We start from the raw sequence: 60,170 nt of genomic DNA, 5'->3' as shown, positions 1-60,170 counted from the left end.
AAAATAAATATTAGAAAATTAGCAAACAAAACATTAAAAATTCAGTATGTGATTAATGATGATTACGTAACATTAAAAATTGTTTAGTATCAAATATTTTTCAATACTGCTTAGAAATAACTACCTAAAATATTCAAATTTGCCTTCAGTCTTTTAAACAGTTACAATTTATATTTAATGTGTAATTATAGTTCAAATTGCAAACAATATACAAATTAAATTTTTATATTCTCTCTTCGAAAAAAGTTTTAAATAAAATATTCGGTCCATTTTGAGTATTTTATCCTTTAGATTCGATGCTTTGAAATCGTTCGTTGAAATTAAAAAAGATCCTTTCTGAGAATTTATTTTTAAATATTTAAAACGTTAACTACGATTAATCACTACCTTATAGATAATAGTGATTACTAGTAACTTATTGGTGTAATTTTTATATAAAAATTATACTTTATTTATATGAAAATATAAAAATAGTGGTCGAACGGGTAGATTGATCGACGATACATTGGTCAGAACTCGATTTCAATTCGTTTCAGGAAGTGAAATAAATTTACAATAACCTTTAGACTGCTTTTGATCAAATCAATCAGTATAGCTAATTATCGATTGAGTAATAAGTTTATTTATTTTGTTAGTTCCGATAGGCTAATGCATAAAGAATATTTTATTTCATTTCAAAGAATGTTAAAAATAGTTTACATGTTTTACAAGTTGGGAAGTTAATCCAGTTTTTCCTCCCATTTATAATTAGATACAGTATTGGTGATATATTTTGTTTATATTTATAAACTATTCTTCATCGAGGTAGGTTCCCCAGAAAAGGAAAATAAGTTTAATTTTGTATACAATAATATAGTGTAGTATTGATAAATAGTAATATATTCTAATAGAATTTCATAAGAATTTAATTTTCAAACTAATTCCGATCTTTAACTATTATCAGAAATGATTAATACTTCGTTATGTTATGATGAATGTTTACACATTAAATTTTATATACTGTAGAATTAATGCTTAATTATTATCTAGTTTATCCATAGAAGGAAACAGCAATTAATTTTAAGAAGGAAATGTTGTGCGTGCGTAATAATGTCAAAATTCTTTTTTCCTTTTCCCATTGATTTCATAGTGATTCTAAACATGTACACATTGCTTTTAAATTTAATCTTATATAACTTTGATATAGTAATAATTTACATAAATATTTAAATCACATTATATAAAATGCAATTAAGCACATGCTCCTTAACGATTATGATATTTTAAATAGCTCTTTTATTGATAAATCTGACATGTTTATTGACATATATGGATATTTTCAATCATCTGTACAATATCAGATTAACGTTGTGGCATCAAAATAAATGATGAAATACAAAATTTATGTCTTAATTACATTTAGTTTTGTAATTTTACTCCCTATCGTGCCGATAATATTCTGGTATAATTCTATTACTTTCAATTTAATAATTAATAAATGCTTTAAAATCAAAAAGTGGATAATAATTTAATTTTTTTAAACATTTCATTACATATACTTGCATTTTGAGAGAATTATTCAAAAACCTTTATCATAATTGCTGATAAGATAATTGCTTTGAATTTCTATTAACTGTGATTTGTAGAAATTAACATAGTCCAATGTTATTGATTACTAGCATGTAAGCTAGGTGTTGTCCGGGCAAAAAGGAAGAACAAACATTAAGATTCTAACCCCTATATTGTATTATGTTATAGAATTTAATTTATATAACTACGAAGGTTATCTTATGTAGCCGATCTTACCCGTTCTCGCTGACCAAGAATTGTCCCCCCTCTGTCCAGGCTAATTAGAGAATTTTTAGATGGGTCTAAAACTGTGTTTAATTTTCCACAAAAATGCAAAAAAAAAAACTGCATTCAAAATAGTATGGTAGAAGCCAAGTTCTTTGTGGTAATCCTTAACCCTCTCTCTTTCTCTCCCTCTCCCCTCAGAGGGGAATTTCCAAAAATCCCTTCTTAGTGTGCATTCTTGTGGCATTCCATAACTACATGTCAAATTTCAACTTTCAACTAACTGTTTGGGCTCTGCATTTAATTATCATCATCATCTATAAAATATTCACAAATTACATCGGAATAAAGAATACCTTGTCCCGTAACCCACGGGAAAGAAGGTACCTATTTCTTCCCCTTTACTGTATTAGTTGCAGTTTACATGTAAATAGTTCCTCTTCTCCTCCCTTTTCCTCTTCTCAACAAGTTTTCAGATGAGCTTTATATACTAGTCTGTTTATTAAGCAAAGTTCAAATATACAATGTTTTTTAAATAAAATTATTCTTGTATATTAAAATTTCTTTTTTAATTTTTANAAAAAAATTGATTTATCTGTATTACTTAATATGTAAATTTTGTTAACTTAAAGAAACATTTTAATTTTAATTTTAATTTTTATTATAAAATTATTGAATTGAATGAAATTTTAAACGGAAAAATGTCAAAAACAAATAAATTAAAATAAAAAAAAAATATGAAGAAAAAAAGCAGACGACATCGGCCATCCATGTTTGAAAATTTAAAATTGATGGTAGGGGGCGCTATGCGTATTTAGCTTTCTGCTTATATGTTGGCTTTGGAGGTGAAATGGCAAGTTTTGAGGCATAATATACGTCAAAAGGTAATTTATAAGTTCTGTAAACAGTTTAAACATTTAATAAACATATATTATGGGATTCTGCGCGCCTATTTTAACATAAAATGTACATATACTAATTAAATTAATAATAATCATTAAATCATTTATAATTAAATTTATTTATAGGCAAATTTATTAATATATTTAAAAAAAAACAGAAAAAGTGTGTTTAAAACCACACACTGCAGTAAAATAACTTCTTATAAATAATATAATAAAGTAAATTATAAGAATAATTATAGAAAAATTAATATTTCTATAATTATTGGTTTGTTTGAAATGAATCTTTAGTTTGTAGTTTAAAATTTGCCTTTCAACTTTTAATTTTTTTAAACATTTCATTACATATACTTGCATTTTGAGAGAATTATTCAAAAACCTTTATCATAATTGCTGATAAGATAATTGCTTTGAATTTCTATTAACTGTGATTTGTAGAAATTAACATAGTCCAATGTTATTGATTACTAGCATGTAAGCTAGGTGTTGTCCGGGCAAAAAGGAAGAACAAACATTAAGATTCTAACCCCTATATTGTATTATGTTATAGAATTTAATTTATATAACTACGAAGGTTATCTTATGTAGCCGATCTTACCCGTTCTCGCTGACCAAGAATTGTCCCCCCTCTGTCCAGGCTAATTAGAGAATTTTTAGATGGGTCTAAAACTGTGTTTAATTTTCCACAAAAATGCAAAAAAAAAAACTGCATTCAAAATAGTATGGTAGAAGCCAAGTTCTTTGTGGTAATCCTTAACCCTCTCTCTTTCTCTCCCTCTCCCCTCAGAGGGGAATTTCCAAAAATCCCTTCTTAGTGTGCATTCTTGTGGCATTCCATAACTACATGTCAAATTTCAACTTTCAACTAACTGTTTGGGCTCTGCATTTAATTATCATCATCATCTATAAAATATTCACAAATTACATCGGAATAAAGAATACCTTGTCCCGTAACCCACGGGAAAGAAGGTACCTATTTCTTCCCCTTTACTGTATTAGTTGCAGTTTACATGTAAATAGTTCCTCTTCTCCTCCCTTTTCCTCTTCTCAACAAGTTTTCAGATGAGCTTTATATACTAGTCTGTTTATTAAGCAAAGTTCAAATATACAATGTTTTTTAAATAAAATTATTCTTGTATATTAAAATTTCTTTTTTAATTTTTAATCCTGAAACATTTTTATAGGTATAATGATGTCTAAATAATAATTAGAAATATTTAATTTCTTTAAAGCAAACTTTATTATATTTTTAAGATTTATTTTTATATGCATTGTTTAAATTCAATACTTAGTTTGAAAAATATTTAAAAATAGTGATTAGCTTTCTTTGATTCATTATAATGATTTTGAACAATTTCTAGAAGTGATTATTTCGCGTAGAACTTAAATTGCAAGAATTAAAGTTTTGTGAAAGTCTTAAAGATATGCTAGATTAAAAACCTAATTTTAATTGCTGAGCTAAATGGCTTTCTTGTAAAGCTTAAATTTTTCGTTTGAAATTCTTGTTAAATATTTTTAATATATTTTCATAATATTAGTGTTAGTATTAAACGATAAATATTAAACAGTTTTTTTTTATTGAAATCCCAAATATTTTTCCACGAGAAGTAAAACTTATTATGTGTTTTCCAAATAGCCATAAAGTAAATTTGTGAAACTTTAAATTTTTTCCAAATTCAAAAGTTTCTTTTAGCCATTAAAAAAAAAAAATACATTTTAAATTTAAAACTATTATTTAATCTCATTTGGCATATATTGTGATAGTATTTTGAATATTCATTCATAAAACTGCTTTTCTGCAGTTTACATTTTCATTATTCTAGCACTTTCAAGTTTTTTCAACCCATTTTCAGAAACAGTCAACATAAAAAAATAAGTAAAAAAACACTCATGCTGATTTTTAAAAATTTCATTTTTAAAGAATATCAGTTGGAAAATAAAATATCTAGTTGTGGAACAATGCCATCTTCAGGAAAGAAAGTTCTGAGTTATTTTTTCTAAAATTCTTCCCTTCTGGCTAAAAGCCCTAACGTTCACAGTAATAGATGAATGTTGGAGAAAGGTTTTATAGAAAATTAAAATGATAGAGGAAGTTTTTTTATTATAAGATATGTGTCAAATGGATGTTATTTTCTGATTATTCTTAAAAATGTTTTCTCTGGGTTCTGCCAACCTAAAAGCATTAGGATGAAAAAAGATAACATTTGGAGAAGTTAGATGCAAGTTCCATACCAAATTATTCACTCAATTTTGAATATATTAAATTTTGATTTGCCGTTGATCTTGACTTGTAAGAAACATTCAATAAAGAAGTTCAATAAATGTTATATTTATTTGAAATTATTACTATGTTTAGTTATTTTGTCATTAAAATTAGATTTTTTTCCTTATCAAAACTGACTAAGTATTTTTTAAAATAGAAAATTTTCAGCATTTGCATGATGTTATCATATTTGCATCTTATGTTTATCTTGATTTATAAATATTTTTTTGAAAATTAGATAAGGGTATTAAACTGTCATCTAATCATACTTATTAATTACACTGCTAATGAAAAATAGAATTAAATGTCAAATTTTATTTTCATTTGACTAAAGGCCAAATCATACATACTTATATAAAAGACACTGAATATTGTAATTTGTCAAATAATCTGAACCATTATATATTACCACTAACATATTATACATTTCAGTGGTGTGCCATGACATCTGATGATAGGGAAGCTGTGTTTTTGTAAGAAGCTGACTTCCAGGGGCAATAAGTTAATTGTGCATCAGTGATGGTCTGTGGTCCATTTATATTTGTTCAATAAGCTAGTAAAAACCATACTTCTCTAAATGTATTTTTAATATCACAATTACATTCTGAACTGCTAGTCATGATATAAGGGTTAAAATTAAAAATAAAATTATAAAAACTTGGTGAAATAAAATGTGTGGTGGATGTCCATACTTGGTACAAAATATTCTTCAATTGTATGAATATACTTTTAAAGAAAATTATAATTAAATATAGCTTTATAAAGAAACTTACATAAAAATAACATAACCTAATATTCTTTACTTTTTAAATCTTAAAACAATCCACTTAGTCAAATAGCTCTCTGAGTGGCTAATGGATAGAATCGGAGACGGTCCTGGTTAGGTGCATGCATGTGGGCTGGCAAATCCCGAAGGTGCCGATACTGGTCAATGTCAAATGTATCTTTTGTCGCATCACTAGTATACCTCAAAGGACGTGACAGGGTTGTTGTAAATTTTAAACATTTCTCACCATAGCTATAAAAATCTAACTATGTTAAACTTAATAGATTGTTCGTCATTTGTTTTCTAACTAATTCGTTTTAGGACCAGGTGTCCACGGAAATTTACAACTTTTCAGTCACCATCATTGAACTAGAAAAGTTTGTCTTTATTACATCAAATATTACAAAGAAAGCAGCCCTCCCCTGTACTTGGCTACAGAGTGGTCCGGTTAAGCTTTTAAGTAAAATTCTGGCTTTTTCAGTAGGGTGTTATGTCCCTAATTCCCTAATCTCTTAATTACTTGACTACTACTTAAGTAGATATAATTTGAAAATGATTATTTTGTACTTGAATATTTGTAATCTCAGGAAAGAAGTGGAAAGACAATTTTTATGACAACGAAAATAAATTCTAGAGTTTTTTTTTGTGCCTTGTGCATCTCATTCATTACATTTAGTTGTAAATGATGCTGCCAAAGTAATAGTTAATTTTTTAACATTGTACAAGAATTGTATTTTTTCTGCATCCTCTTATAGATGGGACATACCTATCACTAGTTTAACATAGAAATCTGTAAGTAATACAAGATGGGGGAACAGAATAAAACAAATCCATTAAAATATTTGATATATTTAAACTGTTAACTATAGAGAACTATCATAAAAACATACCAGTAAACTCCCATTGGTTGGATTAAGTTATAAATCTACTCAATTCACATAATGGGGTGAGGGCAGCCAAATATCTACCACACAGGTGGCTAACAGCCCAGAAGATAGAATCGTTGGATGCATTATACGATATTTCGGTGTGTAGCATCCACCAGCTAAACTGCGTGAGGTTGGTGCTCTGTGAAGCACATGCACAACTGCATATAATCTGCCTGCTTTACACCATTCAAATATTTTTGTCGTGAAAGCTATCCCGTATTTGACAATACAGCACTTCCATTCCACTACTTATATTCAAATATACAATAGCAATCTTATCATTTTTTTCATATGTAGTATAGAAATTTGTAATAAGATACATAATGTTGTAATAATAAAATATAGCCTATAAATTTTAATTAATTCAAAGTACATTAAAATATGAAAATAATTGCACAATATGTATTTATTTTAGAAAATACAAAGGAAACAGTGCTTTCACCACTTCCAAGGACGGCACGCCACTGATTACATTTTCACTAATTTAAAATATTTTTGTTGAAATTATCTTTCAGAAATAATTTTGTAAGATTTGACTACTTAGAAATTTTGATTTTTAATCTGTTTTTTTTTTTCTGTTTGAAGATGCAAACAGATTTCGTAATTTGTTTTCTATACCCTAAAAATTTAGATTGACGCACAGTAAATTCATTATTGAATGATTTATCTGATTTACTGTTGGAGATGAATTGACTTACAAAATTATTTAAGAGAGATGTAAATTTATATACAGATCAACAATATGATTTTATATTTATGTAAACATTTTTGTCTTAGTTTATACATGCATCCTCTTGAATTTGATGATATATATTTTGCTGTATCATAAGATAATTAACTTTGTGTAGAAAAATTAAAGTATTTCCATTGTTTGAGTCCTGTTGCTAAAAGATAAGTAATAAAAAATCATATAACTAAATATTATTACATATACAAACTGTGTCTAGTAATAAATATATCATTCAGTTGTCATTTCTATTCATATCAGTAAAAAATGATATCATCAGAGATCATAGATCTAACATTTGAAAGTATAAATTTTTAAATCAAGATCATCTATGAAATTTTCAAATTTATGAATTAATAACTTTTATATTGACTAGTTAGGGCTTTAACTGAAACTACAAATTGAATGTTTTTATGCCTTTATCTATAAAATGCAAATACTTAGAAGTATCAAATAATTTTATAATTTATTTATCAAAAATGTTTAAATAAATTAGTGCTGGAACAGGCTAGAACTCTAAATTTTACAGTTATTTATTAAATTTTAATAGTTCACATAGAGCTGTCGGTATACAAACATGATATTCATAATGAATTACAAAATCAATACATAGAAAGTGTTCTTTGAATATTAAGAATTATAGTGTAAAAAAAATTTCAATAAAAATATGTTCATTTTAATCAAAGTATTATATATTGGGTTCTTGTGATATTAAGTTAAGCTATTCCAATTTTTGTCATTATGAACTATGTTTTTTTGTTAATATAAATTGAAGTGGGAAAGAGAACTTCTAAATTGTCATATTCTTTTCCAAAGACACTTCATTATTCTGTACTTGTTTATAAACAAATTATTTTCAAGAATTATTGCAGCATTGACTACAAATATTAAGTATCTATATTTAGTTTTTGATTTTTGTAATTATATGGCCATAAACTGGTATCACTATCACTATTTAAAAAACTGGTCAATCTATATATCATGTGACTGATCATTTACTATTTTTCCTGTTTTGTAGAAACAATATGCAATATTTCTAAGTTTTAAACTAATAATGCAAAAAGTGTTGGAATTTTATTAATTTACCACTTTATTTAATCAATATTAAATAAAGTGGTAAATTAATAAAATTACTAATGTAAAACTATTAAAATTTAATAAATAACTGTAAAATTTAGAGTTCTAGCCTGTTCCAGCACCTAAAGTTTAACTTAAAAATTTTTGTTTTGCAGATAAAAATAAAATGAATATAGCTGATAATTTGGGTGTGTCACCTGCCGATATACCACCAGAATCATTAATAAAGGTTAATGTAAAGGTTCAGTGTCATGTATCAAGTAATGAAACAGTCTGTATTACAGGAAATATAAAAGAATTAGGTAAATGGAAAGTAAAAAATTGTATTACTATGATAGAAGACCCTGAACAGAGGTGTGTATTTAAAATATAATTTTTTCATTAAATCATTTTTTACATTTCTGCTTGTCTTTACAAAAAGTATTAACTTTTTATTATTTTCAGTTTACAGGAATTCTGAGATTTTACAATTTTAAAATATTAGTGTAAATCAAAAATTTATTCAAAATATTTTCTTTATGCTGTGCAAACTAAATTTAATTATAAAAAGATTTTTAAGAAACTTGTACATATTTTTTCATTTGTTTAATCACTGTTTGTTTTAAAACTTAAATTTAACCAATTAGGAATTTTAAGTTTTGTTTTTTTAAACCTATATACTGTTTCTGCACTTCTTACAATTTCTTATAAAGGAAATTACAATACATATCAAATTCTAATATGTATAAAAAGATAATTAAAAAGTTAAAAATATATAGTTATGCTTTTGAAAGTTAATTTTTGAGATAAAACTTATTTATTTTGAGAGATTCAAAATAAAAATTTTGAACTTCTGAATTATTTACTACTAGCAGGTTGATCAGGTAAAAAGTAACGATAGCGAAGATTATTAGATTATAGCCAATCTTACCCGTTTTCACTGGGTGCAAGAATTAGGTTCCCACCTCTTCTGAGACTAATTAGTTTTTAGATGGGTATAAAAATGTTTGATTTTCCACAAAAAATGCTTCTACTGTACTGTTTTAGATGCAGGAGTTTAAGGTAATCCTTAACCCTCTCCCCCGTGGAGGAGAATTTCCAAAAATCCTTCTTAGTGTGCATTCACATGGCATACCCTGACTGTGTGTACCAAATTTTGACTTTAAACTCCTAACTATTTGGGCTCTGCACTTGTAATATTATTAACTCATAAAATGGAGAGCACTTAATCACTACAGAAAGATTAAATTCTAGTGTTTGGATGCCAAAAAACAACACATGCTATGCAAAACTTTATAGTAAAACAGTATTTTGATAATCTAAGTTTTGCATAGCATGTGTTGTTTTTGGCATCCAAACACTAGAATTTAATCTTTCTGTAGTGATTAAGTGCTCCATTTTTTTAAAAAATTTATTTTAATGGTTATAAAATTATTATATTGGATTTCTTCTTGTCTATTTTTTATTAATTGTACTAAATCCTAATTTTCCAAAATAGATTTATTAAGTCTGAAACAGGAGAACAATTGCCAACAAAATTCCATTTACTTTTCTTTATGCTTCAAGAGAGCAATTGCCACCTAAATTTCCATTTCTTTATTTTTTTGGAGAATAAAGAAAAATAAATGGAATTTTGCTGGTGATTTTTGTGTCTCAGACAATATATCTGTTTTGGAAAATCTAAGATTTATGACAGTTTATAAAATTATACTTGTATATTTTTTTATATTTCCATAATTAAAATATTAATTAATAAAAATCATTTTTTAATTAATAAAACAAAAATTTTTAATTATATAGTGGAACATGGAATGCAACAATTCTTGTAGCTCCTCATCGTAAAGTATATTTCCGATATTTTGTGGCTATTATTTTAAAATCTGATGATGGAAGGAAAATCTTCATTAGGAACTGGGAATCTCATTTACATCCTCGGAAATTAAATATTGAAAATAATGAACTTCATATATTTGGAATGCATAATGGTAATAATTTACTATATTAAATAAGCACCAATAATTCATTTTATTGATTAACTTAGTTAGATTTATGAGTTAACTTTTTTCAATTTTATATTAATATTTAATACTATAATCGTTTTAAAATTTGAATTGTTGTTTTTGCTTTCATGTATACTTTAATTATATAAAATCTTTATACTATTTCTAAACTTGTGGATGAAGCAAACTTTTACTTTGATGCCCAAGTTATCATTTTGGAAGATTAAAACCAAATAATTGGTGAATATTTTATGTATGAAATGTAGTGAATGATTGGACAAAGTTAACTTGTGGAACTGTTGTCATTGCTGCTTACATTCTCAAGTTATTTCTTCTATGCTTCTGAAAATGTCCAAATTGATAATTAGTTTTGAATTAGTATAAATGTTTAAACTCACTCTTATAAGACTGCTCAACTTTTACATTGAAAATTTGTTGTACTATTTTCTATCTTTAGTAATTATTTAATAAAATTACATATTATGTATTTAATAATTTAACATTTAAGATGACAAACTTACTCTGACACAGTTAAGCCCAATAAAGTTTTGTATAAAAACAAAAAATTTAACATTCTTATGTTCTAAATCAGCACAGCTTTTCATTATTAGTTATGCCATCTAAATATTAAAAGTCAAAGTACTCAATGTGAAAAAGTGTATTTTTTATACTGTTTCAAACAGTCTTTACTAATATTTAAATTTATAAAAAGTTAATAAAAATATTCTATTGTTAATTACAAATTGTTTAATCATACTATAAAACACTAAACAGTTCTGAAGTACGGCAAACATTTTTGCCAAGTTCAAGTAAAAGTAAACCCTTAATCCCATTTTTGAATTAATACCTATATCAAAACTGTACCATTTTGACATTTTTGTTATGGCTACTGAAATTTGATTTTATTTTGTCACATTTGTGTTTATCAAGATATTTAATATTTCTTTTGATCATTTTTGTCTTGAATTAAATAGTCAGTCTGAATATAATCAAACAAATTTATCAAACTATGTGCAATCATATTTCTTATAAATCTGCTTTAAAGTAATGAATTCCATTTTAAAGTGTTATTAAATTCTTTAGTTTGCATGTAATTTAAATGATTTCATATAACAAAATATGCATTTATTTATAATTTATGTATAATTGTTTAAAAGTTAAAACCTTTTTTCAGATGGAAATATAAAGATTGATCAAGGATGGCTAACAGAGCAAACTGTATTACAATTTCAATTATATAATAAGCCAATTACTATATGGGAAAACCAATATAGGAGAAAGCCAATATTTTTTCATTTGAGTGCATTAGATAAGTCCACAAGTAGTATCAATTTTGTAAGTTTTTATTTATTTAAATTATAATACATCATAATTATAAATGCAAAAAAATGGAGATGACATTTAGTGGGCAGTAATGTAATATTTTAAATTATATAATTATGACATTACTGCCCATGACATATTGACATATTATGACATTACTGCCAATATATATTGGCAGTAATGTCATAATATGTCAATATGTCATGGGCAGTAATGTCATAATTATATAATTTAAAATATTACATTACTGCCCACATAATGTCCCACTGTTGTCCATCCATCTTTCCTTAATCTCGAGAATAGAGATAGATGAAAAACGAGACAGATATGGAAANCTATAATTATTGGTTTGTTTGAAATGAATCTTTAGTTTGTAGTTTAAAATTTGCCTTTCAACTTTTAATTTTTTTAAACATTTCATTACATATACTTGCATTTTGAGAGAATTATTCAAAAACCTTTATCATAATTGCTGATAAGATAATTGCTTTGAATTTCTATTAACTGTGATTTGTAGAAATTAACATAGTCCAATGTTATTGATTACTAGCATGTAAGCTAGGTGTTGTCCGGGCAAAAAGGAAGAACAAACATTAAGATTCTAACCCCTATATTGTATTATGTTATAGAATTTAATTTATATAACTACGAAGGTTATCTTATGTAGCCGATCTTACCCGTTCTCGCTGACCAAGAATTGTCCCCCCTCTGTCCAGGCTAATTAGAGAATTTTTAGATGGGTCTAAAACTGTGTTTAATTTTCCACAAAAATGCAAAAAAAAAAACTGCATTCAAAATAGTATGGTAGAAGCCAAGTTCTTTGTGGTAATCCTTAACCCTCTCTCTTTCTCTCCCTCTCCCCTCAGAGGGGAATTTCCAAAAATCCCTTCTTAGTGTGCATTCTTGTGGCATTCCATAACTACATGTCAAATTTCAACTTTCAACTAACTGTTTGGGCTCTGCATTTAATTATCATCATCATCTATAAAATATTCACAAATTACATCGGAATAAAGAATACCTTGTCCCGTAACCCACGGGAAAGAAGGTACCTATTTCTTCCCCTTTACTGTATTAGTTGCAGTTTACATGTAAATAGTTCCTCTTCTCCTCCCTTTTCCTCTTCTCAACAAGTTTTCAGATGAGCTTTATATACTAGTCTGTTTATTAAGCAAAGTTCAAATATACAATGTTTTTTAAATAAAATTATTCTTGTATATTAAAATTTCTTTTTTAATTTTTAATCCTGAAACATTTTTATAGGTATAATGATGTCTAAATAATAATTAGAAATATTTAATTTCTTTAAAGCAAACTTTATTATATTTTTAAGATTTATTTTTATATGCATTGTTTAAATTCAATACTTAGTTTGAAAAATATTTAAAAATAGTGATTAGCTTTCTTTGATTCATTATAATGATTTTGAACAATTTCTAGAAGTGATTATTTCGCGTAGAACTTAAATTGCAAGAATTAAAGTTTTGTGAAAGTCTTAAAGATATGCTAGATTAAAAACCTAATTTTAATTGCTGAGCTAAATGGCTTTCTTGTAAAGCTTAAATTTTTCGTTTGAAATTCTTGTTAAATATTTTTAATATATTTTCATAATATTAGTGTTAGTATTAAACGATAAATATTAAACAGTTTTTTTTTATTGAAATCCCAAATATTTTTCCACGAGAAGTAAAACTTATTATGTGTTTTCCAAATAGCCATAAAGTAAATTTGTGAAACTTTAAATTTTTTCCAAATTCAAAAGTTTCTTTTAGCCATTAAAAAAAAAAAATACATTTTAAATTTAAAACTATTATTTAATCTCATTTGGCATATATTGTGATAGTATTTTGAATATTCATTCATAAAACTGCTTTTCTGCAGTTTACATTTTCATTATTCTAGCACTTTCAAGTTTTTTCAACCCATTTTCAGAAACAGTCAACATAAAAAAATAAGTAAAAAAACACTCATGCTGATTTTTAAAAATTTCATTTTTAAAGAATATCAGTTGGAAAATAAAATATCTAGTTGTGGAACAATGCCATCTTCAGGAAAGAAAGTTCTGAGTTATTTTTTCTAAAATTCTTCCCTTCTGGCTAAAAGCCCTAACGTTCACAGTAATAGATGAATGTTGGAGAAAGGTTTTATAGAAAATTAAAATGATAGAGGAAGTTTTTTTATTATAAGATATGTGTCAAATGGATGTTATTTTCTGATTATTCTTAAAAATGTTTTCTCTGGGTTCTGCCAACCTAAAAGCATTAGGATGAAAAAAGATAACATTTGGAGAAGTTAGATGCAAGTTCCATACCAAATTATTCACTCAATTTTGAATATATTAAATTTTGATTTGCCGTTGATCTTGACTTGTAAGAAACATTCAATAAAGAAGTTCAATAAATGTTATATTTATTTGAAATTATTACTATGTTTAGTTATTTTGTCATTAAAATTAGATTTTTTTCCTTATCAAAACTGACTAAGTATTTTTTAAAATAGAAAATTTTCAGCATTTGCATGATGTTATCATATTTGCATCTTATGTTTATCTTGATTTATAAATATTTTTTTGAAAATTAGATAAGGGTATTAAACTGTCATCTAATCATACTTATTAATTACACTGCTAATGAAAAATAGAATTAAATGTCAAATTTTATTTTCATTTGACTAAAGGCCAAATCATACATACTTATATAAAAGACACTGAATATTGTAATTTGTCAAATAATCTGAACCATTATATATTACCACTAACATATTATACATTTCAGTGGTGTGCCATGACATCTGATGATAGGGAAGCTGTGTTTTTGTAAGAAGCTGACTTCCAGGGGCAATAAGTTAATTGTGCATCAGTGATGGTCTGTGGTCCATTTATATTTGTTCAATAAGCTAGTAAAAACCATACTTCTCTAAATGTATTTTTAATATCACAATTACATTCTGAACTGCTAGTCATGATATAAGGGTTAAAATTAAAAATAAAATTATAAAAACTTGGTGAAATAAAATGTGTGGTGGATGTCCATACTTGGTACAAAATATTCTTCAATTGTATGAATATACTTTTAAAGAAAATTATAATTAAATATAGCTTTATAAAGAAACTTACATAAAAATAACATAACCTAATATTCTTTACTTTTTAAATCTTAAAACAATCCACTTAGTCAAATAGCTCTCTGAGTGGCTAATGGATAGAATCGGAGACGGTCCTGGTTAGGTGCATGCATGTGGGCTGGCAAATCCCGAAGGTGCCGATACTGGTCAATGTCAAATGTATCTTTTGTCGCATCACTAGTATACCTCAAAGGACGTGACAGGGTTGTTGTAAATTTTAAACATTTCTCACCATAGCTATAAAAATCTAACTATGTTAAACTTAATAGATTGTTCGTCATTTGTTTTCTAACTAATTCGTTTTAGGACCAGGTGTCCACGGAAATTTACAACTTTTCAGTCACCATCATTGAACTAGAAAAGTTTGTCTTTATTACATCAAATATTACAAAGAAAGCAGCCCTCCCCTGTACTTGGCTACAGAGTGGTCCGGTTAAGCTTTTAAGTAAAATTCTGGCTTTTTCAGTAGGGTGTTATGTCCCTAATTCCCTAATCTCTTAATTACTTGACTACTACTTAAGTAGATATAATTTGAAAATGATTATTTTGTACTTGAATATTTGTAATCTCAGGAAAGAAGTGGAAAGACAATTTTTATGACAACGAAAATAAATTCTAGAGTTTTTTTTTGTGCCTTGTGCATCTCATTCATTACATTTAGTTGTAAATGATGCTGCCAAAGTAATAGTTAATTTTTTAACATTGTACAAGAATTGTATTTTTTCTGCATCCTCTTATAGATGGGACATACCTATCACTAGTTTAACATAGAAATCTGTAAGTAATACAAGATGGGGGAACAGAATAAAACAAATCCATTAAAATATTTGATATATTTAAACTGTTAACTATAGAGAACTATCATAAAAACATACCAGTAAACTCCCATTGGTTGGATTAAGTTATAAATCTACTCAATTCACATAATGGGGTGAGGGCAGCCAAATATCTACCACACAGGTGGCTAACAGCCCAGAAGATAGAATCGTTGGATGCATTATACGATATTTCGGTGTGTAGCATCCACCAGCTAAACTGCGTGAGGTTGGTGCTCTGTGAAGCACATGCACAACTGCATATAATCTGCCTGCTTTACACCATTCAAATATTTTTGTCGTGAAAGCTATCCCGTATTTGACAATACAGCACTTCCATTCCACTACTTATATTCAAATATACAATAGCAATCTTATCATTTTTTTCATATGTAGTATAGAAATTTGTAATAAGATACATAATGTTGTAATAATAAAATATAGCCTATAAATTTTAATTAATTCAAAGTACATTAAAATATGAAAATAATTGCACAATATGTATTTATTTTAGAAAATACAAAGGAAACAGTGCTTTCACCACTTCCAAGGACGGCACGCCACTGATTACATTTTCACTAATTTAAAATATTTTTGTTGAAATTATCTTTCAGAAATAATTTTGTAAGATTTGACTACTTAGAAATTTTGATTTTTAATCTGTTTTTTTTTTTCTGTTTGAAGATGCAAACAGATTTCGTAATTTGTTTTCTATACCCTAAAAATTTAGATTGACGCACAGTAAATTCATTATTGAATGATTTATCTGATTTACTGTTGGAGATGAATTGACTTACAAAATTATTTAAGAGAGATGTAAATTTATATACAGATCAACAATATGATTTTATATTTATGTAAACATTTTTGTCTTAGTTTATACATGCATCCTCTTGAATTTGATGATATATATTTTGCTGTATCATAAGATAATTAACTTTGTGTAGAAAAATTAAAGTATTTCCATTGTTTGAGTCCTGTTGCTAAAAGATAAGTAATAAAAAATCATATAACTAAATATTATTACATATACAAACTGTGTCTAGTAATAAATATATCATTCAGTTGTCATTTCTATTCATATCAGTAAAAAATGATATCATCAGAGATCATAGATCTAACATTTGAAAGTATAAATTTTTAAATCAAGATCATCTATGAAATTTTCAAATTTATGAATTAATAACTTTTATATTGACTAGTTAGGGCTTTAACTGAAACTACAAATTGAATGTTTTTATGCCTTTATCTATAAAATGCAAATACTTAGAAGTATCAAATAATTTTATAATTTATTTATCAAAAATGTTTAAATAAATTAGTGCTGGAACAGGCTAGAACTCTAAATTTTACAGTTATTTATTAAATTTTAATAGTTCACATAGAGCTGTCGGTATACAAACATGATATTCATAATGAATTACAAAATCAATACATAGAAAGTGTTCTTTGAATATTAAGAATTATAGTGTAAAAAAAAATTTCAATAAAAATATGTTCATTTTAATCAAAGTATTATATATTGGGTTCTTGTGATATTAAGTTAAGCTATTCCAATTTTTGTCATTATGAACTATGTTTTTTTGTTAATATAAATTGAAGTGGGAAAGAGAACTTCTAAATTGTCATATTCTTTTCCAAAGACACTTCATTATTCTGTACTTGTTTATAAACAAATTATTTTCAAGAATTATTGCAGCATTGACTACAAATATTAAGTATCTATATTTAGTTTTTGATTTTTGTAATTATATGGCCATAAACTGGTATCACTATCACTATTTAAAAAACTGGTCAATCTATATATCATGTGACTGATCATTTACTATTTTTCCTGTTTTGTAGAAACAATATGCAATATTTCTAAGTTTTAAACTAATAATTCAAAAAGTGTTGGAATTTTATTAATTTACCACTTTATTTAATCAATATTAAATAAAGTGGTAAATTAATAAAATTACTAATGTAAAACTATTAAAATTTAATAAATAACTGTAAAATTTAGAGTTCTAGCCTGTTCCAGCACCTAAAGTTTAACTTAAAAATTTTTGTTTTGCAGATAAAAATAAAATGAATATAGCTGATAATTTGGGTGTGTCACCTGCCGATATACCACCAGAATCATTAATAAAGGTTAATGTAAAGGTTCAGTGTCATGTATCAAGTAATGAAACAGTCTGTATTACAGGAAATATAAAAGAATTAGGTAAATGGAAAGTAAAAAATTGTATTACTATGATAGAAGACCCTGAACAGAGGTGTGTATTTAAAATATAATTTTTTCATTAAATCATTTTTTACATTTCTGCTTGTCTTTACAAAAAGTATTAACTTTTTATTATTTTCAGTTTACAGGAATTCTGAGATTTTACAATTTTAAAATATTAGTGTAAATCAAAAATTTATTCAAAATATTTTCTTTATGCTGTGCAAACTAAATTTAATTATAAAAAGATTTTTAAGAAACTTGTACATATTTTTTCATTTGTTTAATCACTGTTTGTTTTAAAACTTAAATTTAACCAATTAGGAATTTTAAGTTTTGTTTTTTTAAACCTATATACTGTTTCTGCACTTCTTACAATTTCTTATAAAGGAAATTACAATACATATCAAATTCTAATATGTATAAAAAGATAATTAAAAAGTTAAAAATATATAGTTATGTTTTGAGATAAAACTTATTTATTTTGAGAGATTCAAAATAAAAATTTTGAACTTCTGAATTATTTACTACTAGCAGGTTGATCAGGTAAAAAGTAACGATAGCGAAGATTATTAGATTATAGCCAATCTTACCCGTTTTCACTGGGTGCAAGAATTAGGTTCCCACCTCTTCTGAGACTAATTAGTTTTTAGATGGGTATAAAAATGTTTGATTTTCCACAAAAAATGCTTCTACTGTACTGTTTTAGATGCAGGAGTTTAAGGTAATCCTTAACCCTCTCCCCCGCGGAGGAGAATTTCCAAAAATCCTTCTTAGTGTGCATTCACATGGCATACCCTGACTGTGTGTACCAAATTTTGACTTTAAACTCCTAACTATTTGGGCTCTGCACTTGTAATATTATTAACTCATAAAATGGAGAGCACTTAATCACTACAGAAAGATTAAATTCTAGTGTTTGGATGCCAAAAAACAACACATGCTATGCAAAACTTTATAGTAAAACAGTATTTTGATAATCTAAGTTTTCCATAGCATGTGTTGTTTTTGGCATCCAAACACTAGAATTTAATCTTTCTGTAGTGATTAAGTGCTCCATTTTTTTAAAAAATTTATTTTAATGGTTATAAAATTATTATATTGGATTTCTTCTTGTCTATTTTTTATTAATTGTACTAAATCCTAATTTTCCAAAATAGATTTATTAAGTCTGAAACAGGAGAACAATTGCCAACAAAATTCCATTTACTTTTCTTTATGCTTCAAGAGAGCAATTGCCACCTAAATTTCCATTTCTTTATTTTTTTGGAGAATAAAGAAAAATAAATGGAATTTTGCTGGTGATTTTTGTGTCTCAGACAATATATCTGTTTTGGAAAATCTAAGATTTATGACAGTTTATAAAATTATACTTGTATATTTTTTTATATTTCCATAATTAAAATATTAATTAATAAAAATCATTTTTTAATTAATAAAACAAAAATTTTTAATTATATAGTGGAACATGGAATGCAACAATTCTTGTAGCTCCTCATCGTAAAGTATATTTCCGATATTTTGTGGCTATTATTTTAAAATCTGATGATGGAAGGAAAATCTTCATTAGGAACTGGGAATCTCATTTACATCCTCGGAAATTAAATATTGAAAATAATGAACTTCATATATTTGGAATGCATAATGGTAATAATTTACTATATTAAATAAGCACCAATAATTCATTTTATTGATTAACTTAGTTAGATTTATGAGTTAACTTTTTTCAATTTTATATTAATATTTAATACTATAATCGTTTTAAAATTTGAATTGTTGTTTTTGCTTTCATGTATACTTTAATTATATAAAATCTTTATACTATTTCTAAACTTGTGGATGAAGCAAACTTTTACTTTGATGCCCAAGTTATCATTTTGGAAGATTAAAACCAAATAATTGGTGAATATTTTATGTATGAAATGTAGTGAATGATTGGACAAAGTTAACTTGTGGAACTGTTGTCATTGCTGCTTACATTCTCAAGTTATTTCTTCTATGCTTCTGAAAATGTCCAAATTGATAATTAGTTTTGAATTAGTATAAATGTTTAAACTCACTCTTATAAGACTGCTCAACTTTTACATTGAAAATTTGTTGTACTATTTTCTATCTTTAGTAATTATTTAATAAAATTACATATTATGTATTTAATAATTTAACATTTAAGATGACAAACTTACTCTGACACAGTTAAGCCCAATAAAGTTTTGTATAAAAACAAAAAATTTAACATTCTTATGTTCTAAATCAGCACAGCTTTTCATTATTAGTTATGCCATCTAAATATTAAAAGTCAAAGTACTCAATGTGAAAAAGTGTATTTTTTATACTGTTTCAAACAGTCTTTACTAATATTTAAATTTATAAAAAGTTAATAAAAATATTCTATTGTTAATTACAAATTGTTTAATCATACTATAAAACACTAAACAGTTCTGAAGTACGGCAAACATTTTTGCCAAGTTCAAGTAAAAGTAAACCCTTAATCCCATTTTTGAATTAATACCTATATCAAAACTGTACCATTTTGACATTTTTGTTATGGCTACTGAAATTTGATTTTATTTTGTCACATTTGTGTTTATCAAGATATTTAATATTTCTTTTGATCATTTTTGTCTTGAATTAAATAGTCAGTCTGAATATAATCAAACAAATTTATCAAACTATGTGCAATCATATTTCTTATAAATCTGCTTTAAAGTAATGAATTCCATTTTAAAGTGTTATTAAATTCTTTAGTTTGCATGTAATTTAAATGATTTCATATAACAAAATATGCATTTATTTATAATTTATGTATAATTGTTTAAAAGTTAAAACCTTTTTTCAGATGGAAATATAAAGATTGATCAAGGATGGCTAACAGAGCAAACTGTATTACAATTTCAATTATATAATAAGCCAATTACTATATGGGAAAACCAATATAGGAGAAAGCCAATATTTTTTCATTTGAGTGCATTAGATAAGTCCACAAGTAGTATCAATTTTGTAAGTTTTTATTTATTTAAATTATAATACATCATAATTATAAATGCAAAAAAATGGAGATGACATTTAGTGGGCAGTAATGTAATATTTTAAATTATATAATTATGACATTACTGCCCATGACATATTGACATATTATGACATTACTGCCAATATATATTGGCAGTAATGTCATAATATGTCAATATGTCATGGGCAGTAATGTCATAATTATATAANGTTTTCTCATTGATATTAAGTATACAATGATGATGATGACAAACTGATTTTTGATATTTAATTAAAACTATATTATTTTTGTAAATTGAGCTATTTACTTCAAGTTACACATAAAAGGAGAACTTTTACTTTCACTTAGATTATATATATATATACAGTGGAACCTCGGTATACGACCTTAATTCGTTCCTGGTGTTCGGACTTACACCGAATAGGACGTATACCGAACCAACCTTTTCCATAAGAAGTAATGTAAAAATGATTAATCCGTTCTCATGTAAAAAAAAACTGGCTGGCTTTAAACACCTCGCTTTCCTCGCTAGTTCCTGCTTGATTTTTCCTGAGATCAGTATGTATCTTTCTAGCTTTCTCGCAAATTTCTTCCCATACGCTGTCGCCAGCACACTGTTTTTCAGTTATCCAAAGCAAAAGCAATTTATCGACATGATCTAATGTCTTTGATCTCTGTTTAGAAATTGATTTAACCCCTTTCGCAACGTTAGCGGATTTAATAATGTCTTTATTTTTCGCAATTGTCGATATCGTCGTTCTCGGAATACGGTATGCAACAGTTAAATCTCGAACACGCGTGCCACCTTCATATTTCTCAACAATCTCTTTTTTCGGTTCCATTGTGATTCTATTCATTTTCTTTATTTTTCTGTTGCCTTTTTGCAATTCATGATTAATAAAAATAATAAAATTTTACTTACAAATTAAAATCAGAAGAAATTTAACAAAGTTATAAACCGTGACACCGCGAACGTCTAGTCTGGTGTAGTACACCGATAGCGCTACTTGTTCATATATGGCGCGTATAATTGAATTAAGTCGTATACCGAACAAAAGTCGTATACCGAGCAAAATTTGTTTCGTCTAAACAGGACGTATTCCGAATTGGACATATTCTAAAGAAGACGTATACCGAGGTTTCACTGTATATATATAATAGATTTATATTTAGAATACTTCTAACAATGTATTTAAATTTTAACATTCATGTAAGAATTCTTCTTTTAATCTTGCGGATGGCTAGTAAGTCAGCCACGAATGTTAAATAAAAAAAATCTGTTGCTGAAACAGGCTAGAAGTCTAAATTTATAAATTAGTATTAATTTTAAATAAGATTTATTTTAGAAAATATTTGAAATTAGCAAAAATGGATGATTGCACCTTTGAAAACCAATCTAAAAATTTAAATAAAAAGTAAACAGCCAGATTTTTGTCAGGCTAATTAAGTAATTTGGCTAGAGTTAATTAACAGGAGATTAACTGTGTACCTTTAGCCAAATAACTTAGGTTGATAAAGAAGCTGGCTGTTCATTTTATATTTAAATTATTGGATTGGTTGCATATGTTGCTATAAATTAAAAAGTTATTGTGTTTTTTTCATTATTATTATTATAGATTTCAAAATATTTAATTTAAAGTAACCAAAAAATTAGCATTTTGAGTTTAATTGAAATATCAAATTTAATGATTCAGCAATTATTGGATTAGAATTGCTTTTACTTATTAAATGATTTAATGAACTAAATCATTGCAGATTATAAATTCTGACAAATTATTAAATATTACCGAACTAAATAATATCAAATTTCATTTTAAAACAGCATGTTTAAATGTGCATAGACACTTAGTAATCTGCATTATCATTACAGACACTTTGTCTATGACACTTATTAATCTGCATTATCATTATCAGACACTTTGTCAAAATCTGAATATGCACAGACATCTAAATTTAAAATTGTTCTCAGGACATTTATCAAATTCTTTGATCTGTGGGAAATCCCTAAGTTTATACTTTAAATTTGGTATTGTTTATTGCAGGGGTCACCAAACTTTTTTTCACAATGGGCCAGATAACTGAGAATGACGAGCACGGGTCGCATAACCATTTTGTTCAATACAGCACACTGAATATGCAAAGTAAAGACAATCAACATTATATTTATTTACCAATACATAAACACAATCACTGGGTCAAACTTGTAATTGCTTTTGTTAGAAACTTCATTGCAAGTACTTACACAAAAAGCACTCTAATATCCAAAGTCTCAAAGCCACTGAATTTTTTATTTTGCTGATTTTCCTAAAATTTATTGTCAGATGCAAAAGTCAGATTAGACCACTTCTGGCATTTATATTTACACTTACTTTAATTATTTATACATATTAAGTTTATCTACAAACTATGGTATTTCTATATAAATAATTGTATTTTACCTCATTTCTGGCAGTGTAAGTGTCGGATGAACTGACCTCACAGGCCATAGTTTGGTGACCCCTGGTTTCTTGCATCAGTTTATTTGAATATCTTGAAGATCAAATTTTAGAATATATTCATTTTGAAAGTAGTATATTCTGAATAAAATATAATCTGACTTTATCAAGTGGTGGTGACTATTTTGTACATATTCAAGAAGTTGACTGTTTTTCTGAAGTAAATCAAAAAACTCACTATTTGCACTGTGTGAACATTTGTGTAAGCTATAAAAAGCATGTACAGATAGACTTGAATGTTATCTTAGTCATCCCAATTAAACAATAAATATTGAAATGCTTAGTCTTTAAAAAGTATCAGATGCTCAAAATAAAAATTAATATGCTGTAGTTATTCTAATAAACAGCATAGCTGCGAAAAGTCTGTTCTCTCTAATAGTAAGCATTCTTTCTGTTGGAGATACTTTAAGCCTACAAAATTGCAGTTTATTTGGCATTGTCACTCATACCCTATGTTAGTACGGTGTTATGCTATTGCTCAAATAATGAGCAATTATTTATTGTCACATCGTCACAGTGCCATTCTATAATTTTTAATTTATTTAATTTAAAATATATTCTCCCGCCTCAAATAGTAGTGGCTTGTCTCTGTACAGTATACTTTCTCTTTAACAATAGTCATGCCAGTCTTCTATCTAACATCTTTCAGGAAAATTTTTGAATTGAAATAGTGTGACTTCTGGTTTGCATCAGAAGTTCATATATAATTAATTGGGACCTTCTGCCCTTAAGCTTTCCATATCTGTCTCGTTTTTCATCTATCTCTATTCTCGAGATTAAGGAAAGATGGATGGACAACAGTGGGAATTTATAGGTCTACAATTTCTTTATATTGTAGCCCAATAATAATAATTAAGTAAAAAACTTGGTCTTATTCTGTTAATATTCTCATCCAATTTCCAAAGAATGGAAATAAGTCAGCTACTAATAGAAAGTGCTCACTAATAAACAATACAGTTGAGCAGAAAAAAGTTATGAAGCATGCTATTCATTAAAATACAATACATAGCTTTTCTATCTCCTGATTTAGAAATGTTTCATTTCAAGTGTTACATTTTTTAATTATACTTTAGCAGATTCTCATAAATTATCTGTTTTGTTTAATTTATTATCTTAAATATTTCCTATTGAATTGGATATGTGGATATCCACATATGCAGTTCAAAAAGTTTTGTAGTGCTTTAAAATTAACAATCAGAATAAAAACTTAAGCTTTGTAAAATTTTTTTAATGTTACATTTTTCTTTTTCTTTAATAGACACGTCCTCCTGAACTTGACTTGCAAAATATAAATGAAGAAGAACCACCAACTTGGCCAGTTGTAGAAATTGCGGTATTTATTGTTAAGATTTCATTTTACTTTATAGATGTTTGTATTCATAAATATTTCATTATTAACATACAATTTTTAATTCAGATAATGTCAGATGAAGATTGTAAATTTAAAATGCAAAATCAATTTGGACATGAATACAATCCTGATGAATTTGTTCTTTTTCGCATTCATATGTTATATCCAAGAACAATAGTGAGTTTATTAAAATACTTTTTAACTCATGTTTTTAACTTTGTTAGCATTTTCTTTCCAAACATAAAATTAACATTTGAAAATTTCATTTTATAAAAGTTATTTCAAATTGAGTTACTTTATTAAATGAATTTGTATTTTGATTTGAAACTATTAAATATATTTAATCCTTGAATAGATATTTATTAAAACGTTTTTATTGAAAGTATATAATAAAATACAAATTAAGTTCAAAGTAGGAAAATTACATTAAGAAAACATGCATATATTTTTTAAAGTTTTGATACTAAAATCCAGTTAGTCCAGATTTTTTTAACCCAAGAGTACATTCAATATCATATCCACATACATTTAATTTTGAATTTTTTAAAAACTTTATTCCCTGTCCTTGATGAAATTGTCATTATCCTATTAGCATTATCCTCCAAATACTGTCATTCATTCCTGTTAAACCATGTTTTTTGCTTAAATATATATATTAATAGTGACTTCAAATGCTGTTAAGTTATTCACTGCACATGTAGTATCTGAGATTCATTCCGTGTACTTACAAGGTCTGTTCAAAAAGTATCGGACCTTTGGTCGGTAAAAATAAATTTATTGACTTTGAGGTACAAAACCCTAATCCCCTTCAAAGTAGTCTCCTTGGTAATGTATACACTTCTACCAGCGTTTGCTGGAAACACTGCTGGAACGCATCTTTTGGAATGGCCATCAGCTGCTCCGTCGGATTTTGCACGATGTCTTCTCTCGACTAAATTCGGGTTCCTTTTAGCGGCATTTTCAGCTTGGGAAATAGCCAAAGGTCACACGGAGCCATGTGGGGAGAGTACGGAGTGTGACGAACCACAGGAGTGTTATGTTTGGCGACGAAAGCCCAAATCAGATGCGCAGAATGGGCGGATTCGTTATCACAATGGAGCTGCCAAGTTTTGATTGACCACAGATCCGGTCGTTTGCATCGCACAGCATCGGAAAGACGACGAAGGACCTCCTGGTAGTACTCCTTTGCGATGGTTTGGCCTTGTGGTGCGTACTCACAACACACCACCCCACGAGAGTCGAAAAAACTGTCAACATGACCTTTGATATTGCTGCGGACCTGCCGCGCTTTTTTTTAGCCTCAAGGATCGTCCCCGAAAGCCTGCTGAATCTTGCGAATGGTTTACGCTCGGGTATCGCCAAGGTTTTTGGCAAAATTTGATGTAATATCACTGCTCACGTTGTTCAGTCATTTTCCAGCTTAGTGGAATCCGACGAGAGCGCACTACATGACCTCACTCATAGGCCGATTGCCAACGACTGACGCTTCCTGCAGGTGGGAAAAAATTCAGGGCTGTGCATGACTGTTCCTTCCACAACTCCACTGAAGGAGGCCTGTCGCGCATCATTGGTTTACGTGGAAAGAAAAAGGTCCGATACTTTTTGAACAGACCTTGTATGTTAGTGTTTATTTAGTTGCTTTGTATAAACATAGATTAGACCTGAATGTGAGATCCGGAATTTTAGTAACGAAAATCCCACTCTTTTATAACAAGAAAATTAATTAATTTACTTTCGTTTATGTAACGAACTAGAAAAAAAAAATCTTAGCCGGGAATGTGTAAACCTTCCTGTCATAACTATCAACATCTATTGTTTTCTGCAGAACTTGCAGCTCATCTTGCAGAAAAGTTTATAGTTAACATCCAACTTTCGTCACTTGTTTTAGGTCCCTGGGACACCTATAACCTTTAACTCACGAACATCCGATCACGTGGTGGAAATTCCCCACAAAAAGCTATAAAAGACAGTTCTTACCCCCTCTCGGGAGTCTCTTACGAATGCAGGACCGACAACAACGCGCAGATTCTCCAAACTTGCCGAATTTTGATCATCGCCAAAATCGCAAACTTTTTATAATTGTGCTCGTTTGGATTAAACCCACTTTCCTTTGGACATTTAAGTGCCTCCATGGACTTGCTCATCACGGATCCTACAAAGAGGTATGAAAAGCGGGAAAACTCTCTCTCTCGAGAAATTAGGCGGTTTAGAAACACTTTGTGTAGTCTTTTTGTCCATTTTGCTTATTATAATAAATTGTTGTTATATTGGTTAAAAATGGTAGACTCCTTTACTCGATCATGCCCTTCACCTTATTGTCAACCCCAAACTTCTCTCCCTTCACTCACCTGACTTGTCATCCTGACTAGTGAGGCAAACCGGGGAGACCCTTACCTCCCCTGCGGTTCACATGAACAATCCAGATGATTATAGATATGGTTAGGAATATTTTGTGCAACAGGTGCCTGAAGAGGAATTGTATATTTTTGGCACTGCTTTTGATTTGTCAAATATTTGTAGTAAATAGTTGTTTTGTACACAATCGGGAATACTTACCCTGTGTTATGCTTCATACCAATTTCTTGGAAGTATTCCATAGTAACAATAAAATTCAATCAACTATTATTTTTCTATTTTATGTGCAAAATGAATTTTAACATTTCCATATAAATTTTTTCTTGTTAGGTCTACAAAATTGATTTTTATTGTCAAACAGAAGATTATCCAGAATATATTGGCTTTTGTATTATTCTTTCTGAAAGTCTCCAAGGCACTACGGGTTCACATATAGTCCCTATTAATGGAAAATCGGAACGACCAATTGGTCAATTAACTTGTAAGTATTTTTATTTTCTAAAATTTTTCTTCAGAATGTTTGACTTTTGTCGTTTCACCCGTTTATCTGATATCTGATCATATTTTTAATTTAATGAAACATCATTAAAATTTGAATAAATTTAGTTTTTGAAGTTTTTAAATAATCTTTAATTTCAAAACTCTCAATAACTTAAGTTGAATTTTATTTGAGAAATCCAAGATAAATGTTTTTTAATAAGAAAATAAAAATTTTGTTCATAAACTAATAAATTTTTATAATGCTGCTTAAATTATATCATTATTGAAACTACTACTAATAATTTTTACTTTATTTATGTTTTGACATTATTTGTTTTCACTGGCAAAATCTCAAATGGCATCAGACTGAACAAAATTAAATACAGTAATACCCCAAATTTTCACGATAGGTGGGACCGAGCAATAACAACGTAAGTCGAATTCGCAAACAAGTCAGGGTATAATTTCACAATTTGTGTAAAATTCAACTTGGATGTATGTAAGCTAATAAATGTTCTCGTTAATTTTATCTCGTTTTTTGATTCGTTTACAGTTACAAGAAATCACCACATAGTCTCTCAAGACTCCGTAGATATAACAAATACAGAAATAGCTACAATTTATTTTTTGTTATTTATGTGTTCATTCCATGCGACACGTCCGAACATGTAAGCTGAATAATAGTGTGGGGGGGAGTGAGTAATCAAGAGTTGCGTGGTGCTCAAACAAAAGACGAATCAAAGAGATTTGAAAATCGCGTAAGTCAAGGTATTACTGTATGAAAATCTGAAATCAATGTAACATTGAATGATCTTAAGTTTTGGTTATATTAAATATATCCAAATATTCATTTGGCTATATTTAATATCCAATATTCTGTTGTATTTCAAGTAAAGATAAAATTTATATTTAAGTATTCTTAATGAATACAGATAATAAATTTATTTATTCCATTACAGAATATTGGTGATTCATTTTTGTACCAGTAGTAATGTTAATCATTCTATTTAGTGCATTTTTACTATAGATATTTGAATCACTATCTGATTTATTGGTCATTCAAGTAGCTATTAATAATTAAAAAAGCATAACTTATTTATTTGACAATTATTTGATTTTAATGCATTCTTTCTTTTACTAGATATTTTTATGAAAAATTTTTAGTTATCCAAATTCATAGAATTACGGGTAATTTTCCAGTTAATTTATTGATATTACTTAAAACACTATAAAATGCAGAAGAATAATTTTACCAAATTTATGAAGAAATTTATGCATTTATAAAGATTTTTCATTTAAAAACTAATTACTTGAAAAAATTTTAAATTCAACTGCTGTATATGATTTACAAACTATTTACCTATTATATACAGCATTCCTATGCATCTGGAAAGTCTGGGATTTTCATTAGTGTTTGGAAAAAGTCATGGAAATTTGAGTTTTTGTCAAATTGTCAGTTAGGGAATTTGCCTTCTTGGTTTCCTTGATTATTTTTTTTTAATGCTTTATTAAAAAAACTTTTTTTATTAATTTGGCAATTATAAAAAAAAAAAATGTGATTAATGCTGGTGATAGAGATGGAAAATGACTCAATCTCCTGACACCTGAACATGAGAATGGGGAGGCAGTAAATCCCACTTGCTGAACAGGATGGAAATTTGAAAGATCATTGAGGTCTTTCTAAAATATCAGGAGCCTGACACCAGTTAGGATGATTTCTGAATTGTCTTAACTCACTATGAAATGAATGCCATTATCTGAATGGCTTAAAATGTAGGAGGAAGCTACAAATCAGATGGAGTTAGGCATTCAAAAGTGAAACAATAATATTATTATTATTTATTAGATATAAAAACGAACAAAATGAACAACACTAATGAGAGAACAAAATGAACTATAACTACAAGAACAAAATGAGATAAAAATAAGATCTCCATTTCAACAATTTACTCGAGGTGAGAAACCTTTAGATTCAATCTACTTAATCTGTCTTAAGAGAGAATTCACATATTTGATTCAAGTAATACCTCATTTTGGTTCTTTATTTTCTTATGTGTCTAGCGGAACTGGCCACGGTTTCCTTTTGGTTCAAACACAGACTTTCTTGTTCTGTTTCCAATTTCAGCCCATTGGGTATGTGTCTTTCCTATTTATAAGATTTTGTTAGTCCAATGATCTGGAGTGATTCAAGTCACCTGAGGAAAGAAGCAACAAGGAACTTTTGTGGTGTTTATCAAAATCAACATCTCTCCTCAGGAACTTCCTTTTAAATCAAAAGAATTCTGTGACTCACAAATATAAATAGTTTGTCAAATTTTAAATTATTTGTTTATCTATTTAAACAAAGTATTGGCCCCTAGATTTTCACAAATACATATATGATTGTTAATTAGAAAGTTGAAGCAATAATGTATGTGTATAGTGAGTCAAATGCTGTTTTTTTTTTTTTTTTGGTTAATGTGCTATACTGTATGTGAGGATTAGGGAAAGTTGTGGAATTTAAAACAAAACTTTGAGCAGGAACTCAAATTATATTCATATTTTAAATATTAATATACAATTTTATTTAATTTTAATTTATTTCAGTAATAAAATATAAATGTTAAATGAGATACTGCATTTAAGTCTTAAGCTGTAGAAAATGTTTTTTATTGTTAGTTTATCAACTGATACATATACAAACTTTAAAAATTTTCATCCTTCAAAAATTTCTAATATTTTGAGGTATTAAACGCTTGAGTTGCTACAGATAAAAAATTTATTACTCTCTTATTTACATCACCAAACGATCGCCTAAATATCAGGCTATAATACGGCTAATTAAATGATTGGAATAAAGTAATTTGACACTAGAGGTAGACGTTAGGCGCCATCTCTTAAGTAAATTAATAATTAAATAAATAAATCAATAAATAAATTTAGAATCTTCTGGAATAAAAGAACTGGCCCGGGGCGGGACTCGAACCCGCAGCCTCCGCTTGCCGTGCGGCACGCTTACCAGTTCTCTTATTTACTGTGAGTAATAGTTTTTTTCTTACTAGAAATATCCACATATCTGACATGACCATATTCTATTTTGTGAAAAATATAAATGTTGCTCTTTAGTAATTTTATTTTCAATTTATTTTATATGTTACTATTCACTGTTTTGAATGAATCATTGAAATTAATTCACTATTTTATTACTTCTTATATAAAATTACTTAAAATTCTTTTTTATTTTTTAGTTTCTTATTTATTCATTCAACCACTTCAAAGCTATCCATGTGATTTCAGTATAACTTATGCAACACATTGGAAGCATGGATTTACTCAACTAGATGTCGGTCATAGAGGAGCTGGAAAAGTTCGTAGGACTGATACGTAGGCAAATTTTTAAAATTGCTTTTGTCAAGTGTAGTAGTATGTAAAATGCTGTTTGTTTGGATTTCTGAAATATTCAAAAGTACATGGTGCTTCATATAGAAACACCATGGTATAGTTGTATAAAGTATTGTACATAAGCTTTTTAATATTTCCTTGAATAAGCACTCAAGTACTTATTTTGATAAGTCAAAATTTCTGGCACTTATTCAAGGCTGGCAACTATTTGAAACATGGCACTTAGTTTTTACAGTTGATTACTGTGATTTTTGATTTTGCCCCTTCAGTACTTTAATAGTTAAAGTAAAACAGCTTTTAGTATAAACAAAAAAAAAAAATCATCTATCATACCAACACTACTGGTGTGAGAATTAACAAAATAACTACGAAATTACCACAAACCAGCATAAATTCACTTCAAAAACGAACGTTGAAGACGGTAGAAAACGTTCGTTTTTGAAGTTAATTTATGCTGGTTTGTTGGTAATTTCGTAGTTATTTTGTTAAACAAAAAATATATATATACTATATGCTTCCTATTGCTAAAGCCAAATGCTGGTATTTTTATTTATTACTAGTGTAAGTTAACAACAAAATTGATTTTCTTCAACTTGCTTTTGATATTTCTCAATAGTCCAACTAATCATGAAAGCACATCACTGGCAAATATCAGTAGAAGATGGCCATTTTTTTATGACACATTCTTGGTACTAGAATAACACCACGCTTGAGAAATGTGCAACAGCACATTAAGTAAATTTTCCTAAAACAAGCTTTTCTGGAAACATTCTCATCAATGTTGTGCTGTACCATAGTTTGAAATAAAACTCATTTAATATTGATAAAAAGTTTGCAAAATTTTGAAGGATTTTTATATTTTAACATGACACAAGTAAGCACCCCAATGCTATTCATTTGCATGAGTCCAAATCCCAGATGGAGGATAATCAAGTCCAGGTGCCAATTCAATAAAATACAGTAGTTCAAGATTAGTCTAAATTTTTTCATATGCATTGTGTTCCAATAAATCATATTGCTAAGAATATCATTTGGAATTCATGTTAAAAGCTGTTTTATCAACAATGTTATTTACACTTTCAATTATGAACAATTGTGCATCAAAACATTATCTTTTTAATAAATTTTTTTGTATTACTGAAGCATTTAGGAACAAATTAAAATTTTAATTTTTTAAAATATTTTTCATACATTGTTTTAATGTTAATTTATATAATTGGCTGCTTTTAACAAATTGCCTTTTTTTTATTTATTTATTTAACTGAAATTTATTGGTGGTGTTTATACAATTATAATGGACATTAGGATTCTTCTATTTTGCAAAAAGCATTTGGATTCAGAATAAGCTTGCTTTAATTTACATATTTTTTTATAGATTGTAATGATTCTTTAACAAAATTAATTTTTAATAATTAATCCACTGGCATTCATTTTTCTGGAAAAAATTGTTAATACTGTAATCACAAAAAAAGGACACTGTAAGGGATGAGAGGAGAGAGAATTTACTTTTTATTAAAATAACTGTCTGAAATAAAACAAGGGTAATAATTAACTATTTCTTTTAAATAGTAGTTAATTAAAATATCATTATTCTAGATATATATTAACTATCGTCATATTGCAATTGTCAATTTTTATGTAAATTGTATTTCTTGTAGTGCAGCATCTATAATTTGTAATAACTGGTATGTTCATTAATAATTAATTCATTTAAAATAGTAATGATTATAGTTTAAGATTTTCAATCAAGTGATATTTAATTTACTTAAATTTATTAATATATAAGCAAATATTTCAAAATTGATTTTGACTCCTTTCAATGCTGTAATTGGCAGGTAAATCTTTAAAATATTTTTAAGATTTGGTTCAATAATCCTTAATTTTTATGCATTAGTTTTGATTATAAAATTTACTGGATTTCAAATGTAGAATAAATTCTTTCAATTTTGCTATTTATTGCATGAAATAACTTTTGTTTTTATTACATTATTCATATTATATATCATATATTATATATTACATATATTTTAGATAATAAAGATGATAAAATCTCAAATTTTATTAATTTGAAATGTTTATCAATATAGTTTCTTTTAAGGGGTAAATTTGAATTATACTAAAAGCAAATATATATTAGAGCTGCCAACTTTTTTCAGATAAATATATAGCAGCAAAAACAAAAATGCTTTCTGAATAATACATAATTATACATTATTTAATTCTATTGAAATGCAAACTTTGTAGTTTGCTTTATATCATATTTTAAATAACTTGTGTTTGAAACACTTTCCTGTCTGCTGTTTTATATACTTTTGAATAGTAACAAGAACTGTACTTTACTTAAAAGGAAAAACATTTTCATTGATTCTTCCTAATGAGACAGTCAAAATAGATAAACTGTATTACATTGATAAACTGCAAAATCTTCTAGTTTGTCATATATAATAATTTCATCCTTCTTAAATAATTTTGAAAATATGTGAAATACTTAAAGCATTGATTTCCCCCGTTTGCAGAAATCACGAAAGATTCTAAAAAGATTTAAATATATCTTCAACTTATAATATGCACAATTTTAACAAAAATGTTGCAGAGAAAGAACTTCATAAAAATACAATTGTCATGGCAGTGTGTAAATTTTTGGAAAGTTAAGCATCAATGTACTGAATCACATTTCAGATTCTCCATCCATAGCATAGAAATGGATTTCAGCCAAATTCCATTCGAAATTTAATAATTACTATATTTTGTGAAAACGAATATTTTTCTGCAAAACAACTCTCTCAATTTGTCTTGTTACTATATTTTGTTTTCTTTTTAATTTTCTGAGAAATATGTAACAATAGTGCATTTTTAATTTGTTTAGAATTTTTTTATGATGGTCTCTGTTGCCTAATTATAATTTCAGTGCAGGAATTTGTCACAAGACTTCATTTTAAATTTTTTGTTAGATTTCAATGTAGGAATAATTAACAAAAAACAAAGTATAATATTCTATATCTCTAATCAGAGAAAAAAGATATTACAAATCTTCTAAAATGCTTTTCCATTCGTATCTTAATTAGATAAAATTCTTTAAGAGTATATTAAATTTTGATGATATAAATATTTTATTAAAATATTTTTAGCATTTACTTATTTTTACTTTCTGATCATTTTGTCAGTTTCAAGTTGATATTTTACAGATGCTGCCGTGTTTTTAACAATATCAATCATCTTCCTAATGGTGGTATTAGAAAAACTATGAATATAAGTCATTGTTCATAACTAAGTTTAATATTTCATCAATATTATTTAAAATTATTGTGAAACTTCAGCTAAAGTATGCATTTTTATATTATCATTTAATAAAAATAGGCCATAAATTCAATTAATTTTTGATTTTTGTCTCTACAAATTGATCAATTTAGATGATAGAGTAACATTGAAATTTGTAAACAGATAAGTGTCTTCTATACCAATAAGTATGTGACAAAAAAATTTGTAAACTCACTTTTCAAATTCTTCTTTATGGTAATAAAAGTAAAAATTGTTTTTTCCTCTTTCTTTTGTGAAAATTGATTTTTCCAAACATTGCTGTTTTTTCTACATTTTCTACTATAAATATGATCTTTTGAATAGTTAGGTTTTCTTGCTTGTCTTGGTAGTTTGAAAATTAGTATGTTTGTTTCATTGTATGAGTGTGAATGTCATTTTTTAAAGGTATCGGTTAAATTGTTATTTCTAGTTCTATTAATCTGTGTTTAAAAATGATTTTATGATACTGTAATCATATTCATTCATCATACTGTAAAAAATAATGCTATTATAGTTTATAACAGTGAGAATTTAAGCTTAACAAGCAATTTCAGTTGTGCAGTCATCATAGCAATTTGTCATTTTCAAGACTTAAATTACTATGATACATTTTGTAAATGTAATGTTCATGCTAATGTGTTATGAGCATTACAACATTTAATTTAACAATTCTAGAATTTAAAGAAAGCACTGTTTTCTTCTGGATTAATCACAACTAACAGGAATTTGTCAAAATTGCATTTTAATTAAATAAAACTACAAATGTCAAACTTTAAATGAGCTCATTCTACACAAAAACCATCAGTACAGAAAGTTTTTTTTCTGGGCTGTTTTTAGGTGTTCATGTATACTTGTTCTCTGGTACCAAGAGGCTCCTCCCACTGGTCCTCTCAATGCCTTCTTTCAGTTTTTCTCAGGGTGGCAATTTAGCATTCCTAAGGCCAACAATTTCAACTGTATTAACAGTTGAAATTGTTTTATTAACAGTGAGGATAATGTTGGCTGGCTTCATAGCAATTTCAATGGCTGTTATAAAAATCTTAACTTACCAATAGTTATATGTTCAAGTTTATTCTTATTTTAGTTGATTGATGGTTTTTTTTTTGACAAATCTATCAGCATTAAGTAAGAAATTGAATAATAAGTAACATATGAATAAGTAATAATATGGTCTCATCATGAAGTAACAGTAAAATAGAGATTAATGCTAAAAGTTGGTAGATGGCACTGTAATCAATATCAACTAAACTAATTTTTTTTTTTAATGCAAAATGTCTGTCTGCTAATTATGCATTAATTAAAAGTAGGAATGCACAGTCGTGATGAACAATGGGTTCAAACTATTAAGAAAAACTTAATTGTTAGATGGCATGAAAGTGTCCAGCATGCTTTCCCATAGATTTCACATTGTACCTTTTTGTTACTCCATCACAACTGAACCATTGAACCTTTCATAAATCTTTAAGTGGCATCATTTACAGCATACAGTATTTGGTATACTGTATGCTGTAAATGATAATTTGGTATACAGTATATTTGAACTGTGTTTTCAGTTCCAGCCTTTTACTCAAACTAAGTCAGGAAAATGCTTTCAATTAATATATTATATTTATAACACACACACACACACACACACACACACACACACACAATGTTTATAAAAATGTTTTTTATAAAGCAGTTTATACTGAAAAATGTTTATAATGCATTAATTCAACAGAAGTTCATTAGAGTTAAAATATTAAATCAATTTTTAATTTTCTAGTAAGTAAATTTGTACAAAAACAATATTTACAACAATGGCCATTATCATGTATAAGTTTTAGAATCTTAACACTCAATATTATGTAAACATCAATACTTATTTTCTTGATTAACTATGATATGATATGTAAGATTTACTTATTCTAATAAAACTTCTAATTTAGTATTTTAAACTTTTTAATAAATTGAAAATTCTCATTAATTTGTTACTGCATTAAATTTTATATGTTGCAAACTGTGCTCTAAAATAATTTTAAAATATAAAGACTATCATTTGCATGAATCAGTAATTTTTAATAAAAATTTAATTTATGTACAAATTAATGCATCAGTTTTTAACAAAAGTGGAAAACAAATATTTAATTATTGCTATTAACTGTAATGTCATAATTTTCTCAATTATGATTTTATAATTTATAAATAGTTGGCAGCTCTGCTTTAATATTTATAGCTAGAATATTAATTTAAAATAACCAAAAATTAATTTATAGCAAATGGTGTTTATTTAAGTTTCCAGCCAAGCTTGCTTAAATAAAATTAATGTGTAATTTTCAAAATTTTAATTTATACAATTTACATAAGTTTTTCATTTATATTTAAGTGAAATATTTCTTTAATACAGAAGTGACAGTGTATTAGAAAATACAGTGGCATCCTTCAATTATGCTGCAAAACATGCAAGTTGATATTAATTTTATATTACTCTTTTGAATTTAAGATTTAAACTTAATTATGTATGTTTACATTTTATTAAAATAACTTGACTTATTATTTACTAATTTTATTTTAGTTTAATTATTCCTGTATTTCGGTTAACCAATGATCTAAATTTTTTATTTTCAATTAAAAATATAGCCTAATATTTTGTTTAATTGTAAATGTGGCTGTTATAATTAAAGTTTATGTAGTCCAGTACTTCATCAGAAAAAATCATTTATTGAAAAATTTTCAGATTTCATGTTTAAAAATTGATGGGAAAAATATTTATGCAAATCAATCTTGAATTCATCAATTTTCACTGTACTCCATGTAATATATTGTAACTAGAAGTATGTAAAGAATATTGTTTATCATAGTTACATGATATGGCTCTGAAATTTGGAATGCCATGCTGTCCAATTAAAATGCGTGTTATAAAAGATTTAACTTTCAGTTTCCTTACAGATGTTTTAATAAAGTGATTGAAATGAACAAGCAGAAGGACACCCAAAGTAATTTCTCATTTTTGTGAAGTGTACAGTACATAAAGTAACTTTAGGCATACTGCAATGAAATTAGGAGTGCCATCTTATATTAAAGAATCACCAAAACCAAAGGATTATATTTTTCTTTTTTCGTTGTTTATTAAGATGTCCCTTATTTTGACCAAAAAAAATTGTCAAAATGTTTGTGCTCACTCCCTAAATTTTTTTGCATTTGATCAGAATTACTGTTTCATCTCGATATGATGACATTAACCCATGCCGACTTTAGCAAGAAAGTTGAATACGAGGAATGATTAGTGTGGGGGATATTAATTAAGCAACAGTGAAATATCAATAACTAGAAATATAATATTTTATCAAGTTTTTAATATAGTACTTGTACTTGTCTGTAACATTCAATACAAGATTAGAAATTTGTGCATACTTTCTCTTCACTGTTTCTTTTTTGCAATCTGGATATAGGTTTCAATGGTTTTGCACATGATGCAATGCAAACTCCTTTTGTTCTTCAGCCAATAATCTGTGAAAGTCTTGCAATAACAATTCTTTCAGCAGTCATTTACAGCTTTTAACGTGTTAACTGTCCTTTGGACTGCTAAATACAAAGTATTTTTTTTCACGAAGTACATTACTGAAGAAAACCTGTATCTATTTGCAGCCAAGAAAAGAGTTGATACAAAGTCATCAATTGTTTTCTCTAAAATGGGAAATAAATGAGACAAGGTAAAAATGTACTACTATAGTAAAAAGAAAATAACTTGCCAAATAATTTGCTATCAATTTCTTTATGCAGAGGAATAAATTTCCTCCCCATACATCAATGTTCTTTGTCCAGATTTAGCAACATTTTACCTTTTGGTTTGTAGGTCAACATTGTCATCAAAGGGACATAAAACTTAAAAGTCTTTGGATAAATATAAGTGTGGGCTATGCTTCTTTAATTAATAATTTATATAAAGCTGCTGTAGAAATGGTTATCTATCACTTTGTATTATTTTGTATTCAAGAAGCAGAGATCCTGATTAGGGGATCTTATCACTGCACTCCATTTAAGTAAACTGTTACAACAGAGAAATCACAAAGCTTCCTTTTTCTCTGGTGGATAGTTTGTTCTGACCTTAGGAGAAACATTTTTAGGGAATAAATTGTTCTTGTCATCCATCAAGCTTGATGCAAAGCCTTCTGCTTTTTCCCAAAACATCACTCACGAACTAAAAGATTTGCACTTTTACTTAGCTTAACCACTGGTATGTTGTAAAATAAAGAAGTCGGCATTTGTCTATTTCAGGGTAATTGCCTCCTGTTATTTGGTTTCACATTCTCTATCAAAAACACACTATCCTTGGGACTGTGTTATGACACGATGTTAGATATATTTGTGTGTTATTACACTAACATAGCCGGAAACTGAACACAAGCTGACAGTGCTCAACTTACAATGATCAATCCAGGCATGAGTGAAGTGCGGCATGTTCAGATTTGTTTTTGATACGTTGACGCTGAAGTTGGCACAGGTTAATTAATATTCATCAATCACCGAGAAAGTAAATATGGATATGTTTTGAGTGAAAGGGGGAAAATGGGCAGATGGTCATTCAAAAATTTTCAAGTCAGAAAATAAGGGGAACACTAATGATTTCTACATATAGAAATCAAAAAGTGTCATCTTATCACCTATCCACAATGATAACATTAATATAAAATGGCTCTTTAATGGTGGATACAGGGCAAGGACTACAGGTGCTGAATTCTTCCCCATTAACACACACAACAATTAAAATGTACTTCTTTGAACTTCAAAACATTTTTTTAAAAACATTTATGATGAAATGTTTGTTGGATGTAATGCAATTGTCATGCACACATTTCAATAAGTATCTTTTTATTAATAATCATAATTTTTCAATTGGTTCACTTTTTGGATATTTCTGGATCAGCCACTGCTCTCTAGTTTGTCTTTTAGTGTTCCTGTTTTTAACAATATTATTTTTGAGTTGTTTACTGTATTTTTACAAATTTTGAAACATCTTGCATATTTTCTACCATATGGATCTATTGTAGATATTTTGATGATAAACTACTAGTGTTTCCAGTTTTTATTCATGTGTCAGGAAAGGTATTCAGAATGATAAATAAAATTCTTTAACATCCTGTAATTAATCTTTGAATTAAGTGTTTGAACAAATTTTTTTTTCTTATGCCATTATAAATAAATCAAATTTGAAAGTTCTTATGATAAATGATTTTTGATATAGAGGTGTTAAAATAAAATTGTTAAACAGACCATATTTTTTAATTTATGTAAATTAGTCATACATGTAGATATATCTATTTAATTACCATGATTATGCGGTAATTCTTATGAATTTATATATTAAAATTATAACATTTCATATATGTAAATGTCATTGGTGTTTAATTTCCAGATTTAAAGTAATGTATAAATTAAATATGAAATCATCATTATTACACTATCAGAGATGTTACCTTTTACTTCACTATGTAAAGATTTTTTTCATATTACATATCAAATATTTTTTCATATACTCAATAAATGTTAGGAAAAAATCTTGAAAAATTTATGATTTTTTTCATAGAATTCAGTAAAAGCAAATAACACTGAAAGCAGAAAACATTGACATTTCTATTGAGAACCATTCAATAATTGTGTATACAGTTAAAGGGAGCCATGTCAAGAATCATGAAAAGTACATCCTTGTACATGACAGTACCTTGACTTTCCTATCTATCTGTGGACTTTTTTAGTGGCACATGAATTTGATCTTATAAGCCTGCTTGCAACTCCATCTGAAGAAACTACCAGTTAAAAAATTTGTTAAACATTAAGTCATTTCAATTTCAGCAATCCATGAACATGTAAATAAAAGAATGGTTTTCCAAAAGTACATCATTGAACACAACAGGGAGAGATGGGATCAAAAGTAAGTCAAAAAACAGTACACATAATTAATAGATGGTCCAAACAATTGCCAGATTAGATCAGGCTATATTACAGCTGCTGTTAATAATTAAATCCTAAGTAATTTGCACCTGATGCTTACTCCTAAGCCAATCTCTTATTAAATGTAATAATTAATAAATATTAATTTAATTATAATTTAGAAGGTTCTGGAAGAAAAAGGGTTCAGAGTAGGACTTGAATATGCAACTGTTGCTTATCATGCAGAAGCATTCAGTTATGCAATCATTTGGCTTTAATATATCAAGTTCACAGATGTTTGTATTTGTGTGTATGTGTGTATATATATACACACACACAAATACTTGTGTGTGTGTGTGTATATATATATACACTATAATCGATTTGTCCCATAATAAAAATCATTACTTTTTCCTTTTATTATAAATTTTTGGGAAAAAATACCAAAATATTTTCACTGATTTTGAATTACAAAATCTGAAATAAAATTTGACCAAACAAATCTTATACCATTCCTGTCTTTTTATTTTTACAGTTTTAGATTTATTTAAATTTTAACCAATAGGGAGATTTATTTTAACATAACTTATATTATGATAAAATCTTTATCTATTAGAACTATTTTTAATCAGAATTTTTGCTGATTTTTATAACATTTTTAAGAATATATAACTATTAATATACAGTATTTATTAATTTCTACTTTAGTAACAAAAAAAAATGTTTGCTCATTAAAGTTAGTAACAAATCTTGACCTTTACATCTCTCCCCCCTCGGTCTTGCTTAAAAAATCCTTGAAGAGAAGTGAATACAGAAACTAAATGATATTTCAAAAACTTTTTCTTTGTTCTAATTTATGAAAGAAAATACATATATTCAAATTGACACTTTATTATCTAATCTACCTGGATATCTGTGTCAGATATCCAACCAGGCATCCAATCCAGGCATCCAGGTAGATTTCCATGAGATACGCCTCTTACATGACTAATCTAAACCATATGTCCTTTAAACAATTAGAACAAGTGGAAATTTACAAGACCACCCGCCATAACTCTGCCATAAACTATTGCAACATTGACTCCTTCCCCACTGCCTGGAAGTCTTTACAAAATATAAACTCCTCTCTCTTCCCCTCCCTCTCCTCTCTTCTTACATCATACACCTCTTCCTCCTACATGTGTTCAGAAATCCCCAGTTTTTTTCTCAGCAGTTTGTTGCCTGATGATGCTGGTTTAACATTGGTGAAAACATTCACACTCAGTTTATAATTTTGTTGCTGGTTTGTCAAGTTTTTGCACTGTTTATTTTCTAGTTTTAATCAGTTGTAAAGTAGTGAAATTTTTAAAATTTATTTTATAATATGCTCTCTTAAAAGCAATAGAGCTTTTAAATCCTTTCTAAATAGTTTTTGAATTTTGGTTTTATTTTAGCTAATTAAATACTAAAAGTATTTCTGCAAAGTTTCATGTTGCTAATTAATGTGAATTGGGGTTTAAGATCTATTAAAGTTTATGGAATTCTATAATTGAGAATGTGTTAAACTGGATAATTTTGTTATGTAGTTTTTTTGAACATTTTTTTTTCTTATCAATTTTAAAAGCCAAAACTTATTTGGTGAAATCAAAATAGATTATATATCTTATTTTACAATTATCATAATAATAGTGATTTGCAAGGTACAAAATAAATATATCAATTTAGAAAAAAAAATTAATTTAAAGCATTAGTTTTAAAGTTATTGAATAGCGCTTACTATTTAATTTTGAAAGATTTCACTTTAAACTATCAGCACATTATTTTTGCAATAAGGTTTACAATAGAACTTGAAATTTTAATTATTAAATTTGTCAATTTATTTTCTTCAAATATATATTTATTAGAACAGTTTAGTTGTTCTAACAATATTCAATGTTCAACAATATTCAGTTTTTATTTTTTAAGACTAGTTATTATTAAGTTTGTAAATTTTAAATTTATACAAAAAACTAACTATATTAAATGATGAATATAAATTTCTTAATCTTCAACTTACCTAAGATTAAAGAAAAAAATTTATTTAAATTATACATTAATTTATATAATAATAATAATATACATCTTATATAGACTTATGACTTGAAAGTATTAATATTTGGATAATACTTCCAACATTATTATGAAATAAGTCTTTATGATAATATCTGTATATGCTTTACAGGGTGCAGACATGGTAGAATTAGATGTCCAACTGACAAAAGATAAAGTCCCAATTGTATATCATGATTACTATATTTGTCTCTCTCCAAAAAGTGTAAGAATAAGTACTTAATTAGCCAAGAATAACTAACTAAATTCTTAAATTAATTGTTTTGTTTTTAATAGAAAAAGGAATCAAGTACAACAGAACTACTAGAAGTGGCTGTTAAAGACTTGACAGAAAAGCAGCTAAAACAGCTAAAGGTTAACTTAGTTTTAGGTTAAATATTGTGTACAGTTATTTTACTACTATGTTAAATGAAATAACAAGATGCATAGTATAATTCTAAGGTTGAGATAGCTGCTTGAATAATTCCATATCAAGATGTTATTTCCATTTAGATTAATGGAAGTATGAATATTAGAAAATCATTATTCATTTTACTACATGAATTTAAATCAAGTTGAAGCAAAGAATACTGCTTTTATCTCATCCCAAAGTATAAGAAATTTCATAGTGAAGAAATTATTTCTAGCAAGTTTTTCAATCAACATTATATCTACAGTTCTGTTTGAATTTGTGAACAAACTTAATTCATCATTACAACTTTAATAAATTGGTTAAAACAACGGCTGTTCGGATACATTAATTTTTGATCATCATATATATATTTGGAACTTCGCTATTGAGAAGTATGAATCTATTGCTTTCTTTTTAATTTTTATGCAAATAAGGAAAAGCATATGTTATATCTAATATATGAAATATGAATGATTTACAATTAAATTCTTAGTTAAAACTGATCTATTTAAAATTAAATAAATTTAATATTTTTTTCATAGGCTACATTCAAAATTAGTATTCTTTATCACATAAGTATTACATCAGGTTGAAAATCAGTAATATTGACTTATTCTATTTAAGGATAGTATAATTTGAGGTTAAAAAGTACATACTGTCAATATACAATACTTAAAAATTAATTTATTTGGTTGAGATCAAATACAAAGTTATTAATATTCTTTGAATGTAGTAAGCAAAAAAAAGCATTACAGTTAATCTTCTAGTTTTTAACTTAATCATAAATACATTTCTAAAGAACAATTTTTAATATTTTTTTTTATGGGAATGATATTGAATAAGGTTGCTATTTTGACTGCACTTCTGCTGTAGGTGAAAAAAAACACCACTTAGTTGTGCATTTGCATTGCACTGTTGCTGTCTAGAAGTAAATCACATACCACTTTTGACTATTTTATACTACTATTTCTCTTACAATAGACTTATAGATTTCTTTTTATGATTCAACTTATTTTCAAAATTTCATATAATAATTTAAATGTGTTCTCCCAGTTTTTAATTTTATCACTTATAATAAAAATTAAAATTGGTATGCAGTTATTTACTACTAAGCAACAAGTTTTTATCCTAAAACAGAAACTGCACATCAGGTTGTATATAACAAAATATGACCTACTTGAACCTTTAACAGGTGCATACAATGTTCATATTAGAGTTTGATCCAGCTGATTTACCTGAAGATGAACTCAGAAGGGGTTAGGAAAACATTTGTTTTGGATGATTAAACTTCGTATGTACTGTTTTATCCTTTCATAATTATTCAAATTCTACATTCTTTAATTAAATTTCTGCTTTAAAGAGCTATGAATGGTCTTAATGGCTTAATTTTTTTTATTAAACATCCTTTAATATAAAAATATTTTGATTAATTGATTTTCTTATTTATCAATTTAACTTTGTGCATGCATGCCAATAGTAAGCAGTTTTCTGTTGATTTTTTAACCTAATTTAACAGTGCTGATTCTATATAATTAGAACAAAATTCCACTTTAGATAAAATTTAAGGCTCTCACCAGAACCTGCAGTAACTCCTCAATATCCTGCTTGTCTACATCTCCTCCTCTTGCTGTATCGATTAGGTTGACAATTTAGTCAACAATAGACTCTTCTCGTGAGAATCCTTGGATACCTCCAGTCATATCTTCTTCCACACTCCATGTGTTTATCAGCTAATTCTTGCCAAGCAAAGTTCATATGTCTAATGGATATCAGACATATGAACTTTGCTTGGCATGATGATCCATGATGTTATTTTTTCCAAAATAGCACAAAACATAGATTTAAGGGAAGTATAGTGCTAAGATGAATTGCAACCTTTTTGCTGATTGGTTTGTGTTCATAAATAATCATATTATATACAAATCAATGAAATGCTGCGATAATTTGAATCAGTGTAAATTTTGAGCTTTTCTTTTAGGCTTCAAGCAGACTGCATTATATCAAATCAGTGTTAATTGAGGCAGTGTTAAACAGGGTCTTATTGTACTATCATTTCATTTTTTTAATAAATTATTCAAAAATGAAAGCAAATTTTGATTTTAGAATACAGGATATTCTAAAAGCTAAAATATAAAATAAAAATACTATTGTATTGGAGTTAAAATGGTCAAAATAAAGTCTAACACCAATAAGGCACTTGAGTCCATCTTCAGAAAATATAAAATCCAGAAAATATAAAATCCAAATGTCAAACAGAAAATTTACTCAAACATAACATTCTAAAGACTTTCAAATCAAAATAGATACCTATTCATAAACCGTATTTACTGTATAATCAAAAATCTATGTTAATTAACAGATCTTTTAGAATGCTATTTTGTACTTTAAAAACACATAGCATGCAATTTGTGACAATTATAAATTTATGGCTGGTTGTTAATTTTGATAAATTTTCAAAGCATCCTCCTTCTGTAATGTAAGTGTGTAATAGCTGGAACATAAATTAAAAGCAACATACCATACATTCACATTTCCAGCAAATATGTATGTGAATTAAATACAGAATGGAACATTTTGTATTTAATTCAAATATAACTTATAATGGACTTGGATCCAAGACTGCAAACCACTTATAAAAAGATAGCCTTGTGTTAATGTATTTGGCTAATGAATCAGCACAATCCAATCATCTTTGCTCATTATCCAACACCAAAGATAAGATCAAGGGGTATGTTGTCCCCATAATAAACAATAGATTTGAAAGTAGATGCCACATATGTAATATCTCTGAGATCACATTGACACACAGCATTAAAGAACACCTACAGGACATCTGTAATGATAAACTAGTAACAACTCTGATCCAATATGCGAGCAAGTCCAGGGTGTCAATTATCTGGGATAAGGCAAAACTAATAAGTCTTTGATGATCAAATATAAGAACCTTGTAGGCCTGGGAAATTTTTAATGCATCAATCAATGGAAAGTGTATTAAAAGTAATGACTGAGTGACATATCTGCTGCATGGCAGTTGTTGGTTGATAACTCTCTAAAGGGAAGCAGCTAAATGATTTTACAAGATGATACATGCACATACTGAAACTTATCTATAGTGTTGTCTTATAATAGTAATTTGTAGAGTATATGAGAAATGTAACACATGTTAAACATTCAAAAATGACTTGATATCAAAAGGAAAACAATTTTAAAAACATTCTAAAATCTCCAATGTTCTACAAAGTTTGATGCTTGATGTAGGCCCTTAAGAGGCCAAAAAACATTCCATTGTGTGTTTAATTTAAATACATATTTGCTGGAAATGTTTTTTTAAATTCTCATTTTGATTTGAAAGCATTACAGAATGTTATACTTTATTTATTACTCTGAACGATTTACTTTGTATTTTGTTTACATCCTCTAAAGATGAACTTAAGAAATCCAATAGTATGTGTGTGTTTTTATATTAATTTTGATTCATCTTCTGAAATTGTTTTTCTCCAACAAATTGTAATATTAACATACACACCAATTATATTTATGCCACAATTTTGAATTCAGATAAAGTGGCTTTATTATATCTGAAGTAATGTGTAAAGCCTAACTTAAACTTGAATATTAAATTCTATATTTACTATTTAATTTTCTCATAGTAATGCATGGACCTTTCATTAATTATTTGCAATCGTTTTTTTCTTTTTCAGCTCAATCCAGCTACAGGTAAACCATACAAAAATTTTTTAATTATTATAAAATAAGTAATTACATTATATGCATTTTATGCTTATAAAATTCAATGTAGTAGTATGTAATAAAGTATAATTTTATTATATATATTATCTTATGAATAGGGGATACAAATTTATTTAGAGATGATGATTATGAAGATAATCAGCCATTTCCAACATTAGAATATTGTCTGAAAGCTGTTGTGCCTGAAGCTAGCTTTAATATTGAAATAAAAAGTCCAATGCAATTAAGGGTGAACTATGGAAATTCTTTAAGTTAAAATTTAATATTTGATACTAATATTTTAAACTATTGCTACAGGATGGCACTTGGGAGCTTGATCAGCGATTTGAACTTAATGACTACTTAGATAAAATATTAACTATTATTTTAAAATATGCTGGTACACGATACATAATATTATCTTGTTTTGATCCTGATATTTGCAGTATGTAAGTAGTAGTATTTTTTTATATGAAATGTAAAATTGATAGTGAAATGTTTGGAATGTTCAACTCAATATTTGTATATTTTTCAGTTAATCTGATATTTCAGTGTGTTTTTTTACATACATATGAATACACATATCTTATCTGTACTCATAAGTATAGTTATATTTGCATATAAAATTTTATGAAGTTAATTCAGAAATTTACAAATAATTATTACTAGGTTAAGGTATTTTTTATTGCAAAAACTTGTTTGATTTTCACAAAAGAGATTTTAACTATTAAAACATTTTTGTTAGAGTAGTAAATTACAGCCAGAAATTATAAATTTCATTCATAATGATGCAAGATTATGGAAATCAAGTAAATGAAGAGAATTTTTATCAAATAAATATTGATTTGATAAGGTTCACTATTTTTAATTGAAGATAAAATTTTGTTTTCTAAAACATCAAGTTGCAAATTCAACTTCTATCCAATTTTAAAAATTAGTAAACAAGTTATAAAATTGATTTCAACATATACTCAGACTCCTTAAATACTATGACAAACACGTCTTATATCTATGAGAATCAATGTTTATTGCTTTAACAAATGTTTTCAACCTGATCAACAGGCCATCATCAGGTATTTTCAATTCTCTGGAACGTTTTTATAATGGTTCAATATTCAAATGATTATGTGAAAAGAAATTCAAATTTATAAAGTTTTGAACACTTTGTTAAAATATCAAATATAACAAACAGTATAATTATGTGAAATGAAGGAATTAAATAAATAAAATACAATATAAATATACTAACACAATATATGGAATTATATTGACAGAGTGAGAACCTTTATAAATTTGAATTTTTCATATAATCATTCGAATCTATGGAACAATTATAAAAATGCTCCAGAGAATTGAAAATACCTGATGGCCTGTTGATCAGGTTTGAAAATGTTTGTTAAAGCAATAAATGTTGGTTCTCAGAGATATAGTGTGTGTCATAGTATAAAATTGACCATAAATTTAATTTCCTTTTAACATTGTTTAATTTCTTCAAAAATCATCTTCTAAAAGTTATGATTTTTGACTGATTTTTGAGGACATTAATGAAAATTCTGCTATTTTCTGTTTTATTTTTTGATAGATAATCTGAATTTTTCTGATTGATCAAGATTTTTGTAGTGAAAATACAATTTTATTATCTAGTCTTCTATAGATCTTTTTATGAATTTCAAATTAAGAAAAAATTGAATTAATTTTAATTATGCATAGAAATTCTTAAAGAATAAGTTAATTTTTGTTTCAAAGAATTTGAAGATAATGATTTTATATTAGGAGTTTAACTTTGATATATGTTTAAAAATAAAACACTTAAGTTCTTTTGCTGCAAATATGATACACAATGTTACCATTGTGTATCATAATATATATATATGATTGTGTATCATATCATAAATATATGATATGATACACAATGTTACCATTGTGTATCATATCATATATTTGGAGTAAAAGAACTTCTTTCAATGATACACTTAACTTTGTAAAGTATGTAATTTTTATCCAATGCATTTATGTTAAGAAAAAATATTCCATTTTATAGTATAGTACATTTATGTATCATTTTATTTTTAATTAAAAACAAGTCTAATTTTTCCAACATAATTTTTGGCTGAAAAGTAGAGGCCTATAATCAACTAACTTTATTGAACTACTTAGTCTAAATATTGCCCAAAATGTCTAGCATAAACATTTTACATTTAAATTACATTCAAAGCAAGACCTGAAAATAATATACAAAAGTATCTTAAGTGTTTCGTTAAGAATTGCTATGAATTTCACTTGAGTTTGAGATTATGAAAATCATGTGAACTGATGAAAGCAAGCTCTATTAATGGCTAAAGCTATAAGTACACATTCTATCCTGAATATACGTGTGTATTTAATGGACTTTGGAATTACTGAAACAACAAATTTTTGCAAAAAATGTCCAAGATAAAGGCCAAACAGATTTCTTCCATAATAATAAACTTTTAAATTTACCGGATTTATTATTAATTTTTTTCATAGGTAAAATATTTATTTATTACTTAATTAAATGTTTTACCAGAGGATTATTCATCCTATATGGTAATCTCAGCATGAGCATCATCAACTGGTAACAGTTTTTGAATGAGCGGTTTCACTCAACGGCAGGTGAAATAGCGGTTTCACTGCAACGGGGGTGCGCTGCTGTTTGTAGGCATTTTGAACAATGGTGAAAGAAAGATGGTGGCGCATGCACTATCGATAGCATCGTGATGGAGAAATCTATAATATCTGTTGATTTTCTGTACATGTGTTCAACATCATTCAATGTATAAACCAAAAACAAAACTGTCACTTTGGCATGGAAACTTTCCTTGTAAACATGTAATATGATGGATATAATATAAATGATATTTTTGCAGGTCACTGGAGCAGATAATGACTTCAAATTTCATTGTATACATATTTCAAATTATCCAAATTAAAATATACAAAATCCTATTTTCTTGGTCAGGGACTAGACTACAAATTTTGCAACAATACAGGTAACCCCATATAACACGGTGCTTTTATAGCACGGGTTCACTCTAACACGGTTTGGGAATTGGATAAAACCCTCGTACAACATGAAATGTAATAAAGGGTGTGTTCTTTTATAACTCCATGCAAGCATTATAATTGTTTTCGTGGCTACTTTGAATGCTCTTTCAACAAATAATCCATTTAATGGTTAAATTTTACAATTTGGACCCTTCTTTTGCCTCTAAAAGCTCTTTTTAGAATTATAGATTTCTCCATCACAATACTATCGATAGTGCAGGCGCCGCCATCTTTCTTTCACCATTGTTCAAAATGCCTACAAACAGCAGCGCACCCCCGTTGCAGTGCGACCGCTATTAACGAACTCATTCAGAAACTGTTACCAGTTGATGATGCTCATGCTGAGATTACCATATAGGATGAATCCTCTGGTAAAACATTTACTTAAATAATAAATAAGTATTTTACCTACGAAAAAAATGAATAATTAATCCGGTCTAAATAAGGATTTAACAGCATGTTTTTTTAAGTTTTGGAACCTAACCCCCTTTTCGCACTAGTTCTTTGTTTCATATAACACGGATTCGCATAACATGGAAATTTTTTGGAACATAACTCTCGTGTTATACAGGGGTTACCTGTACTTTGAATTATCCTATATCAAAATGAGGTTTTTACTGCATAAAAATTGTTTTTTACCATAGCTAATCAAATTACACATGAATTCTAATGCATGGTTTAGATAACTTTTCATCAGTCCTCTTTATACAACACTTTTTTTCTAACAATTAGTATTTGCATTTTTGAAAAATTTTGTTGTGTGTGAAGGTTTTAATTTCCTGAATTTGCTTTTTAAAAAAATTAAAAGAACCAATATTTAAAAATACTTTCAGTATGTTGCATAAAAAAAATTTTTTTTACTTGATTACTAAAAGTTAGGCAATAATTTTCTTTCAAATATGTAATTATGCAAAAATAAACTTTGTAAAAGTAAAATTTTGAGTTGATATCTTTTAAAAAGATATTTTTAATACAATTGTTAATGCTCTTTCAAATTTTTTTTTGTTATAATACTTGAAACAGTTTAAAATAGTAATATATTAATGAATGAACTAATACTATATACTTCCATCTAAATATTTAGATAATGCTTTTACAGTAAGTATTCAGTTTAATAAATTTTCTGAATGTTGTTCATTGCATTGCCTTCTTTATTATGACAAAACGTATATTAAATATTACTATTACTACTATAAAATTAAAACTTTTCTTTTTGTAATTGTAAGAATGAAATTTTTTGTAAGAAAACTTCTTAAAAATGAACTTTTTAATGGAATTTATTGTTTACAAAATACGCATTGGGTTTTCATATTTAAATAATTATTGTTTAAGAAAGAATAAGTTAATGCAAAATTATGAAAACATCATTGCTGAATATTAATCATAATAATAGAAATCATGCACAAATTGTTTTAAAAAAATAAGATAAATTTTTTCCTGTAAATTATTGATGATGAAAAATTAAACTTTTTAAACAATATTAATTCTGATTATATTAAAATATTATGGTAGATTGTCAATTATCCAAAAAATTTATTAACCAAAATTAACTTTGTAATTTCCAGAATTTGTATTCTCCAAACTTTTATGCAGCTCAACAGCATGCCTACAGATGATTGAATAAATCTTATCATTAGTGTTAGATTTTATTATAGTACTCGTACAAATAGAAAAGCACAATGAGTCACATTTGCTTCTAATGAATCAAATGCTGCATTGTGAGTAAGCACATTTGGTGCATTAGAGACACATTCACATTGTTAGAAATGCAGCCTGAAGCATAAACCTGTTTCAGGTTACTTCAGTTTTCAACTCTTGACGATCAAGCAAGTCGGGTATTTAGAGTTAGAAAGAAAAGCGATGTAAAAACAAAGCAAAATAAGAGACTACTTCAAAAAAGAATGGCAATAAATTTTGAGTTTTGTGCAATATTTAATATTAATTTTTCTATTTTTTTTAATTTGAATTCAAAGTTTCATCATTATGTTGTAGATTACAATGAAAAACTAGTGCTTGTTTTTAATAAATTAAAGACTTCACTTTCTTATTTGTATGTATTAAATTTATGCCTTAATTGCTTTTTGCTATTGTACAAAAATTAATTACCTTTTTATTATATTTTTTTTTTACTCTTTCCCTACTGAATGTGATCAGTTATCTGAAATTGTCCCATCCTGATTATTTTGGATAATGGATGGTCTACTGTATTTAAAGATATTTAATATAAAGCAACTTAAATAGTTTTACATTTGTTGTTTTCATGATTTTATTAAAATGGTTTAGTTTTACTCATTGTTACAATAATAAAACTGAACATAGAAAAATCTGTTTAGTTTAATTCAATATTTTAATTTTTATTCTACTAAATAAATATTTTTAATAGTAAATATTTTGATATAAATAAATTGACAGATTGAATCTAAAATGTTTTTCAGGATTCGAATGAAACAAAATAAGTACCCCTTATTGTTTTTAACTCAAGGTGTTACAGAAAAATATCCTGCTTATTTAGATTTAAGGACATCATCTGTTCCTATGGCTGCATTTTTTGCACTTAGCATTGGAATCCTGGTAAATTTATATTAGAGCTTATTTAAATTAATTTGTTAAATATACTAGATAATAAATTTTAAATATACATGGTAATCACACAATAATTATATCAAATACTGTATATGTAGCAATTAACTATACATAAGTATTTTATGCATAAATTTGAAAAAAAAAATTAATGGCTTCCCTTTTCATTTGGGGAAATTCATAGACTGAATCAATCTCCATGTTTTGTATTTGTCATTCATATCCCATAATTTTTGCTTGTTGAAAGAACAAAAAACTTTTGTTGCTTTCCTCTTACATAGAAATCTCAGAAAATTCAATTTAAATTTTACTGATGAAATTTAAGTTACAGCAGTTATTTTTTCTGAGAAATTGTTTGGTCATCAAATAATTGAATACTATTAATGGCTGAAGTGATTACAGCTCCAGCCTTAATGCTCTGAAATGTCAGATTGAATCCAGGCTGAAACCCCAGAAATTTTTCATGGTCATTCAGTCTGTTCTGGATATTAGACCCCCATCACCTGATTGCTCTATTATGGGCCTGACAAAATACATGATGGGCATGGAAAAAGTCTTCTTGCAAACATGTTTATATTTCTCTTTAAAATGTCTGGTTTTAATTGTTAGATTATAATTTCACTATACATATAATTACTTTCGCAATAAAACTCTTATGAAAATAGATGGAATTTGTTTAGATTTAATGCTATTTTAAATTAAAAGATTAACGTCTTTCAAACCTTTTGGTTTTGTCTTATATAATTCTATGTGAAATACTGTATTTGAGTATATTGAATAATTTCAATAAATTAAAAATACTGTTTTAATTTCTAATATATAATGTTTAATTTTACACGCATTAGGGTATAGATGTTCATGCAGAAGAAATTCTAAAGAATAGATCATTAATAAGTTTTGTGAAAAGTAAAAATCTTGTTCTATTTATTTGGGGAGATGATGTAAATTGCTCACATCTTATTAACAACCTAAAAGAAGAGGGTGTTGATGGTATAATATATGATAAGTAAGTCAATTTTATTATTTATTATAGTCAGTAACATTTTATTTGAAAATTTACAGATTAAAAATTATTATCTAGAAATTAGTGTTAAACAAGTCTTTATAATATTACCTAATCTTGAAAGAAAATATTTTTCTGATAATTATATATTACATTATTTTATTATATAAATTTCAATAAACTGTCAAACGTTGATGTTAATTTTATTAGTAAAGTTTTATAGTATATACATCTGATAGTTTATCTTTTGAAATAAATTGTAATTTTATAGTAATTTATACTTTAATATATTATTTGCTACTTAATGGGCTGCAATTTGAAAAAATTAGGACCTATAAATTCCCACTGTCATCTGTCCTTCTGTGATCTCAAACTGAGTTAGTTAGATGAATGTCAAAACTAGATACAGAAAGCTTAGGAACAGGAAGCCCCAGATTAACTATATATGAACTTTTGGTTTGCACCAGAAATCATGTTATTTCAATTTTCCCCTGAAAGGAGTTAGCTAGAGAGTTGTGCCAGTCATCTCACAGGAAAGTATGATGTACAGAGGCAACACACTACTAATTTGAGATGGAGAGCATATATTTTAAATTAAATTAAAAATGATTAAAAATTGCAGCCAAACATTGACAATGTCACAATAAATAATTGTTCGTTTTATATTTTTACTTTACTGCTTTTGTATTCTTTAAATTTGTTTAAATTATTTGTTTGAATATTCCATTTAAAATTTGAATAAAGTATTACACCTGATAGAATTTAGATTGAAAATAGGTCATGTTTGTGAAGATATGATTACAAAAGTAACAATTTCTCATTCCTGAGTTTGCTTTTGATTATGTATTTCATAAATAAAACAAGTAAAATAGCAAAACCGTATTTGGGACAAGACTTGTCTTGGAGACGGAATCACTTTGATGCTCAAGACAGGTCTCGTTCTCATTCTCCTATCTTCTTTGATATTGCTGCTTTTGGGTGCGATCATTCAAACTTCGCCATCCACGAGATCGTCCATGATGCATCTTCAATGAAATTAACCTATCTAATTTCAAAATTTCTCTCCATTATGTGTCTGCTCGGGTTGAATTTTTGTCGATGCATAACGAAAAGTTCCCATTTTTGAAAAAAATAATTTCGGATGATACAGTAGCCATGATTATTTTTTTTATTTTGCACAAACAATATACAGTTTAACCCAGTTATAATGTCGTTGAATGTAACAACAACCCTAATATAACGTCAAATTTTCATCTGTCCTACAATTTTACTATACTAGATCATGTTAAAAAAAAAAGCCCACTCGTAATGACATAAAACTGTTTTAATGTCATATTTGAATTTACAAAATTAATTACAAATTTTATTTAACACAGAAAAAAACTACGTGTTCGGTCCTAAGGCCAGAGTTAACTTCTTAGAATGATTGTGGGTGGTACTCTCCCCTACCTGACTTCGGTGGGGTGAGGTGGCTTGTTTTGCCTGTATGTGGAAGAAGTTGCCATTTTGTATTTTATTTTGACTCAATTCTCGGTTCCCCGACTACCTACAAGTCTGGATTTTTTTTTATGTGCACCTAATACTCTGTGCCAAATATCAACTCTCGACATGTACTCCTTCATAACTCTATGCTGGAAAGAACATCTGGCAGTAAGATTTTATAAACAAGACATATCTAATTTATTATTGACAAAACTAACTGTATAATCAACAGTATATAATTTATCAGTTGCTTATTTTATTTTATTGTATAAAAACTTATTTCTCTAGTCTACTACTAAAACTTTGTATCTGAGTGTTTTTATTTGTAAGAATTGACAAATTTTAACATAATTTTTGTTTTTTAAACTGTTAAATTTACAGAAAATTTCAATCTTCTTCATGCAAAGTCCTATGTTACTAGTGATGCAGTGGCGTAGCAACCATAACTGGCGCCTGGGGCATGACACTTTATTGATGCCCCCCTCCAGAAGCAAATCTTGTTTGTCTTGGAGACCGGGGCATGATAGACCCCCTTGCCCCTCCCTCACTACGCTAGTGTAGTGATGGTATGCTATCACTTTTAATAGTAACATTTATACTAAATATTTACTATACATTTATGTTATCCTCTAATCTTTATTATTTTTCCTCCTGAAAGTTTTTTCTGAATTTTAAAATTGCTATACAGTTTAAATGTACTTAATACTTTAACTTAATTACACAAATGCATTATGTCCAAGTAGACAATTAAATTCAAGTGTGAATTAAAATTTTTTAAATTTATCCTCACAAAATTTTGATGTAAATGACTCATATCTAAATAATGTATCAGTTTTCTAGACAAAGAAAATTTGAATAGTGTAAAATCTAAAATTTTAATTCAAATTAATTTTTATAAATTTTTGTTTAAATAAATTCAATAATATGCAATAATTTGTTTTTCTTTATAAAATATACAGAAATTATAATAAATCTACATTCAACAAAAGATAGTGAAATTGCATTTTTTACTATGTTTAATTACTTTCTCCAAATTTTCCTTGTGCAATTAAGTTTGTCTTCATTTTTCATATAAGATGTGCAATACCTGTAGATGTCATGAGATGCATTTGTGAAAGACAGAACCTGCAAGATGTCTGGATTAATTCATACCAAAATGGGAAGCAGTTTTTGAATTTTGATTCTGTCAAACATTCTGAAATTGAGTACTCGAGGTGTCATTTATTACGTAATCTGGTCTTTTTGGAGTTTTTTCCTGACATTTTAAATCTGTTTCATATATGGACAATCATTCTAATAGTTCTACATTTCTTAAGTTACTGATATTACAGACAGGATATTAAAATCAAATTTTATCCTGACAATCACTTAAAAGAGGATTTAGATGATTAAGGAAGCCTGCAATGTCTTTTTCAATAACGACAATCACTTGAAACCAATTACTCAATTGTTTGTCCTTGGGTGATTGTCTGAATTGGAAAGACATTGCAGATTTGTTTAATTGTCTAGAAACCATTAAGTGGCTGTCAGAATAAACAATAAAATCTGGTGCACTTATGTCAACCTCTAAAAATCCTACGGATTGTTTAAGATTAGTACAGTAGAACCTCCATTATCCGGACCTCCATTATCCGGATTGTTCAAAATAAACAAAAATTTACGAATTTGCTGATTTGCACTTGGCGAATTACAACACTGTTTATGTACGTGATGGAATGCATAACTTTTTTTGTTTCAACAACGTCTCACCCAGCACAGTGGTCATAAACTCTTAATATATTTTATGTAGTAATAAAAATATAACTTGACATAAGTATTTATAAATAATTTATATTCAAGTTACATCATTTCTATGATTAAGGGCGGTGTAAGGCATGGACGACGTGGGCCACCGCCTATGCCTCGCGGTCCGAAGGGCCTCGCGCCTCGAAGGTTTATGCATTACTTAAAAGCCGCGAACGCGACGAAAAAATTTTACTCGTCATAAAACGATAAATAGTTTGTCAAATTTTTATTCATAAAAATGCAGTTTCAACTGCTTTTTATTTTATAAAATCCGTCTTCTTGCGCCACCAGAGGGCCTTTTAAACAATAGGTAGTCTGTTAGCGTTGGTCAGTAGTAGTCCAAATTCAATACGAACGTTTGTTTCTTGAAAATTTGATCACGATTTAAATACAGTATTTACTTTTAATATTATCGATATGTCATCGAAAAGAAAACGTGTTGTATTATCATTAAAAGACTAATTAAAGTATTTGTTTCGATTATCCGGACTACCTTCATCCCCAATTAGTCCGGATAATCGAGGTTCTACTGTATTTTTTTAATTATATATAAATTTACAATTGTGCATTAGTGTAATGTTTATATGATCAGGAATAACATTTGTTTATATAAAGTGTTTTTTCAGTTTTTGTTTTTTAGTTAAATTATCCAATTTATAAATTTATGCATTAATAAAAAATATGTAGGGCTAAAATGTCTTCACTTTTACCATGTCCAATCACAGGAACAACAATCTTCCACTGCAGAGATGACCTCTCTTCAGAGACTACTCCTTTGAAAAATAGTCTTGGGCTCGTCACCAGAGAACTTTTAAACAATTAAAAAATATATGTAGAAATAAGTAATTGGACTTGGCAAAAGTGAAGACATTTTATTCTTTGTTTATCAAAAATAAAAAGAATCAATTGGAAGAATACTTACAAAGCCAAATTTTTAAAGATTGGTATAGTTTTCTGTTAGAAAGACCAACCAAAATCATAACTGCAAATCTTACATAAAAATCTCTTTAAAAATAAATGCCTTGTAATTATTATTTTTTTTTTATTTTAGAGTTGATGAATTATCTTCAAAAGTAAAGAAAGCCGTTTACGTCATCGACCCAACCTTCCAGTCATCAATTTTAAATGACGTAGAACTGGCTGAAGTTCCAGGTGCAGATTAAAGTAATTGTCAAAACCTTTTTCAGATATTTGTGAACTAATGTACATATTAATACAACTAAAACACATTTTGATGAAAATGTAAATTCTGACTATTTCATCTTCATCCAAAAAGATAACATTCTTTATAAATCCTTTTGTAACTAAATTTAATATATTTTTCTGTGATGGAGTTCAAATGTAAAGATTCAGCCTCTAAATTATGTAGTTAACTAAGAAAATCCCCCAATTTTAAAATGGGAGTGTGTAAAGCCAGGATAGTTGAGTTAGTTGAAAAAATAAGTTTATTGTAAATAAAACTTTCTTGACAGATTTGTCTACTCTGTGATTTTTTTATATGAATCAATTACAAACTGGTCCTAGTCAATTTTTAAGATTTTGTTTATCAAAATTATTTTCATCATATTTTCTTTTAAAACTGATCTGTTAGAGAGACAGACAGGTATTGCAATAAGCTATTTAGAGTTTAGAAATACCTCTAACTGGCCAAAAAAACTTGTTTTTGAGCTTTGACTATACAGCAAAATTCTACCATTTTTACTCTTCAGGCTGAGTTAAGTTGTATTTTAGATACTTTAAAAAACTTGATTTGTAAAATAAGATTGGAGTTGGTCTGTCTTGACATTGTCAAAATGAAGGGAATTTACTAAGTTTGTATATTCTAATAATAATGTAAACCATTCCACAATTAATTATTTACTATGCATTCCTTGATGTGGGGAGCAACATCTCCCAAAAAAATAAGTTTGTGATATTTTATGTTCAATGTATATTGAACATAAAATATCACAAAACTTATATAAATTTATATAAGAATTATTGTTTGTGATATTTTAAAATTTGGGAGCATCTGTCAATATATTTATTTTAATTAATTTAACATTTTTGTAGGTAGCAATATACTTTTAAAGAAAATATCAATGACAACACTGAAAAATGCTCTCAAACTACACCAGCGATTAATCCAAATTTATAGCAAAGGAATCATGTCCCTTTTGATGTAAATGACTCATATCTAAATAATGTATCAGTTTTCTAGACAAAGAAAATTTGAATAGTGTAAAATCTAAAATTTTAATTCAAATTAATTTTTATAAATTTTTGTTTAAATAAATTCAATAATATGCAATAATTTGTTTTTCTTTATAAAATATACAGAAATTATAATAAATCTACATTCAACAAAAGATAGTGAAATTGCATTTTTTACTATGTTTAATTACTTTCTCCAAATTTTCCTTGTGCAATTAAGTTTGTCTTCATTTTTCATATAAGATGTGCAATACCTGTAGATGTCATGAGATGCATTTGTGAAAGACAGAACCTGCAAGATGTCTGGATTAATTCATACCAAAATGGGAAGCAGTTTTTGAATTTTGATTCTGTCAAACATTCTGAAATTGAGTACTCGAGGTGTCATTTATTACGTAATCTGGTCTTTTTGGAGTTTTTTCCTGACATTTTAAATCTGTTTCATATATGGACAATCATTCTAATAGTTCTACATTTCTTAAGTTACTGATATTACAGACAGGATATTAAAATCAAATTTTATCCTGACAATCACTTAAAAGAGGATTTAGATGATTAAGGAAGCCTGCAATGTCTTTTTCAATAACGACAATCACTTGAAACCAATTACTCAATTGTTTGTCCTTGGGTGATTGTCTGAATTGGAAAGACATTGCAGATTTGTTTAATTGTCTAGAAACCATTAAGTGGCTGTCAGAATAAACAATAAAATCTGGTGCACTTATGTCAACCTCTAAAAATCCTACGGATTGTTTAAGATTAGTACAGTAGAACCTCCATTATCCGGACCTCCATTATCCGGATTTCTATAGATCTTTTTATGAATTTCAAATTAAGAAAANGATTTTCCCTTATCCGGACTACCTTCATCCCCAATTAGTCCGGATAATCGAGGTTCTACTGTATTTTTTTAATTATATATAAATTTACAATTGTGCATTAGTGTAATGTTTATATGATCAGGAATAACATTTGTTTATATAAAGTGTTTTTTCAGTTTTTGTTTTTTAGTTAAATTATCCAATTTATAAATTTATGCATTAATAAAAAATATGTAGGGCTAAAATGTCTTCACTTTTACCATGTCCAATCACAGGAACAACAATCTTCCACTGCAGAGATGACCTCTCTTCAGAGACTACTCCTTTGAAAAATAGTCTTGGGCTCGTCACCAGAGAACTTTTAAACAATTAAAAAATATATGTAGAAATAAGTAATTGGACTTGGCAAAAGTGAAGACATTTTATTCTTTGTTTATCAAAAATAAAAAGAATCAATTGGAAGAATACTTACAAAGCCAAATTTTTAAAGATTGGTATAGTTTTCTGTTAGAAAGACCAACCAAAATCATAACTGCAAATCTTACATAAAAATCTCTTTAAAAATAAATGCCTTGTAATTATTATTTTTTTTTTATTTTAGAGTTGATGAATTATCTTCAAAAGTAAAGAAAGCCGTTTACGTCATCGACCCAACCTTCCAGTCATCAATTTTAAATGACGTAGAACTGGCTGAAGTTCCAGGTGCAGATTAAAGTAATTGTCAAAACCTTTTTCAGATATTTGTGAACTAATGTACATATTAATACAACTAAAACACATTTTGATGAAAATGTAAATTCTGACTATTTCATCTTCATCCAAAAAGATAACATTCTTTATAAATCCTTTTGTAACTAAATTTAATATATTTTT

General features: G+C 27.3%; 2 protein-coding genes across 2 annotated transcripts; both read left to right on the top strand.

The window, feature by feature from the left end:
• Window positions 1–2,572: 2,572 nt before the first annotated feature.
• Window positions 2,573–13,008, top strand: LOC111641730 (glycerophosphocholine phosphodiesterase GPCPD1-like). Its single transcript, XM_023387938.1, has 5 exons — window positions 2,573–2,657; window positions 8,593–8,791; window positions 10,217–10,401; window positions 11,591–11,751; window positions 13,003–13,008. The coding sequence occupies exons 2-5, from the start codon at window positions 8,604–8,606 to the stop codon at window positions 13,006–13,008; spliced, it is 540 nt and encodes a 179-aa protein (XP_023243706.1). The 5' UTR covers window positions 2,573–2,657; window positions 8,593–8,603.
• A 1,540-nt stretch (window positions 13,009–14,548) lies between these two features.
• LOC111641727 (glycerophosphocholine phosphodiesterase GPCPD1-like) lies at window positions 14,549–57,756 on the top strand. The gene is made up of 17 exons (XM_023387936.1): window positions 14,549–14,603; window positions 17,737–17,935; window positions 19,346–19,530; window positions 20,720–20,880; window positions 24,644–24,718; window positions 24,803–24,913; window positions 27,422–27,572; window positions 30,799–30,934; window positions 36,636–36,690; window positions 42,360–42,452; window positions 42,524–42,601; window positions 46,340–46,355; window positions 46,487–46,617; window positions 46,686–46,816; window positions 51,869–52,004; window positions 52,859–53,019; window positions 57,335–57,756. The coding sequence occupies exons 2-17, from the start codon at window positions 17,748–17,750 to the stop codon at window positions 57,444–57,446; spliced, it is 1,920 nt and encodes a 639-aa protein (XP_023243704.1). The 5' UTR covers window positions 14,549–14,603; window positions 17,737–17,747; the 3' UTR covers window positions 57,447–57,756.
• Window positions 57,757–60,170: the final 2,414 nt, after the last annotated feature.

The sequence above is a fragment of the Centruroides sculpturatus genome, unplaced genomic scaffold (genome assembly GCF_000671375.1).
Source record: "Centruroides sculpturatus isolate CEXI.00-Female unplaced genomic scaffold, Cexi_2.0 scaffold1488, whole genome shotgun sequence".
NCBI classification, from domain to species: Eukaryota; Metazoa; Arthropoda; class Arachnida; order Scorpiones; family Buthidae; genus Centruroides; species Centruroides sculpturatus.
This window is presented reverse-complemented; position numbering and strand designations above follow the sequence as displayed.

Bases quoted from the DNA above. Each gene is read 5' to 3' on its own strand.
- LOC111641730 (XM_023387938.1), top strand. From the start codon at position 8,604: ATGAATATAGCTGATAATTTGGGTGTGTCACCTGCCGATATACCACCA. The intron at 8,792-10,216 runs GTGTGTATTTAA...TTAATTATATAG, and splicing joins ATAGAAGACCCTGAACAGAG to TGGAACATGGAATGCAACAA. The intron at 10,402-11,590 runs GTAATAATTTAC...ACCTTTTTTCAG, and splicing joins TATATTTGGAATGCATAATG to ATGGAAATATAAAGATTGAT.
- LOC111641727 (XM_023387936.1), top strand. From the start codon at position 17,748: ATGAATATAGCTGATAATTTGGGTGTGTCACCTGCCGATATACCACCA. The intron at 42,453-42,523 runs GTAAGAATAAGT...TGTTTTTAATAG, and splicing joins TTTGTCTCTCTCCAAAAAGT to AAAAAGGAATCAAGTACAAC. The intron at 46,817-51,868 runs GTAAGTAGTAGT...AATGTTTTTCAG, and splicing joins GATCCTGATATTTGCAGTAT to GATTCGAATGAAACAAAATA.